Here is a 72,089-nt window from a genome sequence, read left to right on the forward strand (position 1 = left end):
CTGTCACCCATAAGTCTCCTAAATGGCCAATAATAGAGACGGGTTTTACCAATGACCAAGCGCAACTGCGTATCGTACTATGAATGATTAATTATTAATTTTTCCTCATACGTTGAAAATTTGTTTTGTCTCTAAATACGTTCATGCATGCCTAAAGACGTATAGACACTAATTATACAAATCAACGGTAAGGGCTTATTTGTCAATTTGATCCTAAAGTTAGGTTTTAAATTTGAGTTGTAGTATGATTAATGGGGGTCCTGAGTCGAATATTGATTCAACGACTGTATTTCTCTGCTGCAATTTGGGTTTAGAACTAAAATGAGTATTAACCTCTGATCAGACTAATCTAATGCTCATAATAAATAATTACTAGGCCAAGTGGGAGAATGTTAGAATAAATATATATTTTATATATGGCCCTTATAATTATTTATCTTATTATTGATCATTGACCTAAATAACCTTATGTTTATAACTGGTAAATCCTTGATGGACGGAATTACCCTTACTAACATTAATAGGGTTTCCCCTTGGGTGTATATATAGAGAGCTTATTAGAGAGGTTAATAACTAATGATGAATAATAACACCATAAGAATTATCCCCTACCTCTCTCCCTCAAATCGTGTTCATCAAGAACACCTAATCTCCATCCTAACCATACACCCTAAAGGGGAACTCGATCAGATTAAGAAGATGTCAATCTCAAACATCACTGGATTAACAGGTATTACATATTTCCTTGTTTACATTATATCATCGATTATAGAAACTGATCAACACGACCGATATCCGATATTTTTCCACATTAACTGCTCGGATGATTAGGAACACTAGAGGCGTGGAAATGAGGCAAGAGACAGTTGAAGAAGAAGTAATAAGTGTATTAAAAGGCATTGCAGCCACTGGAAAGTTTTGGTATGCACTTTGTTATTAACCTCATTCTGTTTTTCTAGTTCAAAATAAATATTTAATTGAACTTCTCATTACTTGTGTTCTTATGGTTATTGGCATTGATAACTATTTATTCATGTTACTATGTTATATGACTCTGCAGGTATGATTGGGAGAAATTGAGAAGCATGTTATCTCTTCGTTTAATGCAGGTATGGTAATCTACAAGGTTTTATATATTTTGTATGAGTGTGTGTCTTAGGGGCCGTTTGGCAATATTGTACTGAATCATTAAGAGACTTGACTGCCTATAAATCATTCAACATGTTTCTGAAACTTACCCATTAAGAGGCTCCAGGAATAGGTGTTTTTTTAGTGAACCAAACACACTCTACCTCTGACCGCATCAGAGGCAATCTTTTAATGGAATCATTAAGGGGCTACCAAACAGCCCCTTAACGTCCATTCTAGGTGACACAATGGGTAGTCTTTTGTTACTGTGTCAGATATGTTTACTAACATCTGATTTTTGAAAAAAAATTAAATTTTTGGAGCTTTTATACTTAAAAATTAAAAATACAACGTGGATGATTTCAACTCGTTTGACTCTTTCAGTTCATATTCTCTAGTGTCCAACATGGTCTTAGAAGCTAATATATAATCTTTGTTTTTTTGTCCTAGATGGTAATTATTCTTATTTTTCTTTCTTATTACTTTTTTTTACTATAGGTCATTTCCGAGTATCCTCAGGCAAAAATGACAACCGAGGAACAAAAAATATCATTAGGAGAGACACATGCTGAGTTGGCGAAAAGGTTGGATAACGGTACTTTCGCAATCATGTACCTTTTACATTTTTATTATATGTCTTTCAACTTGGTTGTGTTGAGGTATTTCTTTTATAACATTTTCTTTCGTCGGTTTAAAATGTCTTTATTTTGTTTTGACTAATGAAGAACTCAATTCAGCCAATTATATTCTGCAGCTCTTCATAATTTCGTTGACGACCCACCATATACCCTACAAAGGCTATCTGAGGTGATTGTGATAATATTATTCGTGATGATTGATAACCTTTAAGTTGACATGAATCCATGCTCGAACAGATCATACTGGATGCAAGAATCTTGTATCCAAATCTCTCAAAGCTCGCTCTGGCCTTAGAAAAGGTAACTTTTTATCTACACAATAAGTATTAAAACCGAACCATCATACAAATGAACTTGCAAAGTAGCTGATTTTAATAACATTGGTGAATTATTGTAAACCCTGTTTTACAGAATTTTTCCGTGACATCAACCTTGACCATCTCTACCGACCCGCAACTGCAATCTGATACTGTCATGGAAAACGGAGCTCTACCCGTGGCAGTGGTAGCAGACAGGGACGAAATTATGACCAAGGTTGAAACAACCGAGAAGCCATCAGAATCAAGTTCCATGACAACAGGTAATTCTTATAACTTTTTTAAGAAAGCCAAATATTTTTTTTACTATTCTTTGAAGCTATCATTATTTGCGAAACCGTTGTGTGATATAGAATGTGAGAAGTATTATTATTTACAGTTTCTTGAACTGCTCTACTTAACATTGATCAAAGAAAAGTTTTTTAAAAAATGTGTTGTTCTTTATGTTTCCAGATATAGCTGGCGGCAGCTGCGTTTTGCTGGTCCAAGTCCAACCTTCGGGCTTGTCGAAACTGTGAGAACTGCGTTAACAAGTTGGTTTATAAGGTTAGGGGTTTGAACTTTGAACCCAACCTGCCAGTGTATGTTATACATGGTGGTGATTTGGTGTGTAAGGTGACTTGTGTAAAAGAAGTTAAGGGGGTAAAATAGAGTAATATTGCTCATGTATTTCTTTATAAAATTTGAAAGTAAAGAATTATGTTCGGTTTTCATTGTATTTGAAAAAAACTTAATTGTATCGTTTGTGATATATTTACTGATAAAAAGTAAAAAAAAATGTTCGTTTCAGTGACATTTTAGTTATTTATGAACTTATAACATGAAGGTAAAAAAGAGAGTATTATAACACTCGTTGAAAGTTGAGTGACCTAATTGATACGAAACTTTAAGTTAAGTAGTCTAATTGAGATAATAAAAATATAAGTGAGTTATTTAGAGCAAGCTTTAAACTTGGTTTAACATGTAAGAGTAGTGTAAGAATGTGTATTGTGGAGTCTCTATGGGGTGCCAAAATATGTCACGTCATCCTTTAACATGAGCAACACCATTATGGGCGTCAAAACTCATTTCCCAAAGCTTTAACGAGCGTGAGGAGTGTGAGAGATGAGCAACACCATCATGTCACACCAATCACACAATTTTTTTTCTTTTAATATATCTTTCAGTTAAAACCATTACACTTTTTGCGAAATGGTGGTTTAGTTAAAGTCTCATCTGGTGGCCAAGCTTGGATGAAGATGTCGAGGGGGCCGGACGAAAATACACATTAAAATATTTGTAAACGAAGGGGGCTGTGATCAAATTTTTGGTTGAAAATGGGTAAATTTACACTATATATAAAAAAATGTGGACGAAAATGAGTATGTCGCGCATAAAAACAGAAGGGGCCGGGGCCACCCTTGGCCCCAACTATCCTTCGCCATTGGTCTCACCGTCTAGGCGTCTATATGAAAGTGACGTGACACTTTAACAATGACATGTAGTTAAAACCACTACACATAACCAAAACAATAACCTAGACATAGGGTGAGCAACAAATCGATTAAACGAAACCAAAAGTTGATGAAATCGAGTCAAAATTACATACGATTCGGCTATTTTTTCAAAACCGAAAATTGCCATTCGATTTCAGTTTATAACTTGTTTCTCAACGAACAGATCTCCACCAAAGTTGAACTACACCACTGATCAATCATCAAACCTCACCTAACTTATTTGTGATGATTGTTATTCGATTCTAAACTCATTATTTGGATCAAAGTTTAGGCAGAAATCCATTCGTAAGTATTTAACTACTTTGGCCACAAACTTTCCATGCACAAATTCGTTAATTTGGGTCAAAGGTTAGGACTTCTAAGTTCTAAGGACAAGTTCATTAATATTGTATTTAACAATTACTTTTGATCAATACTTTTGTATACAAACTTTACTTATTCTTGAAACTTTTTTTCAGACTCACAACATGCTAAAATATAAAACCAACACATAATCATTAATTTCAAGCTGTTTTTTTTTTTTTTTTTTCAAAATAATCAAAACCCAAGACTCAAAACACTCTAGTGACGTGATACATTATTCATCTAGAAAATTTTCATTTAACAGATTTTACACAGCTAAGAAAATATGTTAAAAAAAGAACAAATGTTCCATGCTTTGAAAACATAGCACGATATTGCAACACATATTATATTACTCGTAAGCATGTATACATACTGTTTTAGGGGGGACGACTTCCGTTGATAAATAGTCAATTTTAAAATAAATTTAAACCCTTTCTGATTATTTATTTTTATTTGTCCCACAAACTACACTTGATATTAAAAATTCATTCATATATACTAAAAATATATACTTACTATTATTTAGAAATTCAACAAAATATGGCAAGATGGGGAAACTTGAAAGAGATTATTATACCATCCATAAAATGCCAAGATAATACATAAACTTAAATATGAAATCTTATTATCCATTTTCATACACCAACGTCAACGTTTACAACAAGCCTTCGAAACCAGCACTTGAAAAACTATTACACTAGCCACAATTTCACATAATCAAAATGTTAAATCGCATAAAAATAAAAATACACATAATATTCATAATCATACAACAACAATCACTCTTTAATCAATCCACTTCCATCTTCTTCTTCATCATCATCATTTACATTATAATCCATCACTTATGTAAGCAGATCATTCACCCATCCAAGATCCGGACCATTCACAGAAGAACCCTGATCAACATACAGATTCGGCCTCGTCGACGAGGCCCAATCTGCACCGTTCATTACATCAAACGGTATATGTTGATCATTACCGCCAACACCACCACCACCATTGAAGCAAGCATCCATCCAAGGAGAGTTCATGTTCATGTTCATATTCATGTTCATATTAATATTATCTTCCATTGCCATAGCCTCCATGGACCTCATTAGTTCATCTATTGACTGATTAATAATAAGTTGATCATGCATAGAACTATTGTTTCCTAAATGAGACATACACAAAGAATCACCTCTACTCAACCTATCCGCAAACCTCGAAATCGGCGAAAACCCGGCCCCGGATTGAGCAGGCGAGTAAGGCGGAGACACAGGAGGCAACAGTCCATCGAGATCGATATTATTCAGAGTGGAAGTAGGCGAAATGGTGTGATGCACATCCAAATGGCACCGACAGTGCGCACATTGAGAAGAAGCATCCTTACTATTATTATTAGAATAAGGATGCTTCTTCCCAGTCAGCTCCGTGTGGTACTCAGTTGGGACCACACGGAGCTGACGCTGAGTATGAGCAAAGAAACATATCTTTCTTTGACAATTCTTCCCGTCCTTGCACGCTTCAGTGCGATAACGGGAAGGATGAAGCCAGCACTCAAAAACCCCATGAGCAAACTCACACAAATCGCCACGGCTACAATTCCCACGCCGAAAATCCGCACACACGGTCCCTAAATAGTTATACCGTCTCGGACACCTCCGGCGAGCCTTCTCGCCGGGGTGAGCGAACGGGCAGTCGGTCCAATCATGTGACCGACTCCTCGTACACTTCCGAACCTTAAATTCATACATACGAAAATGATCCGCAGCGTACGGATCATCCTCTTCGTCATCCGCGTCGTTATACGGAAGAAACTTCTTAAACAAAGTTTCTTCCGGTAACACTCGTGGTGACTCGTTCTGATACATGTAACTGTCCATGAACGAGTCACCAGAGGCCGCGGAAGAAGCAGATGCGCGTCTGCTTAAAAGCTTCCGCGGCGGGATATCAATATCCCTAAGTGATTTCTTGTTGATGTAGAGTTGATGAGGGGAATGAAGCTTATGGTTATGGTGATGTTGTTGTTGTTCAAGACAACTATTAGCCATGATTGCTTTTGATTTTGTTGAATAGCTGTTTATCTATTAATAATATTATGGTTTGTGATATAAAGAATATGAATATGTTTGGTAAGTTAAATAGGGTGAGAGAATTGAAGAATAGGATGACGAGGATTAATATTTTGTGTGCGTGGTGTAAAGAGGATGCATGCAAAGAGACATGTGGCGGCTAGATAGAGAGTGTGTGTTGCATGCAATTATGCGATCTGTTTCGGTTTTTTAATATTTTTGTTTGGTTTTGTTGTTATTGTCGTCATGTCTTGTGATGGAGGCAACGTGGTGTTGAGTTGAGTGTTGTATACTTCCCCCTTACATATAATCCAACAAAGGTACAAGGCCCGGCCCACACCTATCTTATCTTTGGTTATCGAAGTAAGGTAATTTTTGTAGTATATGTATATGCATACACTACAATGGTATATGATAGAATAATAAAACTTTGTACAATGTTATAGTCATAAAGAGAACTTGTTACATCATCTTTTGTTATAGTAAAGATAACTAAATAATTCAATTTATAGATTAAATATTTATATCTAATACATTGGTCGATTTAAGTAAACCATCGTAATCGGTGGAGTCGTTAGAGTTTCTTTCCGAATCAAGTTTGAGATGTCATGATGTGCAGGGTCTTCGACTAGTTGTAATTGAAGATGTAAGTTGTTGGATGTAATTTGGACAAATTGGTGAACTTAAGGTACTAATGATGACAAGTCGGTCATACTTGGTTATGTTTCTTAATTGTATTGTAATTAAAATAGGTAATGTCTCGACTAGCGAGTTAGGTTAGCCTATATAAACCGAGTTATGGTTAAACATTAGAATGTAAAATGCAACCGAGTTAGGGTTCATCAAGAGTCAACACGTGTTAGGGTTTGATAGATTGTAATTAGCTTTTCGAGTTATATTTTTCGATTAATATAAACGAGAGTTAATCGTCTGGTTTGTGTTTGTTTATCGATCGGGACTTATATGTTACGATTTACGTAAAAGGACACAAAAGTGTGTTATTTTATATTATCATCATCATCATCGTACTCAGTATATCCCACCAATAGCAAAGCTATGGTAGGGTCTGAGGATGGTAAGATGTAGACAGCCTTACCTCTACCCCATGGGGATAGAGAGGCTGCTTCCGGTGAGACCCCCGGCTCGATAGTAGTTTTGCATCAAGCCTTGGACATATTATATAAGGCACATAGCACTCAATCATCGGGACGCCGGCTGATTGGTGCATGTACCCTTGTCTTTCGGCTATCAACGCCATCACATGATGCCTGATTAACCTTCCATCACTTTTAACGTTATTTTCACAAAATTAGTAAAATAACGTCAAAATTAGTGCAATTTTACTTTTGCCCACCCGAGGGTTCACACATATATACATTATATGCGCGCACCGCAAGCAGGGCACTGTTATTTTATATTATACATGTGGTTATTTTAAAAATATATATATATATATATATTTATTTGAGTAGCTTTGCTCCTTTGAATGCTCTTTTAAAAAGGTTAAAAGCGTATGTGTTAACTTCAAAACCAAAATTGTCTTTTGCCTTAAATAAAACGGTCAAGATAGAAGGACCACCAACCTTTGTAATTATGGATTTACGATCGTCTATATACTGTAAGGACAAAAGGCATAAACGACATAACAAATATATATATATATATATATATATTGATTTAAACTGTATAAGATGCAATACAGTAACTTATTATTTTCTCGTGTTACTTGGTCTGTATATTAATTTAATTAAATTCGATATCTTGGTTCACTTTTTTATTTAATTTCTGGGTTGTGAATTTGTCTCCTTCGCATTTCAATGTATTTTTTTATTTACACATGCAGTTCATGTTCTTTTATTTAGTTTCATTTCCTTATAGTTATGTTTATGTTTATATTATTTAAGAGTTTTGTTCTTTTATTTAGTTTCATTTCCTTATAGTTATGTTTATGTTTATATTATTTAAGAGTTTTAGTAGTTTCCTTTTAGAATATACGTTGTATGTTTTGTAACCTATGTTCACAATTATTGCAGCTAAACATCTAATATTTACTTCAAATAAAATCTTAAAATTATATAACTAGAAATGTATGCAACAATTGGCTATCATTACACAAAAGGTACTACCACATTGAAGTAGTTCAATATTATGACAAGAAGATCCATTGGCATGTCATGATAAATATAATATATATAGGTACACCAAAAAATGATAAGAACATAAAGAAACAAGTACCAACGTCAATTATCACTTTTGAACCTATAACTACTTGGTTTAGAAATACCAGTCAGGTCAAACACCATTAACTTCGACGGTCCTATATCTTCAAAAAAAGCGAAACAGCTCACATTTCAAGAATGTTGATTCTTTGGCAAGTAACAAGAACCGATGACATTATCATGAACCTGTAACAAGCCAAAGTAGCAGATTATAACATAAACAAAGTCAAAACACCAGATAGAAGTTCAACAGCCTTTGAAGCAACCATGAATCCATCAGTCTTAAGATAAAAACGCTATATCACTGTTAAATGTGTGCATATATTTATAACGATAAGAATTCAAACATTTTGCTTTTTGGACACAATACTTTCGGGTTCAAAGTTTGTCTCAAGTGTTAAATGTAGCTACCAGTATTTCTGAAATTTAAAAAAAAAACCATACTTCGACTGTATTACTACGTTGACACTCTCTCGGTTGCTTGACTAAACATGCTCGTTTTTCGTTTTTTCGAAAAGCGAATTTCTTTTTAGTTTAAGAGTGTTGGCTCAACAATTGATTCTAACAAGTGAAGACATTCTACAACATCAAACCAAAATATTAACAAGTAACAAACTTTTTTCCAAAGTATTCTAAATTAACTAAACTAATAAAAACACCATCAATGTTTTAAAGTAAAAACCGAAAAATTATTCGAAACTTTTATAAAAAAGCGGACATGCCAGACCTAGTCAAAAAACAATATACATACAGTTCTCTCCAAGTATTTTCACATTAGACCTTTACAGGCCAGGATTTTGACCAAAAGTTTTGGAATCGGCAAAAAAAGATGCCAGAAAATTGGTAAGAAAGTTGTTGAATCGTCGGTAGAACGCCTTTGTCTGCACAAGGCGTTTTTTGGGCACCTCACCCTATGCAGTTAATGCCAAAAAATAGCGGATATCGGTCAATGACCGGTATCTGAGATATCGGTTATTGCGGTGGGATAGCGGTGGGATAGCGGTATATATATATATATTATATAAAACACCAGAAGTTATCTAATAATAATACTTAAGTCTTAATACCAAAATCATAAAAGTCAATAGTTCAAAACACAAAGTAACAATATTTTTAATTTAAGACAGGATTTAATCACTTAATTGAAAGCCATAGATATATAAGCATCAGCAGCGGCTGAAGAAACGGGTATCGGAGTTGAGCATCAGCAGTGATTGAGGTATTTTTAGGGCAATAAGCTGATCGTTCAATAATAATCATAATGAAATTGGGCTATGGGCTTACAGTTTGGGCCAAAAAAAGTAACAATTGGGTCAAAAATATTAAACTGATAATCTCACCGCTATTTCCGATATATCGGTGGCCAAATATCGGCGAAATAGCAGTAAATAGCGCCGCAAATATCGGAACCGCTATTTGGACCGATATTTCGACCACTATTTTACCGCCGGACCGATAACCGCTATAGCACCGCTATTGATAGCATAGACCTCACCTTGCCTGGGCGCCTAGTCATGCGCTTGGGACACCTTTGACAACTACGAAAAAATATAAAACCTTTGACAACTATGAATTTGTACCTAGTGGTGTATGTCCAAAAGCAAGACAACATAGGCAACCATACAACAACTTACACACTAAACACATGATTGAGTTGGATCACACTCATATAAGGAGATTACGACATGTGTACATATAATGGACATGTATATTCTCACCAAATTAAACGACTTCAGCAGAGCAATCTTTGACACGTTTCGCCAGAAAAAGTTGCTCTTTATCTAACTAAATCAACTACATCTACACTTAAAACTCAACCTAACACCGAACTCAAAACCATTCAATCAGATAATGCTCTTGAACTAGACTTAGAGAAGAAAAGAGAGGGCATATTCACTTTTTTTCCAAAAAGAGTAAAGTACGTAAAACAAATTGTAAACTTTGTAGTTGAAAGAAACCATAAGCATCCCCTTGAAACTTAAAATAGGCATTTTCCAGTCTTATTTATTCACCGTGTATTAAGAACATTATGCTCTTACTATACATCTAATCACAAGATTCCCTACCGCCTACTGGACCTTATCATGTACTTGCTAGTCACTCCTTCATGGAACACACCTACATATCAGTATCACCACATAAAACCATTTGACGCCCTTATTATGTTTCCACACTTAAAAATGAGAAAGCTAAGTAGAAACCTAGTATTGTTGCATATGTCCGCTTACGTTGTGCTACTGACATAATCACACAAAAGCCTACAACTTTTTACAATCAGAAAGTGATGTAGTGTCTCGTGAAACCCTATGTCAATATGTGAATAATCTCTCTTTTTCATCATTGTTTCATACAACTCGAAACTTCCTAGTCTCTAACAGCAACACCACTACTTCTGCTATTTATATAAGCTGAATCAGCTTCTTTGATACATTAAGCTTTCTAGTGAATATTCACCAAACTTATAAAAAAGGTCAATGATGGGAAATGATTTATCTGTGTTCATAAGAAAAGGTAGTCAATGAATTCGAAAAAAAACAAACTACATTTTTTTCATTTTTTAACGTTGTTTCTTTACTTTTTGCAACACTAGAAACACGTTTATCGTTGTGCATGAAACCGAAAAAACTGAAACCAACAAAAAAGGACAGACGGTTTGATTGTACGTTTTGGTAAAATCTGAACTATCGTTTCGGTTTTGCATGTAATAAAAAACCAAGAACTAACCGAATTTTAAATTTTTATTTTTTATTTAAAGTAATCCATATGAAATTAATAAATATGTATCTCATGTATTTCAGCCCAAATATATAATAAATTAATAATCAAGTATTTATTAATTATCAAAATGAGTTAGACCCAAATTCATTATTTTCGGCCCAAATTTTTAAGCTCAAATGACAAAACCGAACAATTTTCAAAAATTTTAAATACAAAGTTTCAGTTTTTTGTTATGTTTTAGCGCAAAACCGACCCAAACCGAACCGTGCACGCCCATAGCAAAAATAGAATCAGAAACAGTGAGATTTCACTAACCTTCAGGGATCCAACAATAACTGCTTCGAGATAGAACAAGAACCGAAGGCATCAAACCCGGTTCAGTAACCGTACGAAACGGTTGAACCGTTTCCAAACAGACGCTCAATTCAACCGGACAGCTGCAAACTCAGCCATCAATTAATTAAAAAATAGTTTATCAAAATGTCATGTATACGTGTGTGGTAGTGTGGTTATTAACATACCTGAAGATGCGATGAGACAGAGGCTTAGTGGCTGGCAACCGAGGAACGGTGGTCTTGACGCCGGAGGAGATTTTAGCAGCGGCGTTACGAACGGAAGTTGATCGTGTAAATAACCTAACGGCTGACATCTTGATGGTTAGTTGGTTACCGGATTATTGTGGACTAAAACTTAAACCTTGAGGTGCACAAATTGCGGTTTTCTAATACCCGGTTCCGGGCATAAAATCGGGTTAGGCATGATTGATCGACCAGATATTAGTAATACACGGGTTAGGTTCGGGTACGAGTATTACCATACTTATGAACTGAATTCTAGTCAGGTATAAAACTGAGTATTTGAATACCCAATTTTTGGGTATTGAAAAAACCATAAAATCGGGTTTTTTTTCCTTGTACAGATTGGGCTTTTTAAGGGCTGCACTTTTAGGTTTTTTTTTCTTTTTTTGCATTTTTAGTTAATTTCGGATATAGATCGGGTATTTAAAAAACCTTGTCTCGGGTACTGGAAAAACCCGGTTCCGTGTATGAAACCGGTTCAGTTTTTAATTATTAACAGGTACAAATCAGGTTCGGTTTCGGTACGGGTTTTGTTACTGAAATGCATACTCTATCCATAATTTACTGGTAGGATCAAGTAACAGGTTGGGTAGTAACCAGATTTGTTTTTTTTTCACCCGATTCCGGGTTCATTTTTTTTCACCACTACTAAAACCCTTTTGTAGAGGTGCACAAAAAACCCATACCCGGAACCGGACCCGAAAAACTACCCGGAACCGGTTTTTTTATACCCGGGTATTCTATACCCGAAACCGGAACCGACCCTACCCATATGGTATGGATAGGGTATGTATTTTGAGGTCAATGCCCGAACCTGATCATACCCTATACCCATACCCGATATCAATTTTCTAATACCCGGAATAATACATGAGTTTTTATAGTATCTTTTTATATTTACTTTACAACTTTTATGTTTAAGTTTTTGTAAAATGCATATTACTAAGTAAATAATTTGTAATTAAGTGGATTTATGGTTTTTGTAATATAGTTTAATTATTTTTATAAATTTTAAACAAATTAAAAAATGTATAAAAAAATTCCAAATTCAAAACCGGGTATTAATACCCGGTCGCACTTGGACACATACCCGGTTATACCCGAACCCGATCATACCCTCTGCCCGGGTACATAGGGTTGAGTTTTTCTCCTCATTACACTACCCGAACCCTACCCGATTTCTCTCAATACCCGATCATACCCGAAACCGGTTCCATACCCGTACTCGGGTATTAGAAAAAACCCGATTTATGCACCTCTAACTTTTGTATGGAAATTGAATTGAGCCCGTGTGTTGTTAACTAACTGGGCTTTGTATTTAAGGCCCAATAAATGTATTCTTTATTTATTTCTTGTTAACTAACTTGGCTATAGGCTATGTTGTTGTTAGAAAATGGTCAATATGTTTAAAAACAAATGTTAACGTTAGTGACTTATTATTAACCTGTTAAAAATAACTGGTTTCGATAAACTGGGTTATAATCAGTTGGAGTTCAAAAATGTATAACCGACTCCTAACCATCAGGGTTACAATTGGTTAAGTACATGTTTGTCATGTTTTACATAATATATAAGATGAAAACAAAACAAACAAAGGATATTAAGATGAAATTTATTGGGTATACATACACATATATAAATTATATCGTAATGTAACATCCTACTTTTGGTTTTAATAATAAAATAAATTTCGTCTATTTTATAGTGGGTCGTTATCGGTTTAAATAAATGAAATATGAGTTGGGCTTGTGTTGGTTGAATGGATGTGAGTTATGGACTTGGGTAAAAAGAAAAGACCCTGGGCTTAAGCCCATGACCCTTAAATATATAAACCATAATCACCATTTAATCATTCATTTCTCATATTCCATACATAATCCAAAACACACACTTAAGTTCTCTCTCTAGTTCTCTCCTTACCTTAGCCGAAACAAAGAAGGAAATCGAGCACCGACCCGAGGTAATGATAGTATGATATTGTATAAACCCAAACCCGCTAGATCTAGTCACGAAACGACGAGCCGGCACCTTAAACCGTTAAAGTCATGAGATCCGGATAGAATGAGCTTAGGGCTCACCCTAGCTCAGATCTGGATCGAACGGGACGAAAAACGGTAAAAAACGGTGTAAAATGGGGTAAACCGCGTTTTTCCGGCCACCGCCCGGTTTTCTGGCACGGCGGCGCCGGAAAGGCGGCGTGGGTATTTAAGGATGTCAGAGAAACCTAACCCTAATTCGTTATGTGAGAATAAAGAATGAGCTTCAATTCGTTATGTGGTTCGTTACGGAAGAACCCTCGTTCATTAGGCTAGTTCGTTAAGTAAGAATAACGAACTGGTTGAGCAATTCGCCATGATTGCCAGTTCGATATGAAAGACCATTTCGCTATAAAGTTTAATTCGTTAAGATGGTCCATAAGTGGTGATTCATTATGATATAACGAATCAGAACTCCATTCGTCATAGAATTCTAATTCGTTAAAGAACTGAATAACGAATCAGATAACTGGATAACGAACTAAGTTTACAAGAATGGCAAAAATGGTCCATGGACTAAAAAAGAATGATTTAATTACAAAATAGCCCCTGGACTTTATTAATTAATGAAAGATGCCTTAAAAGGATTATCGAGTTAGCAATAAAATAATATTATGAAAAACCTAATGGAAAATGTGTTAAAATAGTTAATGAAGATAAAATTTTTTCAAGTTGATCTGGCAGCTTAACCCCAGCCAGGGGCTCTGCCCCTTGGACCCCGCTAGGGGCTGCCGCCCATAGAACCCCGTTGCCAGGGGCGCTGCCACCGGACCCCCGTTCGTTGAGAGTTATAATTACACTAGAAAAGCAATATGGGTAGTGATAATTAATTGATACGCGTAATTGTTATACAGTTAGTCGCGCTCAGCTCAAGAAAGGAATAATTGTTAACGATGAATGTAACCGACTTCAGGTGAGTTTCTAGCCCCATTTCTTGTTATGTTTTCGGGGCTATGTGCATTCTCGATGTGATTAGTTAATACACTTGTCCTAAGTGATAAGTGTATGCTGTATGTGTTTTATGTGAAAGGTATGATTGACTGTTTGTCGGTACATGAACGATCTTCGGATATTGCATGTACTTCCAGGTAAATGTTTGATGATAAAATTGTTGTATATGAAGAATGAATGATATATGTATGTATGAAACTTACAATTATGTATATAGAAAGGTATGGTATGAAGGTATGGAAGAAAGGGTGACCGGACCCTAATAATATCCGAGGATGGAGGGTACCGGACCCTAGAGATGGGCAAAAAAACCGGTTCGTGAACCGGTTCAACGGTTTAAACCGAAAACCGGTTTTTACAAAAACCGGTTATTTAAAAACCGGTTTGACCGGTTTAGTAACCGCCGGTTCGTATATCGGTTACAAGTTCTAGAGAAAAAACCGGTCACTGAACCAGTTATGGAAAAAACCGGTTAATTTTAAAACCGGTTATTAACCGGTTATTTAAAAAAAAACCGGTTAATTAAAAAAACCGGTTATTAACCGGTTCTAACCGGTTTCTAAACCGGTCCTAACCGGTTAGACCGGTCCGAGTTTTGCACCAAAAAAACCGGTTAATAAACCGGTCCGGTTATTTAAAAACCGGTTTTTTTCCAGGCCAAGAAAAACCGGTCCGGTTATTAACCGAACCGGTTTTTTTTAAAAAACCGATTTGTGCACCTCTACCGGACCCTAATAATATCCGAGGTATGTATGGTGAAATGCCCTTTATAACGTAAGGTTAGCTATAAATGTGTATGGACGAATGAAGTACAGATTATGTATGTAATGCGTACCTTCGGGCACGTATATGTGTATGTAAAGTAAGTTATGTGATTAACTAGAACTCACTCAGCGTAACTGACTTTTAGTATGCACGCAGGTTAACAGATTGAGACAGCTGGTTTGAGATGGACACATGGCAGGATTGAAGAGGCTGACATCTGAAGATTGTCATGATGTTTTGAATGTTATATTTTATGTTATGTTTAAAAGACAAATTATGGATATTTGTAACGAATGGTTGATTTTTATATTATTCCGCGAAGTTTTTAATTAACTTTGATATTTGAAACTGCGTTTATGAGTAAATCCAACGACAAAAGTGAGGCACCGGTAACATGACCTTTTACGTAACTATAAATACACTTATAGAAAATACAATAATATGTTTTTTAAGAAGAAACAAATGGGGTATTTTTTTTACTCTTTATCTTACTAGCTTTATAGATGATTGATAACTGACATGGACAATTAAAAAACACTAAAAGAATTAATATCGACAATTATAAAGTTGTTTAACCCAACCCAACCCAACCCAACCCAACCCTAACCTAACGCTATCATTAATATTTTATTTAGCATGAAACAAAAGAAATGCAGACCGAATATTGGCCCCAACAATATATTTTTATATGTGTAATATATTTATTCACAGCGTGGAAAATAGACTCATGTTTGTGGCTACCATCCAAAATAGAAGTCAACATGTTACAACTTAAAGATGTCATTAACGAGTCGATTAGACTAGTTGATCTTTTGTCCTATGAAAGGTTGGTGTGAGTGAGCTGTAAACCTTCAATTCCAAAAAATAAAAAAAAATCGAAAACAATAATTTTTATTGAATAAATAAAAGAGATTACAATAACACAAAAATAATCTTGGAATATAACTTATTAGGCTGAGGGGTGTGGGGCTTCAACGGGGGCGCTAGAGCCTTTCCGCTCGCGCCCCCAGGCGCTAACACCACACCACCGGGGCGCTAACCGGGGCGCTAGCGCGAAAAAACATGCAGGCGTGAGCCTGTTAGCGGGAGAAGAGAGAGAGGAGCTTGTTGAATTTTAGAAAAAGAGCCGTTGGGCTCTTATTAAATTAAAAAAAAAAAAATTTCCTATATAATACCCCATTTCATCCCATTTTTATACCACAACTTCAAACATTCACCCAAAATCAATTCATCTTCTCAACTTTTTTTAAAAAAAATGGCTGGAAATTGGTACCTTGATTCAGATTTTGCAGCCGACTACCAAAAGAGCAAGATTTTTTGGACAAATGTTAGGGAGACGTTCTACATGCTCGTTGGGAGTACAGAGCGGAACGCCGATATGATTTCGGGTCGGTGGTCCGAAATCAGAAAATTTGTCGGCTTGTTTACTAATCTTTTCAACATGAACAGCGGTCGTATGAGACCAAGTGGCAGTGATGATTTGGCGGTTTACAATTTCACGGTCGAAGAGCGGAAGCAGGAGTGTTTGCGGAGGTATGGGATGGTGAAGACGTGAGACGATTTAAAGTTGTGGGAGAGGTTGAAAAGGTGTTCCAAGTGGGTTGAGCTGGTGGCGCCGGACGTTGATGCGGAAGTTGGGCCGAAACGGACTAAAACTAGTTCGTCTGGAGCGTATAGCACTTCAACCGGGTCGGATTGCCGCGTTGGATTCGACCTAAACATTGCGGAGGAGGAAACGTCTTCACCGCCGAGGAGGCGGCCATTGGGAAGGGACGCCAAGGGGAAAAAACCGGCTGAGGGGGAAGCCGTAAACATCGCCAATCTTGTTGAATCCCTCAATAAATTCAACAAAACCATGGAGGTGGTCTCTAATGACAAAAAAGAAAAAAGTCGAATGAGAGATTTGGACTTTCTTACTAGAGACTTCAGTAACCTAAATCCGGTCGATCAAATGCTAATGGAAAAGCAAAAGGAACGTATCCGAAAGAGGTTGATCGAAGAAGACCAAGCCGAAGAATAAGAAGAATGTTTTTTTAGTACTTTAATTTTTATTTTATTTTTAGATATTAATGTGTTTTTTTATTAATGTGTGTTTTTTTAATAATTTATGAGTTTTTTTAATAATACGTTGTTTGAATATATTTATAAAAAAATAAAAAAAAAAATTCGATGGAGCCCCTGCTGGAGCCCCTCCACACCAGGGCCAGGGGCTCTAACGGGGGCTCCAACACCCCCCTTATTCAGTTTCTCTCTCTGCCACACGTCATAATATTATTGGTTGGAGCCCTCATTAAAGCCCCATTAAAGCCCCCCACACCCCTCTGCCTTATGAAATTACTTTATTTAAACCACGAGAGATAATAAGTATTATTTAAGTATGATGACCATAACTTCTAAATATACAGATAGATGTGTTCTAATGCACCTCAAAGCTAAGGGGAACAAGGTAAAGCTTCAAACATAAAAATAGAAATCAAGAAGTTGTTGATGATTTAGTAAAATCATTTCTAATCTAATTGCATCAAAAAAATCGATATTTCTAACTTTGTCACGAATCAATTAACTTTTACATGTTCAGTATGAATATGTAATGATGGATTAGCACATAAACAAGGTGTTTTGCGATTGTCACACCACATAATAATGCAAATTTGATGAAACTTCAAGTTAATGTTTTAAAAGGTCTAGGAATGGTGTGTTGTTTATAGTTTTTTCATGAAATAAGGTTGACACTCGGAAGTTCGTAAGACCATAATACGCCGTTGATTATATGAACAACTAATACAATCGTTGCATCATGAGAGAATGGCATAAAGGAAGCACGACTACACCCACACCTCCTCAAAAGACATTAAATGAAGGGATGTATTATTTATACACTTTTTATAGGGTGTATGTAGAGATAATATGTTTTTAAATGAACTAATTTATTGATGTTTTTAAAAATAATAATTTTTTTTATTTGTGCAATACCTAATACGATTCAGTGATTCATTATATTTAATTAATTTAAAATTCGTTGTAGAGTTTGTTATATTATAGATTAAACGCCACGTGAAATATCATATAATTATACTTAACTTTTAATAATTTTAAATTATATAATATACTTAAATATACTATATTGGACATTACATTTACATTAAATTAACATAATACATAGTATATCAAGTAGAAAACTCAGATACGACAAATCAAACCATCCATTACAGTACTTAAAATGTAAGCTCATTACGTGTTTAGTAAAGCTTTCAAATTTCATACATAGAATTGTGAAAATAAACAAACGTGTGGGAGTATCAAACTAACGCCAAATCGATTAAGACGTGCACATTTCAAAACTACTTAACACGTAAAATTTTCAAAGTCAAGACGCATAAAAATTACTTTGTTTAGCAAGTGCACAACATAAATCCAAAACTTGCTACCATGGAGTCGTGGACGATTTCATATCCACATCGAACGGCCACCAACTCCTCACACCTTAAAACTTAAAAATAAAACCATATGCAGCATGCGGCTCACATTACACCTGTTCGCTTATAAGTAGGGTTTGTTTACCGACACAACACAAACACTACCATCACTACCGTTTCTCCACATAACAATGGCGGCTACAACAACAACCACCACCACCTTCTCCACCGTAGCACCCACCACCTCATCAAAGATCAACCCCAAAACCCTTGGGTTTAACGTGGCGGCTTTCCCAGTTAAAACGACGACGTCGAAATCACTCAAAGCAGCAGGTAGATCTGGTGGGTCTGCTATCGGAGCTACAATGGTGTCTGCACCGGCTATAAACCGACCCACGTTGCTTGATTTCGACACGTCGGTTTTTAAGAAAGAAAAGATTAACCTTGCTGGTCATGATGAGGTATTTTGTTTTTTTGTAATTATTTTGTATATATATGAGCATTTGGTACCGAGTACCCGTGTTGTGAAAATCGTTAGCGCTAGTCGGGCGGATGGGTGGGTACTAGCGATTAATCCGGATTAATAAAGATTAGTCGGGATTAATCGGATTGGAATTTATATGTAAATTGTCAAATATACATATATATTCAAATATTATGTAGAAAAGTTTCAATTTTAACCGATTTTGGACAAAGGAGGATTAATCGGTGACAAATCGGTGAGGTAACTACGAGCGCTCAATCGGGGATTACTCGGAGCCTAGTCAAGAATTTTGCAACACTGCGGTACCAATAGATATGAACATCGTATTCGGTATCCAATTTTTTAGAGGTTCGGTATCAGTATCCACTTCGCACTAGTCGGGCGGTGGGGTAGGGACTAGTGATTAATCAGATTAATAGGGATTAGTCGGATTGGAATTTATATGTAAATTTTCAAATATTTATGTATTCCAAATTTTATCAAATTTTATGTATAAAATTTTCAATTTTGACGCATTTTGGACAAATTGGGATAGATGGGCGAGAAGTCGGTGGGGGTAGAGACTAGAGATTAATTGGGGATTAATAGGGATTTTTACATCACTGATTGTATATAATATTTGTATATTCTGTTTTGTATGATTGTATTAAATATTTTGTATATTCTGTTTTTTTATATGATTGTATCTGATATATTTGTTTTAATAATATTGTGTAGTATATTGTGAGAGGAGGAAGGGATTTGTTCCATTTGTTGCCGGATGCGTTTAAGGGGATCAAGAAGATTGGTGTTATTGGTTGGGGTTCGCAGGTTTGTAATATTATCCATTTTATTAATTAAGCATTTTGTTAATGTTCAGTAGGTGTGTGCAGGGTTCGATTTCAGTCAGTTTTGGGTTAAAGCCCCACCAAAAACCAAAACTTTGGTTTTTTTTTTGAGTTTTGTTTGGGTTCGCTTTTCTCGGTTTCGCTAGTTGTGCTTGATATTTGGGCTTATTTTTTTAACTATTTGATTATTATCCATTTGAGTAAAACTATTTGAGTTATGTATATATGAATTATTTAAAATAAAAAATAAAGTCTATATATTTGTTCTAGTTATTATAACTTGCAGAACCAAACCGTTTTTTCACGAAAACATAATTCCAAAATGTCAGCTTTTGTTTCAGCTTGGCCTTTTCGGTTTGTTTTTTTTTTCTGGTTTTTGGTTTCAGTTCGTTTTTGTTTTTGGTTTCATATGCACTTTTTGACATAAAACGATGAAAAATAGTGACGATTACAATTGGAGTTGTTTTGCAGGGTCCTGCTCAAGCTCAGAATCTCAGGGATTCGCTAGCAGAGGCTAAATCTGATATTAAAGTGAAGGTGAATTTGAGAATATATTTGGATTTGAATTTTTTTAACTGTAGTGGTAAACATTATGTTGATTGTTGACTGTTATTGAATTAGATCGGCTTACGAAAGGGTTCAGCTTCGTTTAACGAGGCTCGGGCTGCTGGATTTTCGGAAGAAACCGGAACTCTTGGAGATATTTACGAGACTATTTCCGAGAGTGACTTGGTTCTGCTTTTAATTTCCGATTCGGCTCAGGTTAGTTGATATTTGTGAATTTTTTTTGTTGTATAGACATATATTCCATGCAGCTGTGATTTGATTATTGTTATTGTTGTTGCAGGCTGATAATTATGAGAAAATTTTTTCACACATGAAACCAAACAGCATACTCGGATTGTCACACGGGTTTCTTCTTGGTCATCTGCAATCAGCCGGTCTTGATTTCCCCAAGAATATTAGTGTGGTTGCCGTGTGCCCCAAAGGAATGGGGCCGTCTGTTAGGCGGTTGTATGTTCAAGGAAAAGAAATAAACGGGGCCGGAATTAATGCTAGTTTTGCTGTTCATCAGGTCGGTTATTTTCTTTTATTATGTATATGTCTTAAAACATATTTAAAAAATAATAATATTTGTCGATACAGGATGTTGATGGAAGAGCCACTGATGTTGCTCTTGGATGGTCGGTTGCTCTCGGTTCACCTTTTACATTTGCCACTACACTTGAGCAGGAATACAGGAGTGATATATTCGGGGAGCGAGGTAAGCCTCTTTTTATTTGATTTTAGATATTAGTTAAGACGTAATTTTAATTTATATTGGTAAATTTTAGGTATTTTACTTGGTGCGGTGCATGGTATTGTGGAGTCTTTGTTTAGAAGGTATACTGAAAACGGTATGAACGAAGAATTGGCTTACAAAAATACCGTTGAGTGCATTACCGGCATAATATCAAAGATAATATCGACTCAGGTTTATTATTAATATTTTTAAGTTAAATTATATTGTTTTTTTTTACATTTTCTTACAATCTTTTCAAAATTTCGATTAAATCAGGGCATGAAGGCTGTATACGAGTCGTTCGACGAAGAAGGCAAAAAAGAATTCTTGACTGCATACAGTGCGTCTTTCTATCCATGTATGGATATATTGTATGAGTGCTATGAGGATGTGCAAAGTGGCAGTGAGATAAGAAGTGTTGTTTTAGCCGGTCGTCGATTTTACGTGCGTTTATTTTTTCGTTTTCATTTTATTTTAAATTCATTAACATAATATTGATAATGAATTGAATGTTTTCGATCCCTTTACAGGAAAAGGAGGGCTTGCCAGCCTTCCCGATGGGAAAGATTGACCAGACTCGTATGTGGAAAGTAGGTGAACGGGTCCGGGCTACCCGGCCCGCGGGTGATTTAGGCCCGTTATACCCGTTCACAGCCGGTGTTTACGTTGCACTTATGATGGCTCAAATTGAGGTGTTGAGAAAGAAAGGACATTCTTATTCCGAGATCATTAACGAAAGTTTGATCGAGTCGGTGGATTCGTTGAACCCATTTATGCACGCTCGTGGTGTGTCGTTTATGGTGGACAATTGTTCAACAACCGCCAGGTTGGGGTCGAGGAAATGGGCCCCACGGTTTGACTACATTCTTACTCAGCAGGCTTTGGTTGCGGTTGACAACGGTGCTCCATTAAACCAGGATCTTATTAGCAACTTTTTTGAAGATCCGGTGCATGAAGCGGTCAAGGTTTGTGCAGAGTTGAGGCCCACAGTTGACATCTCGGTGCCTGCTGATGCTGATTTTGTTAGACCCGAGTTGCGTCAATCTAGTAACTAGACACGGTCGTGGTTCATATCAGATTATTAAGTTATGGTTTTATGTTTGCTTTGCTAGGGTGTTATGCATAATGTTTGTTATGGATTTTGGAATCGGATTTGGCGACTTTGAATAATGAAAGTTATTAGGTTTCGCGGTTATTGTGTATGAAGTTTATTAAGGTTTTTATGGTTGTAGCAATTTCTGAAACACATGGTGTGTGTTGTTTGGCCAAATTAATGATCAATTTAGACAACACGAACTCGAGATCTTTTGTGTTAATATTATGTGTCCAGGTGGTCCTTGTCTTATCATTAACGATAGTAAGACAACATTGAGTACGGCGTCGTGTCGTGTCTTGTATGGACCCCACAAATCTATTGTTATTTTTTTTTGTGTTGCAATTGTTAATAAGATTGGCAAAGAACAATATAGCTGGAATCTGGTCACTTGTTTGGACTTTGGAGTATGTAAATATGTCCACTTCTTTGTTGACAAGTGATATGTGGATCATATTTGCACCCATTGATCTTCATGAAAAGCCACTTCATTTTTTATTGCAACATTATTATTAGAAATTATAACCTTCAATAAGTTGTAATGGTCTTTTATTTTTTCAAAACATTAAGAAATGTTAGATTATGAGTTTAAAGTTAACTGAAGTACTAAACTTTAGGTTAATGATGAGTGGATTGCTTGGTTCTAAACAATGTTGGTAGACCTGGCCAAATGGACAGGTCATACACCATGTTGGGTCAGTACATGTGCGAGCCAGAATGGATGTAGGTTAGAACATGCCAACCTTTTTCTTATAAGGTTGTTTTGGTTCCGGTCAAAGTGTGCATGGGTGAGAACAAATCAATTAATGGTATAGAATCAAATGATAAATTGATGTTAGCTCAGAGAGACCGGAGAATAGGAGCGATTGATGTTAAGCCTTGTAAGTTTAAACCAATAGCAACCATAGGAGATGAGCCCATTCTAACCCGTGTTTCTTTGAAGTTAGCGCATTCTGAACCGTTTATTATTATTTATATTAAAATATTGATATGCCCATTCTAACCCCCTTAAAGTATATATGTTAACCAAAAGCAACCCGCTGCTTTCTTTTTAAAGTCCATATCAACACCCTATAGGCTATATCCAAGCTCTTGGGTCAAAATTGCCAGGGCTAAGCATTGCGATGCAGACGGTGGGTGTGGGTCGGAGTGATGTCTTGAAGTCAATCAAAGGATGAGTTTTGAGGTCACTTCATAAGCTTCTTGCACAAGTCGTATATTTACCGTGAGGGTAGAAAAGTAAACTCAACTTGAACTGATGTTTGAATCTCAGACATGTGGTAACAAAAAAATCATGTGCTTCCTCTAAACATTCCCACCAGATATAAATTTTAAAACTTGAGTCAAAAACACTCTTCAGAACAATCCCAATAAACATATAATAATTAATTAAGTGAAAAACAAAAACATTGACCACAAAAATTGACAAAAGTTGGAAGTGAGCAGTCATTGAAAAGATAAACCACCTAAATCACACACATTTCAATCACAATAACAAGTACTCACCAACCATTTCCTCTGCAGCTTCTCTATGCACCACTCCCATTCACTGAAATTAAGAATCAATAAATTACTGGTTTGACTTTTTAAATCAAATATATAGAACTTGGTTTGACTTTTTAAATCAAATCTATAGAACTTTGACTTACAGTCAAAACACTTACATCAAGATATGTTGATGATAAGGGTGTGCGAGGTGCGGTTCGGTGCGGTTTTTGGCTAAAACCAAAGCGAAAACCAAAACTTCGGTTTTTAGAGTTTTTTGAAACCATTCGGTTTTGGTTTTTTCGGTTTCGGTTTTTCCGTTTTCGTTTTGGTTTCGGTTTTTTCGGCTTTTGCCATTTGAGCTTTAATACAAAAAAGTAATGAATTTAGGTATAAATAATAGTCTATTATACATTTGAGCAAAAATATTGAAGTTACATATTTATTAAATTCTTATAAATTCCTTGATATAAAATATAAAAAACAAAAATTTAGAAACTCGGTTCGGTTTTTTCAGTTTTTATTACATGCAAAACCAAAACGAACCATTAGTGCGGTTTTTACAAAATCATAAAACAAAACCGTCAATTTTTGCTTCGGTTCAGTTTTTTTGGTTTGGATTTTTCGGTTTTCAAGCAGTTTTTCCGGTTTCTTGCACACCCCTAGTTAATGCTAATACCAAGGGTGATTAATATTCAGTTTAGTATCAAGAATTTATAAAAACATATAATACACACCTCTGCATTCTCAATCTCATTACCAGTTTTAGCAGCTCCATCTTGCTTGAGTGAATCATCTACAAGATGAGAAATATAGTCATATTAGTCAACGTTACCAAAATCACATAACCGAATAGTCAAACACTTACCTCCTTCTTCAGCAATGTCAGAGGTCCATAAGGTGAGATTATCCCTTAGAAGTTGCATAATCAGTGTACTGTCTTTATATGACTCCTCATTCAAAGTATCAAGTTCCGAAATTGCTTCATCAAAAGCCTGTTTAGCTAGATGACAGGCCCTAAGAATAACAATAATCACATGTTATGTTAACTAATATTCGAAAACCATGTTGCTGCAAAAATAATATAACTTGAAACGAAAGCAAACCTTTCAGCCGAATTCATAATTTCATAATAGAAAACCGAGAAATTTAAAGCGAGTCCCAGTCGAATCGGGTGCGTAGGCGCCAATTCAGCTTCTGCTGTACTTGTAGCCGCCTGATACGCTTTCATTGAGAGATCAGCAACTTCTTTCTTATCATTTCCAGACTTAAATTCCGCCATATATCTATAATAATCACCTTTCCTGCAGAAAAACAAAACGAATATCAAAATAAACATATTACAAAATCAAGTTATGTAATTTTTAAACTCACATCTTGTAATAGAAAACATTGGATTCGCCAGAACTACCACACGAAGGAATGAGATAATCATCAATCACATTCATGATATCACTGCATATGGTATCAAGCTCTGATTCAACCTTCTGTCGATACTCGTCAATCCGCTTTGCATTCTGCTCGTTTCCTCTTGCTTCTTCTTTCTGCTCTATCGATTGCAGTATTCTCCATGAAGCTCGTCTAGCACCGATCACATTTTTGTACCCGACCGAAAGCAAATTTCTCTCTTCCACAGTTAATTCCTCACCTATCTTTGCAACCTTCTTCATTGCTTCGACCATCTCTGTTAATATTGATTCAATACCACAAATCAAGCATAATTGGTAATTAGTTAGATCAGGATATTGTAACTTGTAAGCAACTAGAGGTGCAAACGAGCTACTCGGGCTCGGATCGAAAAAAGCTCGAAATGAGCGAGCTTTTTTGAGCTTGGGCCAAGCCTCTACTAAAGTTCGTTAAGTTATCGAGCCCGGGCTTGAGCCTTAGCGAGCCGAACTTTACGCTTCACAGCCGAGCTCGAGCCGAACTTTGGCTCAATTAACGTACTACTTGAGCTCGAGCTTAGGCTTATTTAACGTTTTTCTCAAAATATATATTAAAAAAATAATAAGAAAACACAACTAAACTAATCATAAATAATATACGAACTGAGCCCGAGCTAGAGCCGAACTTTGGCTCAATTAACGTACTACTTGAGCTTGAGCTTAGGCTTATTTAACGTTTTTCTCAAAATATATATTAAAAAAATAATAAGAAAACACAACTAAACTAATCATAAATAATATGCGAACTGAGCCCGAGCCTCTGATAAAGCTTGTTCTAATAAAGCTCGTTAGCCCGAGCTCAAGCCTTAACGAGCCTTGTGTATTTTAAGTTTTACATCTTTTGTACTTCTATGTATTTAATTTACGCTAAACAGCTGAGCTCGAGCCGAATTTTGGCTCGTTTAAGGTGCTACTAAAACTCGAACCAAGCTTAAGCTCGTTTATGGTTTTTCTCAAAATATATAAAAATAATTAATGAAGTAAATAAATTAATTAATAAATAATAAACGAGTCAAGCAGAGCCAAACCCGAGCTTGAAAAAACAACTCACAAACCGAGATCTAAAGCAACCTATTGATTTTAAACTTGTTTATTTCTATCTCCATGGACATTTGACAATCAAGTATCACAAAACACATAAATTATTCAATTAATCAACTCAATTACGCAAGTATTAACAACCAGATCAAGCTTTTATCATCAATTTCTTAATAAATTCAACTCTACTAATTTAAAATTAAGTAAAACACATAAATCACAAAATGTTATATAGTATTATTCACGCTAAATCGAACAAAAGACGGTCGGTAGTGAAGTGTTTTGAGTTTTGACCGACCGTCATAACGTTCAGCTTGCTCGGCGAGCTTAGCGGTGTAGACGAAGATCTCACGATCGGAAGTAGCCATGAGTATGGATCTGTGAATTGGAATTAGATGAAGATGAAGATGAAGATGAATTTGAGAGTGTGAAAGAAATAGAAATAGAGACAGACAACAACTCGTCACGTCGTGATGTCCATATTTATAAATTTATTATTATTATTATTATTATTATTAATTCATTTTCTTTCTTGTTTGAAAACCTATTTGGAGGGATTTTTTTATTGAGAAAACCATTTTATTCTGATTTTTAATACAGAATTACCGAAATTGTACTTTATGTTTGCACCAAATTTTACTTATTATCCTTTATCTTTAAAAGTAACATTTTTTATCCTTTGATAAGTGAAGCTCGGACTCGTTCATTAAATGAGCTTACTTTTAAGCTTGAGCTCGGGCTCGATGAAGCTCGGCTCGATTGAGTTTTTTAACGAGCCGATCTCAATTAGCTCGTGATCAGCTCGACTCGTTTGCACCCATACTCACTGTGTGATACGTTAAGTTATGCTCTTTTAGTGGCACAACGACTGTTAAGTGGCAGCCGATAATATGGTTTCCTGGTGAAGCCAGCGTAGGTCCAATTAAAACAACATAGCCTGATCGGAGCGGGGGTAACTGGCTCTCCAAATTAAAGAGTGATAGCCTAAACACAAAAAGAAAGTTGTTGCTCAAAAGAAATATATTGTTTATGTAGGATATATTTATTTATATTTTATATGATATTTTATCGTGATCAAGATAATCAAAACTAATGTGACAACTATGCTAAATCATCATCCAACTCATTAAGTGCATACTTTACCTAAATCATATATTGTTATATTATACGAGTTTATTATCTTACTTTAATGAGTGTGAGAGTGTCTTCATTGTAAGTGTGACCTGATTTTGTCAAACAAATCAATGTGAATAGCAAAATCATATTGTAGGCTTGCTCATATAATTTGTTGTTCATATCATTTGTTTAGAGATGTGAATTACTGACATGACACAAACCTAACAAGAAATTGCAGGTTTAGGTTTAATATAAAAAGGTACAGGCCAATTTTGAGTCAAATTTGTGAATCCAATAGAACGGGTTTGCAAATTGATCCTTTTAACCCATTTTTTAAATTTTGTTTCTTCAAAGTATGTTTTATGTAATAAATTATATTTGTTGGCAACCTTATGTAAATGCTTAAAAGTAAAATAAAATTGAAATAATATTTGTGAATAACGTGTGATTGTTTTATTCATATTATTTTTTGGTTAAAAATTGATTTTAATTATTAAAATGTCAAAACAACAAAAAAATAAATAATTATTCGGGTCAAATAAGTCATGTTCAAGTCAACTGGCGAATATACATGTCATGCTCTGGTTCACATGTCTTAAAAGATTTTCGGATTCGTATCTTTGTACATATGGTAAGAAACTAAAAGGTCCAGTGAAGTGGGATAAAATGATTATTACTTATTTTATTTTAATTATTAATAACTTTAGTTCAAACTCTTAAAAGAATCATGCATTTCTCAAATAAGAAGAGATATAAGAGAAGAAGAGAACATCACGTTTTGGATGTTAACAATATTATCTTTCACTCATTGGTCTTCTATATATATATAGTTATTCATTGTCGTCCTTATAAATTGATAGCAATCTTCATCCAACCTTTCTAAGATGGTGTAGATCAACTCATATCTATTTTATTCTTGGAAGAGATCAACAAAATGTCTTACCGATTCAAGAAAAATCAAAGATTGAAGAACGTGAAATCAAGAAACATGATACGATCGATCAATTTTGAAACAATAACTAAATCATTTGATTATATATAAAATTAACAAAAAGTAAAAAAAAAAATGGAAGTTTAAAGAATGTCATGTGACAGAGAGCTGGGGCATTGACAGGGCCACGGCAAATGCATGGTCATATTACCCTTGAGTTATTGAGGTTGTAATGGCTCTGAACAAGACACATTTTATTTATAACACTTTTAAATGCACTGACCACAATCTACCAACTCGGTCAAACCCATGATCTCTCTCTCTCTCTCTCTCTATATATATATATATAAACATATATGTACACATATACATATATTGGGATTTGAAAAGACGTTTCGTCTCGGTTGTGGGGGCTTCGAGCTTCGGTGATATATGGAAGATTGCTTAACCATAAGTCGGTTAATAGCCAGTTTCTGTTAAGTTCAGTTAATTGTTCAATATATATATTTTTTACTTTTATTTTTATAATTAGTTCGATCATGGTGCTTCAAACTCAATTATAAAATTTTAAAGTTGAAATATGCTGGTTTCAAACTTATTTATGGTGTTTCAACCTAGGTACGTTTTAAACATGTGCAATGTAAATTTAGATATTCAAAGCTGAAAATGAAGGTATAAAAGTTGGAAAGCATACAAGGTTTGTTTTGGTTTCGGTTATAGTCAATTTTGTTTGGTTATGGTTAATTTTGGTTAACGGTTTAGTTTGCGATTATGGTTCAATATTTGTTCACCCCTACATATCTATAATATATATAAACGAAAACATAAAAATCCTACGTGTCGCGATGTGGTCGCTCCCCCGTTTTTTGGAGTCACCAGATTTGCTTGAGTTTTAAATGGAGGCTTTTCATGCATTTAACCTTAATTCACGGGTATGAGTCTTACCAAACTCATGCAGTCTTTAAACAAGTTATAACATCTCATTAAATTAAAAACCTAATACACCAAATATTTGATATGAAAATCTTATAAAATAGGGTTATACTAAAAATTAATATTTATTTTTTTTTAAAAGATATGATTTATAATTAAGAAATATATATATATATATATTATTTATAACTAAAAACCAGTTTATAGTAAAAAAAAAATAAACGGACTTGAGTCTCATCAAACCCATATAGCTTTTAAATCGGGTTATAACAGCTCATTTGTTTGTGAGACTCTTTTATCATTAAACCATAAGTATATTATTAACTTGGGATATTGGTTTTTAATACTCTCAACTATTGTTCGTTGGTAGATAACACTCACAACTTTCACTTTGTCTCCCACCGCTCCCAATTTTCATCTTATTTGTTTTTATCACTCCCTTGTTAAATGAAGGCTAACGCCGTTAGTGGAGACTGGAGACGCTGACGTGGCCCTTTATATATATTTTTTTTAATTAAATCCGATGAGGTGTCATGCCTACTTGGAAATTATTTTTTTTTCTTTTTTTAATCTTTATAAGCCTTCATCTTCTCCACCCTCCAACCTCCCTTCACAACCACCATTTCCAGACATCACCACCACTGCCACAACTTCTCTTCTCTGGCTGCCATTCTTAACTGGTAGGTATACCCGCCATGATGCGATGAGGTCACCTGTTTAGATGACGATTAATACATAATCAAAATTTAGATCTAGATAAACTACCTAAACCCTAATATGCTAAAGTAAAAATCAAACCAGAGAAAACTCAAAAAGGTTGTTAATATCAATAGATGAAAGTTTACCAATTAATATCTAGACATATTATATTTTCAGTAAATCTTGTCGCGTAATAGAAGATAAGAATGGCGGCCGGAGAAGTGGTGGTGGTGGTGGTGATGTCTGGAAGTGGTGGTTGTGAAGGGAGGGTGGAGGGTGGAGGAGATGAAGAGTAGAGTGCATAAATGGAGGTGTTGGCAGATAAGAATGGCGGCCGGAGAAATGGTGGCAGTGATGTTGATGTCTGGAAGTGGTGGTTGTGAAAGGAGGTTGGACTTTGGAGGGTGGAGAAGATGAAGGCTTATAAAGATTAAAAAAAATAATAATAATTTCCAAGTAGGCATGACACCTCATCGGACTTTATTAAAAAAAATATAAAAAATGTCACGTCAGCGTCTCCACTAACGGCGTTAGCCTTCAGTTAGCGCGGGAGTGATAAAAACAAATAGGATGAAAGTTGGGAGTGGTGGGACACAAAGTGAAAGTTGGAATGTTATCTACCAACGAGCGAAAGTTGAGGGATTTAAAACCAATATCCCTATTAACTTTCATACAATAAAAAAATAAAAATTCAAAAATTAAATAAATATTATAAACAAATAATATAAAACAACCCGTAATACGGGGGTAAAAACTAATACACACATATATGTTTATAAAAATGTACTAGAAGCCGTCACGAAACATCACAAATTTTTATAATTAACATGTTGTAATAGCTATACAATGAGCAAAATAAGACGCTGTATATAACAAAATCATCATTTTGTATACAAATTAAACCACCTAAACAAAAATAAAACACGGTGTGTAATAATTAAAACACAACGTAAAAAGAACACATTGGCATAAATAAAACGCATGTTGAAATAATCTAAAACACCATGTATAAAGTCGAAACATTATTTGTGATGTTATTTCAACATGTGTAGATTACTTCAACATGCGTTTTATGTAAATATTCCACCTTTACTATCCATTTGCGTTTGTTGCGAATCGACGTTCTTTTTCAACACCTTGCAATACGGTTTTTCGATGTGTTTCTTCAAATTTGAATTCGAAAGTGGGTTTAAATAAACCCCACAAAACTTGCACCGAACCTTCAATGAATGGTCACTCAATTCAACCAAATCCCAATTGCACCAAATCTCTTGATTACGATTATGAGGTACAATACGAACGAAACTTGGTTCGGCGTTGGAACCTTGACCAACCGATGATTGTGAGGCAGCCATAACAACAAATATGAATATAGAAGAAGAGAAAACAAGAGATTAGAGAACTCAAAACGTTGTAATAGCGTTTTTTTGTATTATTTTGCGTTCGGGTTTGCGTTTTGAGTGTTGTGATGAACCCATGACACCAAATACCTATTTATACTAGTAGTGGGGTGCTTGGGGGAGCCAAAAAAAGGCTATTTTTGACCCCCACGGTCAAAAAACGGCCAAAAAAAACGATTTATACTCGATCTAACGGCTAGAACCGGTTAGGAACCGGTTCCGGTTCGGTTCCGGTTCCTACCCGCCCCCACTCAGAAACGCAAGAACCGGTCACGGATCATCGGGTTGAATCAGATAGGGTCCGGTTCCTACAAAAAACGGGTAGGAACCGGTTCAGTTCCGGTTCGGGTCTACCAGTTCGGTTCCAGGAACCGGTTTGAATGATCATCTCTAAACTTATGATGTATTTTTTAAATATATAATGCATGAAAAAGTTATTAATGTTTTAAAAGAAAAGATAAATTTATAAAAGACAACAATAATAAACTATTCTAATATTATCCCGTTGATTCAAAATTTCGTTCGTGTGGCACTCATTAATCATCTTAACCATTAACTTATTTTTATTTTTTAATTAACGTTTCATAATTATTCTCACATGAAAGAATACGGTGAGGGTCTTATAAATAAGAGAAAAACACCCCAAGTTAATCTAACACGCAGCATATTCTTCTTGGAAATTTCTAACGCGTGACAACAAAGTAAAACCCAGTAGATGCAATAACGTTCTCCCGTAGAGTTTCCATGGACAATCATTTTGGGCAGCGTATTTTAAAAATTAAGAAATTTATGGCAATAAATTTGTTAAAAATCGTGTCATGAAGGGGAAAAAAGCTAAATATTTTTTAACAAGATTACGTTAAACGTAGTCAAATATGTCAAACAATCATGTTCAACAAATTCAAAATAGAACATGATCACATTAAAAATCAAGTTTTAGCTATCACTACTCCTGTTTCGGTCAAAGTGTCTTAAGTTAAAAAATACAAAGTTTAAGCAAGATTAAATTAATGTTTTTTTTGCTTACCAAATGACAATAATGAACTTGAAAATTGGGTCCATCAATATTTTTTATTAATGTTAATTGTGTGTGTTTAAGAGTAAACTTGAAAAATTGGCTAATAAATTTTGAAAGTGGATATTTGTAATGAGACAAATAAAAAAGAAAATGTGAACACTTTTAATAGGGGGGAACGAGTACATATTTATCGAGTTAATATACGTCATTGCCCCACACATTATTACCAATTAAACATCCCGCTTTACTTATATAACTAGTGGTTTTTAGAATGTGTCTTGTATTCCAAAGTGTATAGAACAGATGTTTATGAGTGTGCATTATAGAGATAAAACAATTCATAATGATCGTGAATTTGGAGTATGAACGACGGTGGAAAATTTTGAAGAAAGAATGACGGTATCAAAGTAGGAAAATGGAGAAAACACGATCAAACATTAATTATATAAGGGCGTTTCATTTGAAAGAGATAAAACTACCTTCACATGTTAGACATTTTGGGGTTCCCCATTAACAACCATAAGTGTTGAAGAAACACGGATCCGATCCCCGGGTATGGGTCCTGGATCCAATGAGTCCACAGGGTAAAGTACGATGATTACAACTAGGATATGAGTATGACTTCCCAAAGTCCAATGACCGGAACCTGCAAAACAGACACCGTGAGTCTCGTTACAGGAAGGACAAGAGGGGGGGTCTTCCTGTAACCACCCTCCGGCGTGAGAATCAGTAACGTTCGTAGATGGAGAAAGTATTGAAGTAAACAGACTAAGTGTAGTCAAAATGTAAGTGGGTGAATGAATCCCTCATACCGTTTGACAAGGTATTTATAGCCGAAGGATGTAGGAAGATGATTGGGCCAGCTGTCCTCTTATAGAAGATCTTCAATAACCGCCTGGACACGTGTCCTTTTATGATAGGTTGAGCTATACGTACCATGTGCATGAGTATAACAACCCGGACACGTGTTGCCCAATGATAGGACGGATCGCACCCTGGCCATGTGCACGGTTATAACAACCTGGCCAGGTGTCCTTTGTTCATTGGCTGATAGGTCACATATTCCTCACGTAACAATCGTGGATATTCTTCTAGATGGAAATTGGTTGGTGACAGCTGTTACGCTGGCACTTCCTCTCGATCGTTTGGGCGGACTGATGTCCTATCCTGCGGATGACTTTCGAGGGTGCAAGGATGCTTCCGCGCGTGATATGAGGACATTCTTCCTCTATCGTGATATGCGGGTGATCCGTATGCCCCGCGGGTGGCTTATTAGGGGTTCTTCTGTGTAAGGCCCCGTCACCGGTAACCCTACTTTCGTGTTGGATTTACTCATAAACACAGTTCTAAATATCAGAGTTAATTAAAACTTTACGCGGAATATAAAACTTTCATAAAACATTACATATCAATTCATAATCATGTCTTAAAACGTTCCACTTGTCTTTCAAAATCAAAACATAACTTAATAAACATATCAGATCTTCAGATGCCAGGCTTTAGTCTTCTGCCATGTGTCCTCCACTCAAGCCAGCTGTCTCAACCTACTCACCTGCGTGCATACTAAAAGTCAGCTACGCTGAGTGAGTTCTAGTTAATCATACAATACCATACAATACCTTATTACATACATACGTACTTAACCTCATAACTTTCTTTCATACACACTTAAGTACTCATACCTTCATTCTTACTTACATACTTTCTTTCTTACTTACATACTTTCTTTACATTCATAATCATACGTTTTAAAGAGCCTTTCGCCCTATAACCTCACAGATATTATAAGGGTCTGGTCCCTAACATCACAGATATTATAAGGGTCTGGTCCCTAACATCACAGATATTATAAGGGTCTGGTCCCTAACATCACAGATATTGTAAGGGTATGGTCCCTAACATCACAGATATTATAAGGGTCTGGTCCCTAACATCACAGATATTATAAGGGTCTGGTCCCTAACATCACAGATATTATAAGGGTCTGGTCCCTTGCTTTCGAATATTAGTAGGGTTCAGTTTCCTCTTCGTTACCATACAACCATGCAACATACCTCGAGTATTATTAGGGCTTGGTACCCTTTTCGTAACCATACAACCATACAACCGTCATTTCCTTCATTTATTAACTTTATTACGTTCATACACGTAAACATACATATCATACTTGCCATATTTATAACGTTACAACCTGACAGTACGTGCAATATCCGAAGATCGTTCACGTACCATCAAGCAATCATTCATACATATCACATATATCACATATATCACATATGGCATACACTTATCACTTAGGATAAATGTATTAACAACACATCAAGTATGCACACAGCCCCGAAAACATAACAAGGAATGGGGCTAGGAACTCACCTGGATCCTGTTACGCTCGCCGTTGATTGTAATTCCTTTCTTTAACTGGGCTCGGCTAACTGTATAATATTTACACATATCAATTACTGCTACTACTATTACTACTACTCATTTTCGATAACCGCCTTAACACATTTTCCATTAGGTTTTTAATTTATTTCATAAACGAACTTCACTTCAGGCGAATCTTGGAAACAACTTGGTTCTGGCTTGATTCGATCGAATAGGAACACGTTCGATCGAATAGGAACACGTTCGATCAAACAGGAACACGTTCGATCGAATACAACACTCATTCGATCGAATGCAAAACTCATTCGATCGAATGAGTTGGAGACCATTCGGTTGCTTCCCTATTCGGTCGACTGGACTTGTTCGATCTACGCATTCGATCGAATGGACTGATTCGATCGACTGGTTCGATCGAATGAGTCTGATTCGACTCCTTCAAGCTGGGCGACGGAGAAACCCACGGGTTTTCCAGATTTTCCAGATTTTTGACCCAAAATCGAAGTTTTTGACATGGAAATGCTCGGGATTGAAAGGGCTATCGATTCCTAGTACTTTTAAACACAAAAGCTTGCATTTTGACACCAAAACAAGGCGGTTTTTGACCCGAAAACTCAAGTTACGTTTTTGCTCGATTTGAGGCCGAAATGGTTATGAAAACGGATGATTTTCGAGAGGGACTTACCAAAAACGATTAGGAACAAGATTGTGGACTCGGATTTGTGATTTGAGAACTTTCTCTCTCTAGCTTCTCTCTCTAGAAATGAGAGTGTTTGGGTGGGTGTAAGTGAAGGAAGATGGTGAAAATGGTGGAAGTGTCAAGAACTTTCGTTTATATACTACGGGTTTGGTTAGGCTCGGGTTGGCTTCCTACGGGTCGAGACAGGCCGAGTTCATAAAATAACTAAGCCCAAGACCCGTTCCTTACTCGACATTAAATAACTAAAACGTGAATTTACTAAACATAACTTTCTTTTATTTAACATTAAAAATTTTAGGATGTTACAAGTCTTCCCCCCTTAAAGAGGTTTCGTCCCCGAAACCTAACTATTACATAAACAAACTAGGGTAAAACTTGCGCATCTCATCCTCGACTTCCCAAGTAGCATCTGATCCCTTGCGGTGTTTCCATATCACTTTTACCAAGGGTATAATCTTGTGACGAAGCTGCTTCTCCTTGCGATCAACGATCTTTATCGGTTGCTCGATGTAGTTCAATTGTTCATCAACCTCGATGTCCATTAATGGCACGTGAGACGTGTTATCAGCTAGACACTTCCTCAGATGAGAAACATGGAAGGTTGAATGAATTCCTTCTAACTCATCGGGTAAATCCAGCTTATAAGCTACTTCCCCCACACGATACAAAATTTTAAATGGTCCAATGTACCTCGGACTTAGCTTCCCTCTCTTTCTAAAACGGATAATTCCTTTCCAAGGCGAGACCTTAAGCATCACATAGTCGCCATCGTTAAACTCAATTGGTCGTCGCCGCTTATCCGCATAAGACTTTTGTCTGTCTTGAGCGGCTTTCATTCTTGCTTTGATCTGATCGAACTTTGAAGACGTTTCTTGAACCACTTCTATACTTCCCATTTCCTTCTGACCAATCTCACCCCAACACACCGGGGTTCTACATCGCCTACCGTACAGCATCTCAAACGGTGGCATACCAATACTCGAATGGTAACTGTTGTTATAGGAGAACTCTGCCAGATGCAGATGATCATCCCAACTTCCACCAAAATCTAAAACGCAAGCACGTAGCATATCCTCAAGGGTTTGGATCGTCCTTTCAGACTGTCCATCGGTTTGAGGATGATACGCCGTACTGATGTTCAACCTCGTCCCCATAGCTTCATGAAATTTCTTCCAGAACCTCGAAGTAAACCGTGTATCCCTATCAGACACGATCGATAACGGTACTCCATGCTTGGTTACCACTTCCTTGATGAACAAGCTTGCTAACGTTTCTGACGAGATGGCCTCTCGTATGGGCAGAAAGTGAGCACTCTTGGTCAAACGGTCCACAATCACCCAGATGGTATCATGATGCTTACTTTACGAGGTAGCTTAGTTATGAAATCCATGGTGATGTGTTCCCATTTCCACTCAGGTATCTCTAGCGGTTGCATCTTCCCATAAGGCTTTTGGTGCTCGGCCTTGACTTGTAAGCAAGTTAAGCACTTACTAACATAATCCACTACATCACTCTTCATTCCTGGCCACCAGAAATCTCTTTTCAAGTCTTGGTACATCTTTGTAGCTCCAGGATGGATTGAGTACCTTGACTTATGAGCTTCATCTAAGATTCGACTTCTAAGATCACCATGGCGTGGAATCCACATACGGTCAAATCTAGTTTTAACTCCATGAGTGTTTTCCATCAACTCATCTTGCTGGCCAAAAATCCTTTCTTTCTTTATTAACCCTTCGTCTACTAACACTTCTGACTGCACTTTGATGATTCCTTCAAAAAGACTTGAGTTCATGATCAACTTATATGACTTCACGGTTACAAGGACTTCCTCATTCTTACGACTTAACGCATCAGCGACCACGTTAGCTTTACCGGGGTAATACTTAATCTCACAGTCGTAATCCTTTATCAATTCTAACCATATTCTCTGCCTCATGTTCAGTTCTTTCTGCTCGAAGAAGTACTTTAAACTCTTATGATCTGTATAGATAGTACACTTAGTGCCGTACAGATAATGCCTCCATATCTTAAGAGCATGCACTACAGCTGCTAACTCCAAATCATGCGTCGGATAAGTACTCTCATGGACTTTCAACTGTCTAGACGCGTAGGCTATCACCTTCCCTCGTTGCATCAACACGCAACCTAACCCTTGATGCGAGGCATCAGCACAAACAACAAAATCCTCATCACCATCGGGTAAAGTAAGGATTGGAGCTTGCGTGAGTCTCTTCTTCAATTCTTCAAAGGCTTCCTCCTGAAACTTCCCCCAACTGAATACTATCGACTTTCGGGTCATACCGGTCAGCGGTGCGGCTATCTTGGAGAAACCTTCGATGAATCTCCTATAGTAGCCAGCTAACCCTAGGAAGCTTCGTATATCAGTCGGATTCTGCGGAGTCTTCCAATTCGTTATCGCTTCAATCTTAGCTGGGTCCACGGTAATCCCCTCCGGATTAACCACATGACCTAAAAATTGCACTTCTCTTAACCAGAACGCGCACTTCGAAAACTTGGCGTACAACCTTTCTTTCTTCAGAACTTCCAATACCTCTCTCAGATGCTCGGCATGGTCAGACTCACTCTTTGAATAAATCAATATATCATCGATGAAGACGATAACCGACTTATCCAACATCGGTCGACACACCCTATTCATCATGTCCATAAATGCTGCAGGAGCATTTGTTAGACCGAATGACATTACAAGGAACTCGTAGTGTCCATACCGCGTTCGGAACGCTGTTTTAGGGATGTCTACCTCTTTCACCTTCAGCTGATGGTAGCCTGATCTGAGATCTATTCGTGAGAACCAACTCGAACCTTGCAGTTGGTCAAACAGATCGTCAATCCTAGGCAAGGGGTATCTATTCTTTACCGTAAGCTTATTCAACTCACGATAGTCTATGCACATTCTCATACTTCCATCCTTTTTCTTCACAAACAAAACCGGTGCGCCCCACGGAGAAACACTCGGTCTGATAAAACCCTTGTCGAGGAGTTCTTGCAGTTGTGACATCAATTCTTTCATCTCGGACGGTGCTAGACGGTAAGGCGCTTTCGCGACGGGCTGGGCTCCTGGTACTAGATCTATCTGAAATTCTATCTCTCGCTCCGGTGGCAACCCCGGAAGATCCTCAGGGAACACTTCTGGGTAGTCGCGCACAATAGGAACATCTTTCATTTCTTTCGTCTCGGCCGTAGCGTTGACAACATACGCCAGGTAGGCACCGCACCCTCGCCTTAACAAACCCTCGGCTTTTATCATCGAAATGACATTAAGCCCATAACTCTCCTTATCACCATAAACCGTCACCGCACTACCATCCAATGACTTTAACCTTATCATCTTACTTTTACATACTATCTGAGCCTCAAACTCAGACAACCAATCCATACCCAAGACTACATCGAACCCTCCTAAGGCCATAACATACAAAGTAACAGGGAACTCATGTCCCTCTAACTCTATCTTACAATTCTTCACCATTTTTGTTATTTTCACCGAAGTGTCACTTGCAGTTTCTACTACAAAAGTTTCAGACACTCGGCAGCCTTTCATTTTAGCTAGTTTACTAAACGTCGTAGCTACAAAACTTCTATTCGCACCAGAATCAAATAATACAGAAGCGGAAACATCGTTCACTAGAAACGTACCTGTGACGACATCCGGAATCTGCCTGGCTTGTTCCTGGGTCAGCATGTAGGCTCTAGTTCTGGGCCTAGCTTGATCGGCATCCTTCTTTCCACTACCTCCAGCTACACCTTCAGTGCACTCCCTTGACATATGGCCTGTCTTGCCACATTTGTAACATGTTGGCTTCGCACTGCACTCATTGGCATAATGCCCTACCTTCCCGCACTTATAACAGGCATTCGACCCCATTCTGCATTCTCCACCATGAGCCTTTCCACATTTGAGACAAACATTAGAACTTTTACCCCACTTGCACTCACCACCATGCCTCTTTCCGCAGGTCTTACACGATCTCTTCTCCCACACTTTCTGTTTCTTATCCTTGGAGTTCCATAACTGAGTACCGGGTCGTTTAGCAGGAGTGACCCCTTTCTTCTCTTTCTCTTCGTCCCTTTCCACCCTATCATCCGCGGCCACGTCAGCATAGACCATTTCCGCGAGTCCAACAGCCGAATCAAAAGTAGCAGGTTGAATCGCCCTGACTAACATGCGGACCTTTTGTGGCAACCCCCTCACATAACATTTGATTCTCTTGACCTCAGTGTCAACCATGTCAGGCACCAACCTAGATAGTCGGTTGAACTCCGTGGTATACTCACGATGCGTCATCATACCGGCTTTTAAATTCTGGAACTTCATCTCCGTTCTTTCAACCTCGGCATCTGCACAGAACTTCTTCATTACCAACTCTTTCAAATCTTCCCACTTCATCTCTTTGATCTCTTCACGGGTCTTCCTCTGCTCCACACTCTCCCACCAATACATAGCCTCATCTACGAATGACTGAGTAGCATAACCCACAGCTTGGTCGGGACGGCATTCGCTAATGCGGATAACCTTGTCCATCGCGGTTATCCACTGGAGAGTAGCGATTGCGTCTCCTAAACCAGTCAGCTTAGGCGGGTCACAACCTTTGAAGGACTTATAGCTGCACCCACCTTGTCCTCCTCTCCTATCATCGACTTTCACAGACTTATCCCCACTCGAGGCCCCTCTTTCACCTTCCCCATCCCTTCTACCATCACCACCCGCCCCTTCAGCAGTTCGCTCAAGGCTTCCAGCAGATCCTTCGGGATTCAGGTTCTTCACAGCAGCAACTACAGCCTGAACGATGGCTGCTTGAACTGCGGGGCTAAGTTGAACTTCTTCGTTGATGTTCTGGTCTCCTCCAGCTGCGCTTCCTTCATCTTCGGTGTGGGAAGCTTCTTCTACCGAAGGTTGCCGGACAAGACGACGCCTGCCACGACGTCCAGTGCGACCCCCAGTTTCAACAAAGTCTCCAGCTCCAGCCATTAGTATTCTAAAGGGGAAAACACAAACATCATCACTCAAGGAACTATCTAGTACAAGGATAGTAAGGCTAACAGGTAATAACAGTGGCCAGTTGTGATTAGCTGATCACGTTACTTTCCGTGTCCTATACACTTCCTTTTATGAGTCTATTTGTGCTGGTTCTACTTAAGTAGTTAGTCAATTCAAACAATCAATTATTCCTATCCGTACCATTCTCATATCTTTTCTTTCTCATTAACGTATATCATTTAATCATACCTTTCACCTTTACTGATCTTGCTTGAGTGACACATGGCATTCTTGAACTGGCATCTTCTTTCTTTTCTTACTTAAATCCCATTCTCTGTTCGAGTCTAAGCATGTAGGATGCTTAAATCTCTCGAACTTTGCTCTGATACCAACTTGTAAGGCCCCGTCACCGGTAACCCTACTTTCGTGTTGGATTTACTCATAAACACAGTTCTAAATATCAGAGTTAATTAAAACTTTACGCGGAATATAAAACTTTCATAAAACATTACATATCAATTCATAATCATGTCTTAAAACGTTCCACTTGTCTTTCAAAATCAAAACATAACTTAATAAACATATCAGATCTTCAGATGCCAGGCTTTAGTCTTCTGCCATGTGTCCTCCACTCAAGCCAGCTGTCTCAACCTACTCACCTGCGTGCATACTAAAAGTCAGCTACGCTGAGTGAGTTCTAGTTAATCATACAATACCATACAATACCTTATTACATACATACGTACTTAACCTCATAACTTTCTTTCATACACACTTAAGTACTCATACCTTCATTCTTACTTACATACTTTCTTTCTTACTTACATACTTTCTTTACATTCATAATCATACGTTTTAAAGAGCCTTTCGCCCTATAACCTCACAGATATTATAAGGGTCTGGTCCCTAACATCACAGATATTATAAGGGTCTGGTCCCTAACATCACAGATATTATAAGGGTCTGGTCCCTAACATCACAGATATTGTAAGGGTATGGTCCCTAACATCACAGATATTATAAGGGTCTGGTCCCTAACATCACAGATATTATAAGGGTCTGGTCCCTAACATCACAGATATTATAAGGGTCTGGTCCCTTGCTTTCGAATATTAGTAGGGTTCAGTTTCCTCTTCGTTACCATACAACCATGCAACATACCTCGAGTATTATTAGGGCTTGGTACCCTTTTCGTAACCATACAACCATACAACCGTCATTTCCTTCATTTATTAACTTTATTACGTTCATACACGTAAACATACATATCATACTTGCCATATTTATAACGTTACAACCTGACAGTACGTGCAATATCCGAAGATCGTTCACGTACCATCAAGCAATCATTCATACATATCACATATATCACATATATCACATATGGCATACACTTATCACTTAGGATAAATGTATTAACAACACATCAAGTATGCACACAGCCCCGAAAACATAACAAGGAATGGGGCTAGGAACTCACCTGGATCCTGTTACGCTCGCCGTTGATTGTAATTCCTTTCTTTAACTGGGCTCGGCTAACTGTATAATATTTACACATATCAATTACTGCTACTACTATTACTACTACTCATTTTCGATAACCGCCTTAACACATTTTCCATTAGGTTTTTAATTTATTTCATAAACGAACTTCACTTCAGGCGAATCTTGGAAACAACTTGGTTCTGGCTTGATTCGATCGAATAGGAACACGTTCGATCGAATAGGAACACGTTCGATCAAACAGGAACACGTTCGATCGAATACAACACTCATTCGATCGAATGCAAAACTCATTCGATCGAATGAGTTGGAGACCATTCGGTTGCTTCCCTATTCGGTCGACTGGACTTGTTCGATCTACGCATTCGATCGAATGGACTGATTCGATCGACTGGTTCGATCGAATGAGTCTGATTCGACTCCTTCAAGCTGGGCGACGGAGAAACCCACGGGTTTTCCAGATTTTCCAGATTTTTGACCCAAAATCGAAGTTTTTGACATGGAAATGCTCGGGATTGAAAGGGCTATCGATTCCTAGTACTTTTAAACACAAAAGCTTGCATTTTGACACCAAAACAAGGCGGTTTTTGACCCACCCGAAAACTCAAGTTACGTTTTTGCTCGATTTGAGGCCGAAATGGTTATGAAAACGGATGATTTTCGAGAGGGACTTACCAAAAACGATTAGGAACAAGATTGTGGACTCGGATTTGTGATTTGAGAACTTTCTCTCTCTAGCTTCTCTCTCTAGAAATGAGAGTGTTTGGGTGGGTGTAAGTGAAGGAAGATGGTGAAAATGGTGGAAGTGTCAAGAACTTTCGTTTATATACTACGGGTTTGGTTAGGCTCGGGTTGGCTTCCTACGGGTCGAGACAGGCCGAGTTCATAAAATAACTAAGCCCAAGACCCGTTCCTTACTCGACATTAAATAACTAAAACGTGAATTTACTAAACATAACTTTCTTTTATTTAACATTAAAAATTTTAGGATGTTACATTCTGTGACCCGTGGGTGGTTTTTAAGGGTATTTGGGTCTTTTTGGTATCCTACCTCTATAAGTCCCCCCAGTCCAGTGTTTCTTCTGCGTGAGGTCTTTATGCGGGTGAAATTCTGGACCTCTAATGAGTTTTGGGGATTTTTGAATTTTGAAGTTTAGGTAAAAATATCTTCTGTTGGTATGGATAATCATGAAAAAATGACAAGTTGACCACTCGCAGGCGCGTGAACAGATGATGGGACGTTTTTGACGGCTGTCACTATACACGGCTGTGCAGTTTTTTCTCTTTTTCGAATTTCCCGCTTGACGTGGCAATCACTGATTGGGCGATGATCTTCTCTCTCCACTGTTCATATCCCATCGCATTAATTGCGATGAGTATAAATAGTGAGAGATATCTTCTAGTTGAAGTTTTATCGCCTTTATTCCCTGATCATCATTTTGCTTTTTCTCTGATAAAAGCACTGAACTTTCTTATAACCCTTTCTCCAAAATCATCTGCAATGTCGAATGTTCAGACTGAGATTGATGAGATAGAGATCTCTTGGGACCATTCAGAATATGAGAAGCTACTGGAGACGTATGGCATTCCACCGGAATGGGAACCAGAGTTTCCTTCACCGGGGTCGATAGCCAGTCTATCTCCTCCTGGGAAAATGGCTGTCTATGCCGATTACTTTACATGTGAGAATTTCCGTCTTCCTTTGACGAAATTCTTTATGAACTTGCTAACCGCTTATGGGATTCACTTTTCCCAACTACATCCACGTGCTATGATGCGAATCCGACACTATGAATTTGTCTGTATAGCACGGGACTTGGTGCCACATGTTGATCGATTCCCGGTTTTCTACCGTTTTGCCATCCACGATGGTTGGTATTCCTGCCATGGATTTCCTGATCGAAGTATTGGACATGAGGTCGAGAAGGTGTCCGCCGATTGGCGTAGCAAATTCTTTTGGATTTCTGAGGGCGTAGTACCCGTTGCCATGGTCCGCCGTCCTGCTAACTCTCGTCTTCCGTACGTTGTCACAGCTGCCCACGAGGGGCGTGATTGGTTCCATACCTTAATGGCGGAACCAACGCCAATGCGATCGCTACCTGAGGAAGCCCTGGTGTGGGCAGGCATGAGCCGGTTATGGGCCTCAGAGTTTATGGAGCCCATTTTTGTTGACTTGTATGAGTGTAAGTGACCTATGTTTGTTGTTTCTTATATTATTATTATTATTTATTTTTTTTTGAAGTACTTCGTGATTAAACTCCTTATCTTTTAAGGTCGAAGCTCTATGCTTAATGCCCTTTTTGAGGGTAGAGGTTGCGTCCGACACAACATCCGAGATGCCGGGGACCTACCTATTCTTGAGAAAACCAAGTCTCGTTTCCTTTTTCCGAAGAAGGTGCGAGCTGAACCTATTGTCTCTAACGCCACCTTTGAGACAGGTGCGTACGTTCTTAATCCTCATCCGCTTATTGCTATTACCTCTGATGGAACGATCACCACTTTATTATCAAGTGATGATGATGGCGATGGTTCCTGTTTCTCCTCCTCGCAGGAGGATACATAGTCCGATGTCGATATACCTGAGTCTTCTTCTATCTCCCAATTATTGGCAGAATTAGAGAGGAAGAGAGTTTTAAGGAACCAAACAGGCGCGACGACTGCGGGTGATGAGGTAGGGCCATCGAAGAAAAAACGAAAAATTCATCGCCCTAAGAAGCCCCGGTACAATCTTGCCGATCGCATCGATACTGTAGAAGGTAAGCAATTATCATTAAACGTTAGGCTTTTTTTTTGGAATGTTTTCATCTGAATATGAGTATTTATGTAGATCCATTGATCTTTGATGAAGACGTTTCTGAGAAGTTACCCATCTTCACTCCTCATACTGAAAAGCAACCATCTCCTCTTCTGGAAAAAGAGGTGGAGAACAAGCTGCCTACTCCGCCAAGTAGCCTTGTGGCGGAAGATCGGCCGACCTCCCCTCCGATTGATATTACTATAGAAGAAAGGGTGCCGACTCCGCCAATTGATACTGTGACAGAGGGAATTAACAGCCAGTCTGAAACTGATACTCGCTTTGACTATCTTTTTCAGGCTGGGGGTGGTACTGGTGATCAACAGGACAATCCTGCCGTTAATGAGGAAAGTTATAGGACTGAGGAGTCTCCTCACTGGCCTCTTCCTCAACAGCCTTTTTCGACCCCTGCTCGCTTTAAACCTTCGGGTTCCCGTTATTACGGGGACGCGGGCTTGGGTGACAAACATGAGTTGTTTGTTCCTCCATGGGGTATTACTAACGGGTCCCGGTTCTCCAATCCTAGAACTTGTATGGATTTTATTGAACACTGTGCGCCACCCGCTGAGATGACATATCAACGTGACCTTTCTCGCCATGATCTTCACACGAACGTAGCTTATCATCTAGCTAATGCCTTGGCCGGTAGTCAAGAAATCTTAAGTGAGTGGCGTACTCTTGGCGGGAAAGTGGGAGAAGCTCGGCGGGCCACTGCAGCTTCTAAGAAAGAAGCTGAGAAGCATCGTATTGCTGCCCAGACTGCTAAGTGGAAACAGGCTGACGCAGAGAATGCCCTGAAGAATGAGCAAGACCGAAACGCTGACGCTGCCCGCCGATGGAAAGAAGCCTGTGAAAGGCAGAATTTCATTCGTGAAGCTGACCGAGCAAAAGCTCAAAAGGATAAAGACGATTTAACCCGTGCTCAGGAAGTCAATTCCTCGTTGGAAAATCAAGTGGCCCTTCAGGGTGCCCGAATATCATGATCTTGAGCCGGGGCTGAGGTTGCAGAAAGAGCAAGTCGAACTTAAAGAGCAAAGTGCTGCTGAAATCCAAACTGCCTATAACTCTTTCCTTCAAGCCCATGAGGGAGTCACCGCGGAATCAAAGGGGTTCCGAGCGCGGAGCAGGACCGTCAATGGTTCCTTACTCGGAGGGTTGATGCTGTAAGTTACTTTTTATTACTTGTTCTTTCACTCTCACTTTTTTGATACTGGGAACTTATGTTTTTGTCCTAACAGGTCGTCCGCCATATCAAAGGAAGTAAGGAGCTGAATGATAGTTTTGCCAATCTGATGGCTACTTCCTCTTCACTTGGGCGCGTGACGGGCTTTCATGAAGGGATGAACTATGCTCAGAGTAATCGCACATTTAAAGATCATCCACTTTATGGTGTAAATGTCAAACAAGATCGTGCTAATCGGGTTAAAGAGCATGATGCTTTGGCCTTCCCTTTACAAGATATGCTCCCGAATTTGCTTCTGCGGATGACGGCTTGCAACTTTTGAAGATCTATCTTGGTGAAGAGTCTGAGGATGATTCTTCGGACGATACTTCGTTAAAGGCTCCAGAAGACCCATCGTCCTCGAATCTTTAGTATAAGTCTAGATGTTTGTAACTTGTAGTTTTTCCTTTCTCTTTTTGTAATTATTATTTTTTTTGAATAATAAATGAGAAAAAACTCTTTGGCTTTTGTGGACATTCAACTGTTTAGAGAAAATATCTCTAAAGGATAATTTCGAAATTTACAACTTTTTGAAATGTTTAATGGTTTGGATAATTATGATGACGTGGTGGAGAGAAGTTAGTTTAGGACAACTGATGAGACGTGTCTGGCGCCTTATGACAGCCTGTTTTTATTATCTTGGATTTCCCGCCTGACGTGTCAGCCATCTGGCGGTCCGTAGTTTCTCTCTCTTCTGTCACTTTATGGACCGCATTAATTGCGATGGGTATAAACATAACCCTTGTGACTTCCATTTAATCTTTATCACTTTCAGATTTCTCTCGAACGCTCTAGACTTTCCAACCTTCTCTGAGATTTCTTCCCCTTTTCTTCGTCTCTTTATTATTCAAATGGCTAAAGAAAAGAAAAGTACCCCCACTATCGACGAGGTTGAAGTCTGCCTTAAATAAGAAGATTATAACGACGTTGTTAACGTATATGGATTGACGACGGAGTGGGAACCGGAACGTCCTGCTAGTGGTTCTATTGCTACGAGTCCGCTTCCGAAGAAAATGGCTGTATACATAGACCACTTTACAACAGGGAACTTCCGGATTCCGGTGACCAAGTTTGTCGAATCTATCCTGACGACTTATGGGATCCATCTCTCCCAGATCCATCCTTTTGGGATGTTGAGGATTCGGCATTTCGAGTTATGTTGCCCATCTCGCAACCTTGAACCGACTGTTGGCATGTTTGCCGTGTTTTATAAGATGAATTTTTGTGATGGGTGGTACAGTTTTGCATCCATCGAGAAAAGGACCATAGGCACGGAGTGGCTCCGTAGCCTTCATGGCTGGAAGCCAAAATTTTTCTGGATCCGAGAAGACGTCATTCCTTTCAAGATGACGAAGCGTAAGGCGGACGCTCCCATGCCTGTGGTTCCCGCCAGTGCTCATTAGGGCCAGGCGTGGTATAAAACTCTAATATCCACGCCCACTCCCCTGCGCCCGATTCATGAAGGGGCAATGGTGAGTGCCAAGATGAGCCGTTTGTGGCCATTCCCTGAGTTAGAACCATATTACGAAATGACCAACAAAGGTGAGCTTCGTGTTATGTCTATATATTTTTTTAAAACGTTTAATTTCTGACTTGTTTCATTGTTTGTACAGGTGAGGGTTCCTCCTTCAGCACTTTACTGGATCATGAAGGGGGAATGATGGTACGTCGTCCGATTGAACCTAGGGACGGCCCCGTTTTGGATCGAACCAGCAACAATTTTTTATTCCATACTGCCTTTCGTCCGGAACCTTTGGTTTCCGAACCCATGTATGCCAAAGGTGAGAAGTACGTTCAAGAAATCATACTCAAAGGTGAGGGCATTCTGCAACCCCGACCCTTAACTGCTATTACTTCTAGCGGAGTGATCGTACTCTTTTCATCTAGTGAGGAGTCATCACTATGTGAAGAAGTGTATTCGATTGATGTTAACCAAGCTGTGGACTCAATTGCAGGTCTTACCCGTCAACGAGCCACTTCTAGTCAGGCGGCGGGTCAAGACGACGTTGACGCTTCTGCGGACGCCAAGGGTCCAGAAGCTGATAATATTACCGTTGCGGATAAACGTCCAGTCGTAGATGCGGACGTTTCCAAAGTGGCTGGGAAGCGCAAGGTTAATCCGGTCACGATTACCTTGAAGAAGAAGAAAAAATCTAAGAAGGCCAATCCTTCCGCCTTGGAGGCACGTTTAGAGCAACTTGATGCTGAAGACCCTTCGTTAGGTATGCAAACCCTTTCTTTACTTTGTTATCTTATTTGGATTGAAGTATCCCTAACTCTTCATTAATGGTTTTCAGTGAGCCTGGATAACCTTTCCGAAGGTATTTCTGGTTTGAAAGACTCTCCTCCCCGTCCGCCACCACCGCCTCCGAATACTGCCAAGGATCCAGTAATTGTGGCGGATGATTCGCCCTTAAAGGATAAGGGAGTCGACACGACTGATCATGCCAAGGTGTCGCCCTTTTATAATGTTTACCGTTTCAGAGTTCAAGGGGGTATAAGCATGTTCCCTTATGCTTCTCAAAATTCTCCTACTCCTGAAGTGGAAGACCCTACCCCGCATCAACCTAATTGTTCCTTACGTCGGGATTCGACATTCCGTGACGTGGATGCATGTTATGAATTTCTGCGGGAGAGTCTTCCGCATAGCAGGCCAACAAGTGGATTGAATCTTTTCCAGTCTAGAGACTGGCGGATTACCTTCGAAACAAAGGATTGAAAAATTCCTTCTTCTTTGGACAAGATAAGTGGACAGATGAGTTTCATAGTGCTCATTCTAGCGGAGGGGGAACAACAAACAAACAAAAAGAAAAAAACTACTTACTATGGAAAAACTCTTTCAAAAGGTTGAATCTAAGGTATCTAACTTCTTACAAAAGGTAAATAGCTTCGGTTGTTGAATCTCGTGCAAGTTAGGTTGTGGTTGTATTGGCTGCAAGCGGAACGTAGGCGCTTTAGGTGTGTGTTGGCCATGCACTTCGCCTCAGTGTCCTATGGATGAGATTGAGAGGATTGGAGAACAGATTAATGTGGAAGATGTATTAGAAGAAGGTGAGATTGTAGATGAGTCAGTGGAACATGAGATTCGAGCTGTTGAGAGATCAGAATTGGGGGATGAGAGTGTGATAGAAGATACAGTATGGGAGGAGCAGCCGAACTGGAAAGAAGGCTGTGCTCAGTGGTTTGTTAAAACCAAGAAGCCTGCAGTGCCAACGATGTTCAGAAAGACTTATAATATAAAGGGCTATGCAGAGTCAAAGAAAGGAATCATATGCTGGTTGTACGACAAAGAGCTGAAACTATTTGTGATCAAACGGTACGACGGCATTCAGTACTTTAAGAGATTGTTGAGATCTCTGAATTCCTTACCAGAATGTGAGGTGAGAGATTTAGCGAGATTGGGGCTGATCAATAGAAGTAATGATGATATGGCAAGAATCATTGGGAAGATCGTCTGGAAAGAAGCCATTAAAGACAAAAAGTTTGAACTCCTAAAGCCTCAAAAAGGAAAGTTGATAGAAGACAAAGATCGTGGAATGAGGGCTGACGGAAAACCTTGGATGGTAATGAAGTATAAACCAGTCCGTCATTTGAAAGAAGTACCGATGAAAGTTATGTCCAAGAACGTCCTAAAAGATTTAAAATGGTGGTACGTGGATTGTGAGACAGCTGAGGCGGTAATGGAAGATGAGGATGAACAAGAAGTACTTCGGGTGTACGACCCGATGCATCTTGTTAATCTATCGAAGGAAGATTTGAAAGTGCTCAACGAGAAGAAGATCTTCTACATTCCTGCTTGGAAGGATCAAGCTAGGAAATATCAAAGGGTAGTGTCGGTATGTGTGAGAGAAGGGGCGCACGCGTAGAGGTAAAGATTACAAGACTCAAGATTTGAAGATCAAGATATGAAGCTACTGCCAAGGGGGAGTCTGTTGGTACATGTATGTCAGTAGTTCATAGTCTAGCAATTTGTAATCGAGTCTGTAATGTAATTATGTTTTGTTTATGTTTAGTTATGTAAAACGCGAAGTTGTCAACAAGTTCGCTATGGCAAACTTGTTGAATCAGCGAAGTTATTGACAACTTCGCCTGTGGCGAAGTTGTCGTGTTTATATACTGTTTCAGACGAAACAGTTTAAGGTTGTTCGTTTAGGGTTTACGTTTCAGTTTTCAGTAACCAAGTTACGTGTCATAGTCTGTAACGGTGACCTCGGGTCACGTGTTTGTTATCAATATAACGTGGTTGGTTTATTGCTTGTGTGTTCGATCTCTACATACTCTACACTCGTATCTACCTACGCAGGGATTCCGCACCTGCGTTGTTAGAGACATCCCGTGTACGATCCGTCCAGGAACCTACAGCTAGGAATTGCTGAACTCCCATACTTACTATGTGGCAAATTCTATTTCCACTACCCATGAGATAACCAGAGATTGGCTGGCGATGAATGAAGAATGGGACGAACTGGCGGCCTCTGCTTCCGAGTCCAAAGAAGAAGCTCTTAGGGCTATCAATGAAGCTAGGGAAGCCAACCAGGCCCTGGAGGCGGAAAGGGCTGCTCGATCCGCTGCTGAGGAAGTGAGAGGTGCTCTCCAGAAACAATTGGACGAACAAGCCAAATTGATGATTGAACAAGCCAAGTCGCTGGAGACTTTTCAAGCTGAATCAGCTTCTAAGGATAAACGTCTGCTTGACCTTAATGCCAAGAACCGTGCGCAAGCCTTGGAATGCGCCGGTCATAAGCTGGAACTTGTCCAAGCCAAAGCGGATAAAAAATGGCTACTGTCGGAAGCCGTCCCTAAGGTATATGTTTTACTCTTATTATAAATAATCTAAATGTTTTAGAGTTACTCATGTATGGTTGTTTCAACAGGTCATCGCCGATGTTCGGGCTAGTGATGAGCTTGGGAACTGCGTTGCTATCCTTCTGAAGGCTTCTAAACAAGCTGGTCGCCAACTGGGCTTCCAAGAAGGTTATCAATTTGGTTCAACTTCCAAGCTTCCTGAAGGATACATCTTAGTTGGTCAAGATACTGCTGCCATCCTTAAGAATAAAACAAAGGACTTCGATTCGTTGAAATTTTCTTTGACGGATCAAATATCTGAGCTTGCTGATAAGGAAGACAGTATCCAACAGCTAAAGACTCTTCTTCAGCTTGATGGAGAAGATGAAGAAGAGGAAGATGCGGGAGGCAACGATGCGGAACACGAAGATGCCGCGCCATAGATAGTTCTTTCTCTTTCTTTTTAGCTAGGCTTCTCTACAATTTGTAATCCCGTTTTGTATAAATAAAAGAAGGCTTTTTATTGCACCCGGCACACTTTGTTTATTATTTTGTTTTTTTATATATAATATAAGTGTTTTCGGTGGATCTTCTTTGTGTACGAATAAAGGATATGTAATAATACAAGTCTCAAATGACTGAAATGAAAATTTTCATAACTAAGGCATAAGCCGAATTACAAGAAACGAAATTACAAAGGTTCTTAACATCTAGTTAGGCACGCAGGCCAAAAGAAAAACCAACTAAATGTAACATTTTCTCAGTTGGGCCCCATTCCAGGTTCTAGGGATCTCTGCCCCGTCCAACCTTTCTAGTTTGTAGGCACCTTTGGATAGAACTTTCTAGATTTTATAAGGTCCTTCCCAGGTAGGGGCCAACTTTCCTAGAGGTTCTTGTCCGGAGGCCTCGTTGTTGCGGAATACAAAGTCTCCCGCGTCGAATTCACATCTTTGGATCCGCGAGTTGTAATATTTTTGCAAATGTCGTTTGTAATTATGCTCGCGGATTGATGCTAGTTCTCTCATTTCCTCAAGGAGGTCAATGTTCATCCGGAGTTCATGATCATTATCCTTAATCATAAGAACTCTGGCGGATGGAATATCAATCTCAGCGGGAATCATGGCTTCTGTGCCATATGTTAAACTAAAGGGGGTTTCGGAATTACTGGAATTCCTTTGAGTGCGGAAGGCCCATAGTACATGGGGCAATTCGTCCACCCATCCCGTTCGTTTCGTCCCTAGTCTCGTCTTGATTCCCTCTTTGATCGTTCGATTGGTTCTTTCGACTTGACCATTCGCTTGCGGGTAGGCTACAGAGGTGAAGATTTGAGAAATGTGTAATTCTTATAGCCATTCTTGTAACCTACTGTCCGCGAATTGTGTTCCGTTGTCACTAACGAGCTCTAGGGGGAGGCCGAAACATATGATGAATTCCCACAAGAATTTTTTAACACTTGCTGCTGTTATAGAAGCAACTGGTTTGGCCTCCACCCATTTTGTAAAGTAGTTAATGGCTGCTATTAAGAATTTGACCCGTCCAAGGGCTTCAGGGAATGGTCTCATGATATCAATAGCCCATTTTTGGAACGGCCAAGCTGAAGTGACTGGAACTAACTCGTTCTTTGGTCGTAGCGTGTTAGGAGCATGCCGTTGACAAGAATCGCACTTTCTGATTTCATTCACCGCATCCAAGTGCATCCCCGGCCAATAGTATCCGGCATTCATTAATTTCGCCACGACCATGCGCGGGCCAGCGTGAAGACCACAAATGCCTTCGTGAACTTATCCGATTAGGTAATTCGCGTCCTCGGCATCCACACATCGTAGTAATGGTCCGAGGAAGGAACGTCGGTAAAAAACACCGTCAAGTATATGATAGTTCAAGGCTTTGTGCTTCTTCCGGGCCACTGCCTTTTCTTCCGGAAGTGTTCCGGATGACAAATATGCTATTATGGGTGTCATCCAAGATTCTACTCCCGTTTGAATCACTAAAACTTGATGCTGCGGACAGACGGGCGATCTAATATTTTGATGCGGATGTCTTTGGCAAAATGTTCAAAGTTTGTTGAAGCCAATTTACTGAGAGCACCCGCTGATTTGTTCTCGCTTCTCTTTATATGAATGACTTTGAAAGAAGAGAACTGGAGCATCAGATCTTTCGCCTGTGACACATATGAAGCCATGATATCATTTTTTGCTTCGTATGTGCCGTTGATCTGTCCCGCAATCAACATGGAATCCACTCGGGCTTCCAAATGCTTAACCCCAAGCTTTTTAGCTATCCGTAAGCCTGCCAAGAAAGCTTCATATTCTGCCTCGTTGTTGGTACTTTTGAAGTCCAACTTTATGGCATATGTAAACTCATGGCCTTCGGGATTGACTAGCCTGAGGCCTGCGCCACATCCCTCACTGCTTGAAGCTCCATCCGTAAATAAGGACCAAATATGTCCTGATTCCGGAGGTGCTTGGGGTTGTTGCTCGATCAAACATTCTTTTTCTTTGTGATGCGGGACCTCTGTCACGAAGTCCGCCAACACTAGCCCTTTGATTGCTGGCCTAGGTTTGTATTCTATTGCGTGTTCACCTAGCTCGATGGCTCATTTGGCCAATCACCCAGAAAATTCTGGCTTGCTGAGAGCATTTTTGAGCTTGTACCAAGTTAAGACATTGATGAGATGCCCTTGAAAGTACCTACGGAGGCGTCGTGCAGCATAGACCAGTGCCAAAACAAGTTTTTCTAGCATGGAATATCTTGTTTCTTGATCCGATAGTGTTCTGCTGACGTAGTAAATCGGTGTCTGAACATTCTTGCGATATGTCAGAAGGACAGCCCCGATAGCAATGTCTGAAGCTGATAGGTATAACGTCAAAGGTTCTCCCACATGAGGTGCTGTTAACGTTGGGAGTTCCATCAAACACTTTTTAACTCCAAGAAAGCTTGTTCCGCTTCCGCGGTCCATTTAAATTGTGCTTTCTTGAGGCAATTCCTTAGAGTTGAGATGAAAGGATGGGACTTGGCTGCATGATTTGCCAAAAAACGATTCAAAGCAGCCAGTCGGCCATTGAGTGTCTGAACTTCCTTGAGGGAAGATGGAGAAGACATGTGGGCTATATCTTGAACTTTATCTGGGTTAGCTTTGAAGCCCGCATCCGTGACAATCACTCCCAAAAACTTTCCTTCTTCTATTCCAAATGAGCACTTGGCTGGATTCAGCTTCATGTTGATACCTTTCAAGGTTTCGAACGTCTCTTCAATATCTCTCAACATCTGGTCTTCCTCAACACTTTTTATTACGAGATCATCCATATATACTTCTAAATTCCGGCCAATTTGATCTTTGAACACTATGTCTATTAATCTTTGATATGTGGCTCCCGCATTCTTTAGTCCGAAAGACATCATTTTGTAGCAAAAAGTGCCATGATCAGTGCGAAATGCTGTTTTGTCATCATCGCCCACTGCCATGCGGATCTGATGGTAGCCCTTGTAGGCATCCAGGAAGCATTTGAATTTGAATGGTGCCACAACATCAACCTTGAGATCTATTTCGGGTAAGGGATAACAATCTTTGGGACACGCTTTATTTAGATCTTTGAAATCGATACACATCCACCATGACCCATTGCTTTTGGGGACAATAACGGGATTAGCAACCCAGGTCTGATAACGAATTGGGCGGATGATTCCAGCTTGTAAGAGGTCCTGGACTTGCTCATTCATTGCTTTTGTTTGTTCCGGACCCATCTTACGTTGTTTATGAACAATTGGCGTAACCAACGGGTTTACCCTTAATTTGTGTTCCGCAATGTTCCTCGGGACACGGGTCATATCCGCGGGTTGCCATGCGAAAACATCAATATTCTTTGATAATAACTGTTTCAAGAAGGTCCGTACTATCTCGGAAATAGCAGGTCCTATTGTTACAGTTTGATCAGGAAATTTTTTGTTCAAAACCTATTTCTCTGGTTCAGTCTTCATAGTTGTTTTGGAATCTTGCTAGGTTTTGAGCTCTCGGTTGCAAAGCAGTGCCGATTAACATAAATTATTGCTATGCCAGTGTAAGTTGGAACTCCTACTGCACCGTGTGCTGTGGACGGATGAGCGTTGAAGTCACCAATCGCTTCTCATCCAAGAATAATCTCATGTTTTGATGTTGCTGGTAAAACCAGAAATTTGACCTCTTTGGTCCTAGAATGAATTCCGTCACTTAAGGTGACTGGGAATGAGATTACACCTTGTGGATGCATTATTTCCCCCCGAACCCCGATACTGGAGCGTGGATGGATTTTAATCTTTCCTTATCTTCTTCGTCAAGCTGTTAAAAACATTGTTCATACATAATGTTCGAAGTACTACCGGTGTCGAAGAAGACGTATTGGGAACGGTAGTGTCCGAATTGAGCAGTGATGATCAAGGGGTTTTTGTTATTCGGGACCCCTTTGATTCGAGGAAAGATCACTGGCTCATTCTTCCATTCCTCATCATCAGACTCCTTCCTCTTTTTCCTTGTATCGTACCCGCCTTGTATCATATGGATGTTTAAGTCTCTGACTTGCTTTTTACTCGGACCCTGGATATCCCGTGCGGGAGCTTTACCATTGTCAGGTTTCTCTCCTTTTACCAGGTGTCCAAGTTTTCAAGACTTTACAGCCGCTTCAATTTCATTTTTTAATGTTCTGCATTCATTTGTATTATGACCAATGTCATCATGATACGAACAATGCTTTTTCGGGTCAAGGAATGATCTTCTCGTCAGTGGCTGCGGTTTTTTAAAATTCACATTTTCCGTGGTGAGAATTTGGGCGGGAGTCTTTGAAAGAGGAGTCCAGTTATTGGGACCTCGGTTCGAGGGTCCTGTTTTGTTTTTGTTGCCTATGAGGGATCGTGCATCAAATGGTTTTGATGCATCCGTACTTGGCTGAAGTCTCGACCAGATAGGACCTTTTGCCTGTCTATTTGGTATCGGAGTTTGAAACTCGACTTTAAATTTTTTGCTTTGAGTTACCACTTTTCAATGTTTTCTCAGTGTTCGCATACACTTTTGCTGCAGTCATGAGATCGTCCCACTCTTTTGGCATTCCATCTCTGTCCGTAAGTGTGCGGACTAAATCATCACATCTGACGTTCTCACGGAAGGCACCCCGAAGCATGTCTTTGCTAATTCCACCGATGTTCAGGCTCTCGTCATTGAACCTGGTGATAAAATCTTCTATAGACTCGTTATCGCGACGAACGACATCTAAAATTTCTGACTGGTCTCGCGTATGCTTCTTCTACTGACTGAATTGATGAGAAAATTTCTTCACCAAATCATCCCACCTAGAAATTTCACCATCGGGTAACTTTTCGAACCACTCTCTTGCTGCCCCTGTTAGTGTCAACGCGAACATGTGACACCAATAAGGAAGCGTCCAACCACTAACACCGCCTACTGCTACAAAGTTCTGGAGATGATCACTTGGATCAGTCATACCATTGTATTTACCTACCGATGTAGGTATTTTAGCATTAACAGGAAAGGGTGCTGTGGCAATGCTTGCTATGAATTTTGATTTTTCGGCGAAGGCCGCGGGGCGGTATGGTTTGGTGAAGTCTTGTTCAACATTGCTATGGTACTCGGTGTGGCGGACTATGTCATGCGGACGACTGCTTCTCGCCTGTGGGCTCATCCTACTATCCCTGATATACATACTGTAATCTCCCGGGTGGTAAGATGAATCCTAACTATCAAACTCATCCAAATAAGATGGTATCCGCATGTCTATGCGAGGACGAGGGCGTAGCCTCGGTAATCCTCCGGCTCTGCCTGTTGGCTGTAACGAATCTGACTTCCTCTCACTATTGGTGGAGGGGAAGGAGATCTCCTAGGATATTCCTCATAATCCAAAGTGCGAGCGTGAAGTCGTTCATTACGTTTCTGCGCTCGTATTCAACCACCAAACTTTGTTGTTGCACGTGGAGCCACTCCTCAGGAGTTAATGCTCCTCTGGATCTAGAATTACGTTGATGAGATCTCGCGATATCAGAATTTCCTGAATCATTTTCCAGATACAATTCTGGCCGTTTCCGGCGAACCTCTTCCGTAATTCGTTGTTGACCCAAATTGGAACCTTCCGGTGCCAAGGCACGTCCCATGTTTGTGAGACTGGGATCGGTTGGTGCTGTAACATTTTCTGGGGAAAAACCCCCAGGTGTCACCTCAGTGATTTGTGACCCTGGAGCAGTGACACATTCAAGAGTACGGCCACCTGGAGTCGTGATACGTGCAAAAACACTAAGACCAGGAGGTGCTTCTGTGTTAGTTACACGTGAATCGGATGCAGGAGTTCCCGTCGGCCCTTCAGGAAGTTTACTCATATCAAACGAACCAAAAAACCAACGGAGACAAAATTATGCAGTTCTAACACCAATACGGATGGCGCCAATGAAGAAACACGGATCCGATCCCCGGGTATGGGTCCTGGATCCAATGAGTCCACAGGGTAAAGTACGATGATTACAACTAGGATATGAGTATGACTTCCCAAAGTCCAATGACCGTAACCTGCAGAACAGACACCGTGAGTCTCGTTACAGGAAGGACAAGAGGGGAGGGGGGTCTTCCTGTAACCACCCTCCGGCGTGAGAATCAATAACGTTCGTAGATGGAGAAAGTACTGAAGTAAACAGACTAAGTGTAGTCAAAATTGTAACACCCCGACCAAAGGCGGATTATACATCGGGGCGCCACATATTGTTTCATTACTCGTGACACTATTGGGTGTCAATATTTAATAAATATATTCATTCGCGCACGCGCAAAGTATACATAAGATAACATAAATCATCATAAATCAATATATTATAAATCATAATATTCGAACAGCAATAACTTGTCTTGATACATTTTAATCTAGGTCCGAAATAAAGAACTTCCTACGTGTCCTCAAACTCCAAAACAGCTACTGCAAACCTGAACATGTGTTAAAATAAACGTCAAACACTTGCGTGTTGGTGAGAAATCAAGTTTAATACAATACATAGATAACAATAAATCTGCGCGCAACATGTGTATGTCTGGTTTTCAACAAGGGTGTAATCCGATCGGGACCAACTCTAAGATTCATACTCATAGACTGCCAGTGCTCACAATTGAGCTCACAAACAAGAAAGACTGTGCAAGTGTAAACAAAAGAGAAAATCATAAACGATAGTTCTCCCGTGTTCATCTAATGGTACCATGAGAACTGCGGAATAGACCGACAAGACGGTTAATGATCCACACATACAAATAAACAGCCAAGTCTACGTCCTCAACACATGGGATACTGCGCGACTAAAGTTCATAAACAGTTTAAGACTCTAAGTTTGTATGAACACATGAACATCCCAAAACATTAAAAGCAAAAAGGGATTTGGTACGAGATTACTCACTTGATAAACGATGCGGTGTAAGATAAAGCAAGAACCAACTTTAAACAAGCACAAGTTAACCTATAAATAAGATTATTGTTTTAATGATTTGTTTTAAGTCTTGATTACAAGTTAGCATAATTAGTAAGTAAATTATTATATATAATATATATTACCGGAAAAGCATGACAGAACAGGGAGGAAGACGGAGGCAGAGAGGAAGACGGCAGAGAGAGCAAGGAGGAGGTTAAATTAAGTGTTTGTGTGTGCTGTGTTAGGAAAAATAATATTATTATTTATAGAGAAACCCTAGGGAACACAATCCCTAGAAAAGAGGAAAAGATCTCCAAAAAGTAAAAGATTTCAAAAGCAAAAGATATCAAAAGATATGGCAGCTGCAGGGGGCAAAGGAAAAGCTGACAGGTAACAGTAAACAGGCATGGGCGGGTCAGATAAAGGTACTGGTCAAGCATGGAAAAGCAGATCTCAAAAGATAATGTCAGTCACTTTTTCTGTCAACCAATGGGGTTGGTGCGCATGCTGCGCCAAAAGTGGCTTTTCAGACATAAGATAGGTCAGGTCAACAGCACAGAAGATAAGACAACACAAAAGTAAACGGCTGGATTAAACAGAAGAAAAGACTCAAGACATAGCGCGAGAAAGCTTGAGCGCGAAGGCAGACACAGAAGGTCAAGAGTGCGCGAGCGCGAAGGCAGACAGAACCAACCTTAGCGCGCCGCGGGAAGAACTACAATTCTAAGCGCGCCGCGGGAAGAACTTCAATTCTAAGCGCGTCGCGGGAAGAACTATAATCCTTAGCGCGCTGCGGGGACAGTTCGCCTCGCGTATTGCAGCAACAGACGGTCTTCACGCAGGCTTCCTTGTAAGGAGTCTGGCGCGTGGAACTGCGCAGACAACCTTAGGCGGGAAGAAACAAAGGACAAAGAGAGGAGGGGTTCAAGACTAGGGCGGGACGGCGACAAGAGAGAAAAGAAGGCGGAAAGAGAGAAGAAGAGGGACGGGACGGCGGAAAGAAAGAGAGAGAAAGAGGCGGGAAGGAAAATATATTATTATTATTAAAAGTAAAATATAAGTATAAATAAATATTAAATCATAAAAGAAAGAGATCGGGTCAGAGAAACGGGTACCTGGGTCGGGTCGGATCGGGGCAGATGTCACAGTCTCCCCTACTTTAAGAAATTTAGTCCCGAAATTTATCTCGAAGTAGGTTGCGCAGAGAACAGGTGCGGGTACTTGATCTTCATCTGATCTTCCCTTTCCCATGTAAACTCGGCTCCGCGCTTGGACTCCCAGCGAACTTTCACGATAGGGATGCGACTGCGCTTGGTTTGCTTAACCTCGCGATCCATAATCTCAACAGGCTTCTCAACGAAATGCATAGATTCATCAACTTGAACTTCATCAAGTGGAATGTGAAGGTTCTCGTCAGCTAAACACTTCTTGAGATTGGATACATGGAATGTTGGATGCACATTACTGAGCGCGGGCGACAGGTCAAGTCTGTAGGCAACTTTTCCTACACGCGCGAGAATCTTAAATGGTCCAACATATCGAGGAGCAAGCTTACCTTTCTTCCCAAAGCGGACAACACCCTTCCAGGGCGACACTTTGAGGAGAACAAGATCACCATCTTGAAATTCGAGAGGCTTTCGCCTGCGATCTGCGTAACTCTTCTGTCGGCTTCTGGCAGTCAGCAGATGATCACGGATCTTGGCGATTTTATCGGTTGTCTCTTGAACAAGTTCGGGTCCTGTGATTTGAGCTTCTCCCACTTCGCTCCAACAAATCGGGGAGCGGCACTTACGACCGTAAAGTGCTTCAAATGGGGCCATACCGATACTGGAATGATAGCTGTTATTATAAGAGAACTCAATCAAAGGCAGGTGTGAATCCCAATTACCTCCAAAATCAAGAACACAAGATCGGAGCATATCCTCAAGGGTTTGAATAGTTCGCTCAGACTGACCGTCAGTCTGAGGATGATATGCCGTACTCATGTCCAAGCGAGTTCCTAGCGCAGATTGGAGAGATTTCCAAAAGCGAGATATAAAACGGCCATCGCGATCGGATATGATGCTCAAAGGAGTACCATGGCGGCAGACAATTTCCTTGACATAAAGCTGCGCGAGTTGCTCAACACGGTAGTTTTCACGAATGGGCAGGAAGTGAGCAGACTTAGTCAATCGATCCACTATTACCCAAATGCTATCATGTTTGCTTGTTGTCAAAGGTAACTTGGTAATGAAGTCCATCGCTATACTTTCCCATTTCCACGTAGGAATTTCTGGTTGTTCGAGCAAACCAGATGGGCGTTGGTGTTCAGCTTTTACCTTAGAGCAAGTCAGGCATCCAGCTACGAACATAGCAATATCCTTTTTCATACCGGGCCACCAATAAGTAATGCGCAAATCCTTGTACATCTTATCAGCGCCAGGATGAACGGAATACCGAGATTTGTACGCTTCACTCAGGATATCAGCGCGAAGATTCTCATCACAAGGAATCCAGATGCGATTAAGATAGCAGAGAATCCCACTCAGATTGGGCACAAAATGTGCTTCCGCGCCACACGCTAACTCGGCGCGAAGGTTACCATTACTGATCGATGCGCGCTGCGCGTCGCGAATGCGTGATTCAAGATTGCTTTGAATCGGCGCAAAGTGAAGCTGCGTGCGCGGAAAGATACAGTTAAGCTGGCAGGGTTTGCGGCTGAGCGCATCGGCTACCACATTAGCCTTACCAGGATGATACCGGATCTCACAATCGAAATCGCTGATGAGTTCGTTCCATCGGCGTTGCCTCATGTTAAGTTCCTTCTGATCAAAGATATGCTGAAGGCTTTTATGGTCAGTGTAGAGGATACACTTAGTACCATAAAGGTAGTGTCTCCAGATCTTCAAGGCAAAAACAACTGCGCCTAGTTCGAGGTCGTGAGTTGTATAATTCTTTTCATGAACCTTGAGTTGCCTCGATGCGTAAGCGATAACCTTGCCTCGTTGCATAAGAACACAACCGAGACCTTGGTTGGAGGCATCGCAGTACACGACAAAATCATCATTACCCTCAGGTAGCGCAAGGACAGGAGCTTCACACAACAAACGCTTGAGCGTTAGAAAGGCTTCTTCTTGCTTCGAGCCCCAAATATACGGTTTACCTTTGTGCGTTAGAGCTGTTAAAGGCAAAGCGATCTTCGAGAAGTTCGAAATGAAGCGCCGGTAATAACCAGCTAAGCCCAGAAAGGAACGGATCTCAGAAGGAGTGGTTGGCGTAATCCAGTTCTTGATTGCTTCAATTTTGGATGGGTCGACATGAATACCCATCTTGTTCACAACATGGCCAAGAAACTGTACTTCATCAGACCAGAATTCACACTTGGAAAGCTTAGCATAGAGCTGCTCGGTTCGAAGCTTTTGCAATACCAATCGAAGATGTTGCTCATGCTCGGCCTTGGTCTTAGAATAAATCAGAACGTCATCGATAAACACAATCACGAATTTATCCAAGAAAGGCCTACACACCCGATTCATTAGATCCATGAAAACGGCGGGTGCGTTGGTTAAACCGAAGGACATGACCAAGAATTCAAAATGGCCATAACGAGTTCGAAAAGCAGTCTTCGGAACATCTTCATCGCGGATGCGCAACTGGTGATAGCCAGAGCGGAGATCAATCTTGGAAAAACAAGAGGCACCTTGGAGTTGATCAAAGAGGTCGTCAATGCGCGGTAAGGGATACCGGTTTTTAATGGTGAGTTTGTTCAACTCGCGGTAATCAATACACATGCGAAACGATCAATCTTTCTTTTTAACGAACAACACCGGAGCACCCCAGGGCGAAGAGCTAGGGCGGATGAATCCTTTAGCAGTCAACTCTTGAAGTTGGCTTGCCAATTCTTGCATCTCAGCGGGCGCAAGACGGTAAGGAGATTTAGCTACGGGGGAAGCACCAGGGACAAGATCAATACGGAACTCGACTTCACGAGCGGGAGGGATACCAGGAAGATCATCAGGAAAAACTTCAGGGAAATCACGCACAACAGGGATATCGCGAAGCTTCTTTTCTTCAGCAGGTTTAACCACATGGGCTAAGAATGCAATACACCTTTTCCGCATGAGCCTTCGGGCTTCGGCGCAAGACATAAGTTTAAGACCGCGGGAGGATTTCTCGCCGTAGATATGAAGATCACCATTTTCTCGAGGTATGCGAATCATCTTCTTGGCGCAAATAACTTCGGCGCGATTATGCATAAGCCAGTCCATACCAATGATAACATCAAAGCTTCCAAGAGGCATGGGGATGAGGTCGATCAGAAAATCGTTTTCGTTAAGGTTAAGCGTGCAATCTTTAATCACTGAGTTAATTAAAACAGTTTCGCCATTAGCCAATTCAACTGAAAAATTTTCTTTTAAATCGTTGCGCGGTCGCGCAAGCTTCTGCTCAAACGCGCGAGAAATAAAACTTCGATCGGCGCCAGTATCAAAAAGTACAGAAGCATAAAATTCGTTAAGCAAAAATGTACCATTAACTACGTCATTATTCGCTTGCGCTTGGTGCGCGGTTATGTTAAAAGCTCGTCCGCGTGTCACTTGGTTCGAAATCTGGTTCACCGGATTCGCTTGCGTAATCTGAACTTGTAGCCTCGGGCATGCGTTCCGGAAATGACTGGGATCACCGCAGTTGAAGCACGATCTGGGTCGTGGGTTTTGGTAGGTTGGTTGTGGGTTCTGCTGGTAGACTGGTGGTGTTGGCGCAATTGGATTGGCGGGAAGGACTCTACAGTTTTCTGCAAGGTGACCAGCGCGGCCACATCGGTTACAAAGTCGACATGGGACTTGAGGTGGGTGGTGGAGTCTACAGGTTGGGCAAAAGGGGTGGTTTCCTGTGTAGGGTTTCTTAGTTTTCGGGGCAGGGAGTGCGGGATTGGTTAGGGCATAGTTGTGGTCTACAGGGGGAGTTGGGTAGGCTGACAGAGGGTTAGGCGCGTAAACTGGAGGTTGATAGGTGGGTTGCTGGACTATGGGCGGGTTGGTAAGCGCGTAGACTTGTCTGCGCCTACGTTTCTGGTTATGGTTTGAGGGTTCTGGTTTGGTTTCTGCGGGTTCAGGGACAGTTTTGGTGAGTTTGGTCTTCTCAGTTCCCCGCAGGAACAGGGTTCCTGCTCTGACATGGTTGTCGCTGAGCACAGCGGCCAATTCGATGGCGTCAGAGAGGGTAACTGGGTTTCTGGCCCATACAGAATCTTGAATTTCCATGGGGAGACCCCCAAGGAATTTCTCTATGGCTCGGCGGGAAGGGGTAACAAGGTGAGGGACAGCAGGCTTAGTTCATGGAAGCGCGTCGCGTACTCGCGCGCTTCGCCACTGTATTGCTTCAAGTTCCAAAATTCTTCCTCCAGGCGCTTAACTTCGTTGGGAGGGCAGAATTCTCGCGTCAAGAGATCCTTAAATTCCTCCCAGAGCATGCTGGAAGCAGCTTCTGCGCCACGCGCATGAGCTACTCCATTCCACCATGTAAGCGCTCTAGATTCCAGGACACTGGAAGCATATAGGGTTCGTCTGTCAGGAGGGCATTGGGTATGGAGGAAAGTGTTTTCAATCTTCTCGAGCCACTGGAGCATCACGGTGGCTCCTTCAAGACCTGTGAACTTTGGAGGGTTACCCGCATTAAAGGACTTAATGTTGTATCCTGAGGTGTTGGTATTGTTTTGGCTCAAAGCTTGGGCTATTGCGGCGGCCATTTCCTGGGAACGTTGCAGCGAACGTCTGCGCGCGGCTTCTTTCTTCCTGAGATGGCGAGCTGATAGCGGAGGCATTCTATAAAAGTTTTAATTTTAGTTAATATCTTGGTTTTAGCGCAAAGTATAACCTCGAAAAGCTTGGTTTCGCGGAGTCAGTTACTGTCAAAAGTTAAAGTAAAATAAATGACCCTAAATGCAGACTTAATAAAGGTAACAAATTCGAATCAAGAATCGACAATTCATGTATCACCATGACTTTCCGAATTCCCAATTTAAAATATACGAGCAAACGAGTATTGGAGATTGACGATTCATGTATCACCATGACTTTTCAATCTTCAATATAAAATATACAAGAAAATGAGTATTGGAGGTTGACAATTCATGTATCACCATGACTTTTCAAGTCTCCAACCTCAGAACATAATCGTAAATGGAAATTGAAAATCAACTATTCATGTATCACCATGACTTTTCGGATTTTCAAATCCAACAAACGAATATGTAAGTAAAATCAATAAAAATCGAAATTCAACAAAAATCGAAATATCGCGGAATAAAACATAAAATCATATACTGCGTCTGCGCAAGCATATTTATAAATAACGAGTAATTAACAATAAGCGCGCAAACATGAGATTTCTCTCATGCGCGAGAAGGGACTCTTAGGTATTCTAGGCCGTTACGTCTAACCACCTATCCTAAAGTCAACGAGCTCTGATACCAATCTGTAACACCCCGACCAAAGGCGGATTATACATCGGGGCGCCACATATTGTTTCATTACTCGTGACACTATTGGGTGTCAATATTTAATAAATATATTCATTCGCGCACGCGCAAAGTATACATAAGATAACATAAATCATCATAAATCAATATATTATAAATCATAATATTCGAACAGCAATAACTTGTCTTGATACATTTTAATCTAGGTCCGAAATAAAGAACTTCCTACGTGTCCTCAAACTCCAAAACAGCTACTGCAAACCTGAACATGTGTTAAAATAAACGTCAAACACTTGCGTGTTGGTGAGAAATCAAGTTTAATACAATACATAGATAACAATAAATCTGCGCGCAACATGTGTATGTCTGGTTTTCAACAAGGGTGTAATCCGATCGGGACCAACTCTAAGATTCATACTCATAGACTGCCAGTGCTCACAATTGAGCTCACAAACAAGAAAGACTGTGCAAGTGTAAACAAAAGAGAAAATCATAAACGATAGTTCTCCCGTGTTCATCTAATGGTACCATGAGAACTGCGGAATAGACCGACAAGACGGTAATGATCCACACATACAAATAAACAGCCAAGTCTACGTCCTCAACACATGGGATACTGCGCGACTAAAGTTCATAAACAGTTTAAGACTCTAAGTTTGTATGAACACATGAACATCCCAAAACATTAAAAGCAAAAAGGGATTTGGTACGAGATTACTCACTTGATAAACGATGCGGTGTAAGATAAAGCAAGAACCAACTTTAAACAAGCACAAGTTAACCTATAAATAAGATTATTGTTTTAATGATTTGTTTTAAGTCTTGATTACAAGTTAGCATAATTAGTAAGTAAATTATTATATATAATATATATTACCGGAAAAGCATGACAGAACAGGGAGGAAGACGGAGGCAGAGAGGAAGACGGCAGAGAGAGCAAGGAGGAGGTTAAATTAAGTGTTTGTGTGTGCTGTGTTAGGAAAAATAATATTATTATTTATAGAGAAACCCTAGGGAACACAATCCCTAGAAAAGAGGAAAAGATCTCCAAAAAGTAAAAGATTTCAAAAGCAAAAGATATCAAAAGATATGGCAGCTGCAGGGGGCAAAGGAAAAGCTGACAGGTAACAGTAAACAGGCATGGGCGGGTCAGATAAAGGTACTGGTCAAGCATGGAAAAGCAGATCTCAAAAGATAATGTCAGTCACTTTTTCTGTCAACCAATGGGGTTGGTGCGCATGCTGCGCCAAAAGTGGCTTTTCAGACATAAGATAGGTCAGGTCAACAGCACAGAAGATAAGACAACACAAAAGTAAACGGCTGGATTAAACAGAAGAAAAGACTCAAGACATAGCGCGAGAAAGCTTGAGCGCGAAGGCAGACACAGAAGGTCAAGAGTGCGCGAGCGCGAAGGCAGACAGAACCAACCTTAGCGCGCCGCGGGAAGAACTACAATTCTAAGCGCGCCGCGGGAAGAACTTCAATTCTAAGCGCGTCGCGGGAAGAACTATAATCCTTAGCGCGCTGCGGGGACAGTTCGCCTCGCGTATCGCAGCAACAGACGGTCTTCACGCAGGCTTCCTTGTAAGGAGTCTGGCGCGTGGAACTGCGCAGACAACCTTAGGCGGGAAGAAACAAAGGACAAAGAGAGGAGGGGTTCAAGACTAGGGCGGGACGGCGACAAGAGAGAAAAGAAGGCGGAAAGAGAGAAGAAGAGGGACGGGACGGCGGAAAGAAAGAGAGAGAAAGAGGCGGGAAGGAAAATATATTATTATTATTAAAAGTAAAATATAAGTATAAATAAATATTAAATCACAAAAGAAAGAGATCGGGTCAGAGAAACGGGTACCTGGGTCGGGTCGGATCGGGGCAGATGTCACAAAAATGTAAGTGGGTGAATGAATCCATCATACCGTTTGACAATGTATTTATAGCCGAAGGATGTAGGAAGATGATTGGACCAGCTGTCCTCTTCTAGAAGATCTTCAATAACCGCATGGACGCGTGTCCTTTTATGATAGGTTGAGCTATACGTCCCATGTGCATGAGTATAACAACCTGGACGCGTGTTGCCCAATGATAGGACGGATCGCACCCTGGCCATGTGCACGGTTATAACAACCTGGCCAGGTGTCCTTTGTTCATTGGCTGATAGGTCACATATTCCTCACGTAACAATCGTGGATATTCTTCTAGATGGAAATTGGTTGGTGACAGCTGTCACGCTGGCACTTCCTCTCGATCGTTTGGGCGGACTGATGTCCTATCCTGCGGACGACTTTCGAGGGTGCAAGGATGCTTCCGCGCGTTATATGAGGACATTCTTCCTCTATCGTGATATGCGGGTGATCAGTATGTCCCGCGGGTGGCTTATTAGGGGTTCTTCTGTGACCCACGAGTGGTTTTTAAGGGTATTTGGGTCTTTTTGATACCCCACCTCTATAAGTGTTAATTATACCTAAAGGTGTAATTATAAAACTAACCATATGACCCAACCCAACCCAACCCAACCCAACCCAACCCAACCCAACCCAACCTTGTTACTTAAAAACCTTAATACCCAAATTTGTTACTTCATAAAAATCACAAAGAGACACGACATAATTAACTCCCACAGTTGATATGAATGAGAATAATAATTAGCTTACTCATGGAAATTAACCTAAAGATTTATTATGATTATAAAAAAATAGAGGGGACGCAATATCATATTATCACATACATACCTTAGAAATAATACAAAATAAAAGTTATGCTATTTGTTCTTAAGAGTTCTTTCTTTCTTTTTTTTATAATTTCTCATCTATTTAAATAGAGTTTTTGTTGACTTTTCATTATATTATTGTGAAACAAAAAGAAAAACTCTTAAAAGTCATTTATCTTTATAAAAAAAATTAGTTCATATCTTTAATATATACATTATACATATATATTCATATGTCATAGAGAGAATACGTTCATATTCTTTTATTTTAAGGATGCATGAAAAAATAATAATTTATAATTTTGTTGCGAACATATATGTGTGGATACATCCCTTATACACACTAGATATTTTTAAAAATTAGTAAAAAAACATTTTTAAAAACTACTTTTGAATTCAAGTCTGAAATTATTTAAGATGTTCACAGAAAAGTAATTACATTTTCAGTTCACTCAATGACTACTAGCTAGCTTTTCTTTTTTAATTTTCTAATAAACTCCAAATTTTTTGACATAAGTCAATGACTACTATCTATATTGCAAAAGAAAGAGATGCGTTTCATTAAGTAGATTTATCAAGACATTTGACATATAATCATGTAAAATATATGAAAGTGGACCACAGGTAATGGGGAAATCTAAACCCCAAAAAACACATAATCAACCAGGAAACAATATAACAATATTTAATGCATAACAAGCTCCCAAACGTAATTAAACTCAACACACAAATCCAGTACGTACCAACACTCAATTAATTAACTGCAAAGACACAAATGCTATAATAACTTATCTTAGACTCTAAGCTTCATATGACCCTCATTAGCAAGCTTGAACACCCTCGCCTGAGCCGCGGCAGCCTTGTTCGACCCGAGTGCAGCCACGAAACTGTCTTTCACATGGTTGGTTGTGTAGGGGAAGTTCTTGTTCACCATGGAGTTCAGTAGAGATGCAGTTCCTTCCCTGTAAAGCGCACTGATGCCATCGGTCTTGGTGTTCGACAGTGCTTGCATCAAGTTGAGATGTGCTCCGGTTGCTGGAAGAGCACCCGGTGTGCCGAATGCTGACCCGACGGTTGTTCCCCACCACCCAAATAGACCCCATATTATCCCTGGGTGGTTCCTCCAGAAACTGCAGTTTAATTAGAACAAAACATGTACATACATAAGAAAACATATATGCATGTTACCTAGATTCTAATGGACCATATATTTTCACACTAACTAGGGTGTATTTTAGACTACATTTTCAAATCAGACTAGGGTTTATTAGTATAAAACTTAACTTGAAGTTCATACTAATAAACATTAGTTTGAAAATGTTTTGGACCATATTTTCAAATTAGACTAGGGTTTATTAGTATAACAACTAACTTGAAGTTCGTACTAATAAACCTTAGTTTGATAATATTTTAGACTATATTTTCAAATTAGACCTGGGTTTATTAGTATAACACCTAACTTTAGGTTCATACTAATAAAGTAATAAACCTTAGTTTGATAATATTTTGACTATATGTTCAAACTAGACTTGGGTTTATTAGTATATAAAACCAATCCGAGGTAAGGTTGATACTAATAAACCCTAGTATGATAATATTTTGGACTATATTTTCAAAATAGACCAGGGTTTATTAGTCAAAACAGAACGACTGATACTAATAAACCCTGTTATGATGACTATATATTCAAAATAGACTAGGGTTTATTAGTATAAAACGAAACTGTTGATACAGTGATACTAATAAACCCTATTATGATAATATAGTCTAATGTATACTCAGTAAGAAAACTTACTCGCATGTTCCACCAATGGGAGGTGTGTTCGGGTCATACGGAGGTGATGGAAGTAAAGGCGGGGAGTCGGGAGTGGGTGGAGGAAGTACAACTGGTGGTGATGAAGGGTCAGTCGGTGGGCTGCCACCACTAGATGGTGGGTTGTAGTGATATCCTCCGGTTGGAGGAGATGGTGAAGGGGTGTGATGGGGAGGAGAAGGATCAACATGCTTGGGTGGTGACTTAGGTGTAGGGTTTCCACAGTTGGTTGGTGGTGGGCTTCCGCAGTTTGACGGTGGTGGGTTTCCACAGTTGGACGGTGGGTTTCCACCGTGGTGATGATGACCACCGTGAGATGGTGTGTGATGAGTCGGTGGTGTGCTTCCTCCTGAGCCATGACTAGGAGGTGGACTAGTGTAGTAACCTACAAAATAGTAAACAAAATAAAAGTCATGTTAAAATAGAATTTAACATCTTGGGTCAGCTATTCACACACCGTTTAAAATCTACTTTTTTAAAGTTATTTTTTTTAAACGATTGTCTGTGAACAACTGTTCGATGGTTTGAAATCAGATGGGGTGGTGTAAAACGGTTATCTTTTTAAGCTTAAGCATATGAGCTTATATTACATAATTTGAAAAAGCTTATTTGAATATGGTTTTTAGCTTATTTGAATAAACTTATTTGTGTAAGGGTGTAAGTTACTCATTAGCCCTCAAGTGGTGATAGATTAGTAATTTTTGAAGCAACTTTACTCAAACAAATTAAAGAATAGTGGATTGAACAACCTATTAAGACAATAATTAACTCGTAGAATATAAGCTAATCCAAACATTTAAAAATAGCTTATCAAATAATATTTTAAAGTTGCTTTTTTTAAAACGGTTGTCTGAGTGTTTTGTGAACAAGAGTTCGATGGTGTGAAATCAGATGGGGTGGTGTAACTATAGCATGACGCTTACAACTTATATATACAAGTATTATACATATGTATAGTGGATATACATACCTATGGGCGGAGAAGGGACAACGGGTGGAGTTTGGATAACCGGAGGAGAGCCGACACCAGGGTCGATGGGCGGATATCCAACACCGGGGTCCGTGGGAGGAGAACCAACACCAGGGTCAATGGGAGGAGATCCACCACCAGGGAAGAGTGGAGGCAAGTAGAAGTTCTTCTTATCTTGAAAAAAGGTTGAGCATGAGACCATGTTTTGGGAGATGAAGGCTACAACAAGAGCCCAAACAAGCAAACTAGTTGTTGTTGAGCTAGCCATGGTTAATGAAAGAGGAAGATGGTAATGAGGAAGTAAAGGGCTTGGAGTGATTTATATTAAAGAGATTTGGAGTTATGGATGAGTGAGAATGGGTAGGTGATGTTTTGCAGCATACATTTAAGATTTCATTTACTGTTTTCCATGAAATCCAACTAATGTTTTTCACTTTCTTTAACAACAAATTTATTCGCTTGTTCTAGTTAAAATGGCTAGCTGTCTCTGTTGATGTTGTTGATCTGACTAGTTGTGAAAATTCGAGTCGTCTTGATATAGGACATGTTATGGGCCATGTTAATTTCCCTTATTAGTGATTAATTTAAGACTTCTTTGTCTTAACATGCATGGGTACGTCTTGTTGTGAGTTAATATTATTTTTAAATTAGTTACATTTAACAACATTGTTAGGTGTTAACATTGTTAGGTGTCCACCAAAAAACTAAATTTGATAGATAACTTAGAAGAGACTTCTTGTAAATAAGATGTAAAAAGTGATTATATATAAGTTATTTAATATTTAAAGTCGTCCGATTAGCGAGTGTCAACTATTGGACCTAAGCACACACCATGGTTATTTATGTTGTTTGGAGTTATAGGTTGAATTTCATCTAGAATATGTTGGTGGTTATTGTGATATAGTAGACTAGTTTAATTGTTTTGCTGAGCCATTTCTTGATGTTCATAGTGTAATTCTGATGAGTGGAATGTTTAACATGTGTGAATAAATTTGATGAGTAAGATTAGAATAGTCAAGCATATTCATTGATCGCTCCATTGCACTCCTTGAAATAAATTTTGCAATATACAAAAAAAAAATACTTTTATTAGTTTATATATTGTTATACAAATTTACCACTTATCTTTGATTGCCATCTCCGATTCAAGCAAAGGTGATGCTGAACATATCATCGAAAAGTTTAACAAGTTCTTCCGTCGCGGCATTGAAGACCCACTAGAGGATGAAGAAATTACTTATGAAACGTACTGAAGACGGAAGCTAGATAAATAACACTAAAGACTAGAGTGAAATTGTTGAGCTCTATTTTGTATTATAGTTTTTTGTATTATTTCATAGTAAACACGATGTGTTACTAGCTTTTGGTTTATGTTGTAATAACGTTTGGACTCAATACCATGTACTTAGAGCCCATTTGGCCGATTATAATATAAGAGAGCTTGACATGGCTGGTGAAACATGCACATGTGCTCCTAACCTTTTGCAAACTTATCCTAACTTTTCTCACCAACTCTCTCTCTCTCTCTCTCTCTCTCTTAACGGAATTAGAAGTTAATAATTTATTTGAGATTGCTTATATATGTTGAAAAAGTTTTCAAAATGGTGTGTATGGAAAACAAAGAGGAAGATGGGAAAGTAAAAAAAAAAAGGGAAATGGTTGAGCCGCTATTGGGAATAGCGGCTTAGGAGTAAATTTATTTTGCTTTTCTGACTTAGAGAGAGGGAGCCGCTTTTGGCAATGGAGGCTTAGGAAGAAAAGAGGGAGCCGCCATTGCCAATCGCGGCTTAGGAACAAACCAACTTAACCCCGTTTAACCTCCGTTAGTTATAGTATTGGGTATAAAAAAAACCCACCAAAACCCTATCACACACCCTAACACACATTATAATTTTATAACTTTAAAAAAACCCACCAAAC

General features: G+C 39.3%; 5 protein-coding genes across 6 annotated transcripts; 1 reads left to right on the plus strand and 4 right to left on the minus strand.

Annotated features, from left to right (window-relative positions):
* Positions 1-4,560: 4,560 nt before the first annotated feature.
* LOC143539746 (zinc finger CCCH domain-containing protein 2-like) lies at positions 4,561-6,292 on the minus strand. The gene has a single exon (XM_077032976.1). The coding sequence runs from the start codon at positions 5,958-5,960 to the stop codon at positions 4,770-4,772; it is 1,191 nt and encodes a 396-aa protein (XP_076889091.1). The 5' UTR covers positions 5,961-6,292; the 3' UTR covers positions 4,561-4,769.
* Positions 6,293-8,127: 1,835 nt separating this feature from the next.
* Positions 8,128-11,621, minus strand: LOC143539757 (protein NUCLEAR FUSION DEFECTIVE 6, mitochondrial-like). The gene is made up of 3 exons (XM_077032980.1): positions 11,440-11,621; positions 11,234-11,355; positions 8,128-8,386 (listed from the first exon to the last, which is right to left on the minus strand). Exons 1-3 carry the CDS (start codon positions 11,565-11,567, stop codon positions 8,379-8,381), a joined length of 258 nt encoding a protein of 85 aa, XP_076889095.1. The 5' UTR covers positions 11,568-11,621; the 3' UTR covers positions 8,128-8,378.
* A 7,211-nt stretch (positions 11,622-18,832) lies between these two features.
* Positions 18,833-22,452, plus strand: LOC143542077 (ketol-acid reductoisomerase, chloroplastic-like). Its single transcript, XM_077034746.1, has 9 exons — positions 18,833-19,125; positions 19,866-19,958; positions 20,447-20,512; positions 20,597-20,737; positions 20,823-21,050; positions 21,122-21,239; positions 21,310-21,449; positions 21,534-21,701; positions 21,788-22,452. The coding sequence occupies exons 1-9, from the start codon at positions 18,856-18,858 to the stop codon at positions 22,310-22,312; spliced, it is 1,749 nt and encodes a 582-aa protein (XP_076890861.1). The 5' UTR covers positions 18,833-18,855; the 3' UTR covers positions 22,313-22,452.
* Positions 22,453-23,706: 1,254 nt separating this feature from the next.
* Positions 23,707-26,772, minus strand: LOC143542088 (14-3-3 protein 9-like). 2 transcript variants are annotated; one of them, XM_077034760.1, is made up of 6 exons: positions 26,617-26,772; positions 25,210-25,519; positions 24,942-25,139; positions 24,707-24,852; positions 24,573-24,631; positions 23,707-23,899 (listed from the first exon to the last, which is right to left on the minus strand). In XM_077034760.1, exons 1-6 carry the CDS (start codon positions 26,684-26,686, stop codon positions 23,897-23,899), a joined length of 786 nt encoding a protein of 261 aa, XP_076890875.1. In that variant the 5' UTR covers positions 26,687-26,772; the 3' UTR covers positions 23,707-23,896. The 2 variants fall into 2 exon arrangements, with proteins under 2 accessions (XP_076890875.1, XP_076890871.1); XM_077034756.1 differs by having other exon boundaries at positions 24,704-24,852.
* Positions 26,773-68,055: 41,283 nt separating this feature from the next.
* On the minus strand, positions 68,056-70,551 carry LOC143542105 (uncharacterized). The gene is made up of 3 exons (XM_077034769.1): positions 70,170-70,551; positions 69,182-69,584; positions 68,056-68,516 (listed from the first exon to the last, which is right to left on the minus strand). The coding sequence occupies exons 1-3, from the start codon at positions 70,435-70,437 to the stop codon at positions 68,180-68,182; spliced, it is 1,008 nt and encodes a 335-aa protein (XP_076890884.1). The 5' UTR covers positions 70,438-70,551; the 3' UTR covers positions 68,056-68,179.
* Positions 70,552-72,089: the final 1,538 nt, after the last annotated feature.

The sequence above is a fragment of the Bidens hawaiensis genome, unplaced genomic scaffold (genome assembly GCF_021521415.1).
Source record: "Bidens hawaiensis isolate Kalapana, Puna unplaced genomic scaffold, B.hawaiensis_p1.1 tig00000820_1, whole genome shotgun sequence".
Lineage (NCBI taxonomy): Eukaryota > Viridiplantae > Streptophyta > Magnoliopsida > Asterales > Asteraceae > Bidens > Bidens hawaiensis.

Excerpts from the sequence above, each read along its gene's own strand:
- LOC143539746 (XM_077032976.1), bottom strand. The coding sequence starts at position 5,960 with ATGGCTAATAGTTGTCTTGAACAACAACAACATCACCATAACCATAAG.
- LOC143539757 (XM_077032980.1), bottom strand. The coding sequence starts at position 11,567 with ATGTCAGCCGTTAGGTTATTTACACGATCAACTTCCGTTCGTAACGCC. Across the intron at positions 11,356-11,439 it reads CTGTCTCATCGCATCTTCAG|CTGTCCGGTTGAATTGAGCG; the intron begins GTATGTTAATAA and ends CTGAGTTTGCAG.
- LOC143542077 (XM_077034746.1), top strand. The coding sequence starts at position 18,856 with ATGGCGGCTACAACAACAACCACCACCACCTTCTCCACCGTAGCACCC. Across the intron at positions 21,450-21,533 it reads CAAAGATAATATCGACTCAG|GGCATGAAGGCTGTATACGA; the intron begins GTTTATTATTAA and ends CGATTAAATCAG. Across the intron at positions 21,702-21,787 it reads TAGCCGGTCGTCGATTTTAC|GAAAAGGAGGGCTTGCCAGC; the intron begins GTGCGTTTATTT and ends ATCCCTTTACAG.
- LOC143542088 (XM_077034756.1), bottom strand. The coding sequence starts at position 26,686 with ATGGCTACTTCCGATCGTGAGATCTTCGTCTACACCGCTAAGCTCGCC. Across the intron at positions 25,520-26,616 it reads GCAAGCTGAACGTTATGACG|AGATGGTCGAAGCAATGAAG; the intron begins GTCGGTCAAAAC and ends CAATATTAACAG. Across the intron at positions 24,632-24,703 it reads TGACATTGCTGAAGAAGGAG|ATGATTCACTCAAGCAAGAT; the intron begins GTAAGTGTTTGA and ends CTCATCTTGTAG.
- LOC143542105 (XM_077034769.1), bottom strand. The coding sequence starts at position 70,437 with ATGGCTAGCTCAACAACAACTAGTTTGCTTGTTTGGGCTCTTGTTGTA. Across the intron at positions 69,585-70,169 it reads TGTCCCTTCTCCGCCCATAG|GTTACTACACTAGTCCACCT; the intron begins GTATGTATATCC and ends ACTATTTTGTAG. Across the intron at positions 68,517-69,181 it reads CCCATTGGTGGAACATGCGA|TTTCTGGAGGAACCACCCAG; the intron begins GTAAGTTTTCTT and ends ATTAAACTGCAG.